The sequence below is a fragment of the Ooceraea biroi genome, chromosome 8, assembly GCF_003672135.1.
Source record: "Ooceraea biroi isolate clonal line C1 chromosome 8, Obir_v5.4, whole genome shotgun sequence".
NCBI classification, from domain to species: domain Eukaryota; kingdom Metazoa; phylum Arthropoda; class Insecta; order Hymenoptera; family Formicidae; genus Ooceraea; species Ooceraea biroi.
Genome location: NC_039513.1, coordinates 245,648 through 317,736, shown reverse-complemented (window position 1 = coordinate 317,736; position 72,089 = coordinate 245,648). Strand labels below are relative to the sequence as shown.

The window sequence follows — 72,089 nt, the reverse complement described above, 5'->3', positions numbered from 1 at the left end:
CAATTTAAGATGAATGTTCGTATGAATACGTGCACTCTTCCAAACATTTTCCGAGATAGATTTGTTTAAATGTACAGTTGCAAAATTATTAATAAGAGAGACAGAAATACTATGTATTGTTTCTAATATTTATTGTTTAAAAGACACATTTTTATAATGATATAATAGTTTATAATAAATTATATAAAAATCGTAATTTAGAAATAAAAACAAAACTAAAATATATATATATATATATATAATTTTACAGAAAATTTCTCATCATATTTTGTGTATACAAAAATAGTTATAATAGTTAACACTTACAGTTATAAATTAAATCCATGCTTTAAATTAAGTTAAAACTAGAATAATGTTATAAAATGTTCCTTTTCAAATTAATTTTAAGATTAATATTTGGTTGATATTTTTAATAGAGGAGAATCCCCTATTATGAGATATGCTCCTAATATGAGATACTGGATTTTCTGCTAAACTAGTGAGTACCATCTGTTAATTCCACCATAAACTTATTACTCTTGGTGTAAAATATATTTAGTGAAAAATTCATTGTTATTGCGTTTAGCTTTTGCAAGAAAAGGTTTGTGAAATTGTGAACATGTCAAAGGAACTTAAGGTAAGTCTTTAAACCTTGTTTATTACATAATAAAGAAATGGTTGGCAATAAATTCAGTATGCAATGATAGAGTAGAATCGTAGTAACAGGAAAATACGCGATTTGTTGAATTGCTTAATTGTAGAGGTTAGATTTCATGATCGCGGAATCGCTAGGCGCGTGGCTCGTATAATGAGATATTCAGGGTACTCTTAATATGAGATAATTATTGCTCGAATATGAAGAGTATGTAGTGTAATAAAAAGAAAGAAAATACTATGTTAAGGTTAAAGAAAAGTTAATACGAATTTATACTACGAATTTTTGTGTATTTAATTTTTATAGAATCTGACTATGGAGGTTAGAGAAACGAGGAAGCGTTGACAGTGGAATCGTGAAGATTTGGCGAAGGCTGTGGCAGCAGTATTTTTATAAAAATATCTAATAAAGTTTTTTACTTGCAATACTGATGTATTTTGCACTTTTAACACCGATTTCTCAAGGTATCTTATATTAGGAGCACACTTTCGCGATCTTGCGTAAAGCTCTTTTTTCAATTTTTTTTAATTTTCAGAAAAAATAATATTTAAATTAGATTTTTCATTTCACCAACCTAAAGCTTATTAAATTCTCTTCAAGATAACGTATTACATTTTAAAATTCTGCCTATAGATTTCCTTACATTCGGCAAAATCGATATGGTATCTCATAATCGGGGACTTTCCTCTACTTCTAAAATTTTTATCGTTTTTATAGTCTTGAATTCATTAATTTTGTAACTCTTTTTAAAAAATTACATATGGGAAATAAAAATATTAAATATAATTTTGAAAAGTAATTTGTGAAATTTGTAAAATATAATTAAAATGTGTAATTAATTTTTTTAAAAATATATTAGTATTTTTATGTTTTAATATTTAGGGGAGACCGGGGCGAAGTCGTCACTGTTTTTTCGGTGTCGATTTTTAACAACAAAATAAATAATTTTTGTGAAATGTGGTATAAAAAGTGAACCGTGAAAAAAGTTGTAAAAAGTAAACTCTTGGCTACAAACTTTATATGGGCATTTTTCGTCTACGTCGCTTTGTTTAACTGGTAAAAATGACAAAGGTGCAAAAATTGAAATTTTAAAATTGCCGGGGAGAGTCGTCACTTCATTCTCGGACTGGATTTTAAATGAAAAAACATAATTCCGATCATGAAGAATGATAGGATACATTTTATTAATTATTTTTTAACAGAAAAAAATAAATATTTAATCATCGGAATCCGACCACTGCTGATTTCAATTTTCGCCCACTGCTGCGGTTCTTAAGTTCCGTGTATCACCATGACAAGACATGAAAGAAGTCGTGGGATCGAATTCGTTTCCGTGCACTGCCGGCCGTGGCATGCGTTTCTAGCGTATTATATAATTTCAGTTATTTCTTATCTCGTTCCTTCGCCCCGGTGATTTGGTGACGACTTCGCCCCGAACACAAATTTCAAGTTTAGTCGCTCATGAAATATTACAAATCAACGAAAATGAAAAAAACTTTACTGGATTCGTGTTCAACACACATACTCTTTAGAATCACCTTACCACGAGATTTGGAGAGAAAATAATATTTAAAATTTTTTAAATTTTTGACGCGCAAAACATTTCACTTTTGACGTCCGAAAACATGTTTGTCGTAATGAAAATCACAATATGACACATAATTTCACTAAACTCCGTTGGTCACATGGGCACTATACATGGCGTTTACAATATTAATGGCGAGTTCATGCAACGTATAGATTTTGAGATAATGTAGTGACGAATCCGTCCCAGTGACGACTTCGCCCCGGTCTCCCCTACATATACATTTAATAGTATTTTTATATTTAATAATTTAATAACATATTTATATTATATATTTTTATATTTAAATTATTTATAATATTTTAAAATAAAAATTCTGCGCGCGCGCGCATACATACACACACACACACACAAGATAATAATTAATTGATAATAAAAGTATTTTCTTTAATAAGAAAACATAAAAATAAAGAAATATGAAATTCCAGACTCCTCACACATTCAACATTGCAGCTTTGAAGATTTATTGCATCACTGAATTAGTATCTATGAATTAATATCTACACATTTATAAATTAATATCAAGTTTTGAAAATTAAGATTTCCATATTTGAATATCCACTATACATAAACTAGTACAATTGTATATTAAAATCTAGTATTCCGCACAATATCTTTTATTTATTATTAATTACACAATTATTTAATGTGATCGATAAAAAACAGAAGCAAACGATTCCATAACAAGATAATTATTCCACTGTGTTTTGACACGCAGTACGTGTGATCAAGCATTTAATAAAGTCAAATCTCAATCAATTATATTGAATAAAATAACTTATCAATTTATATTAACTAAATAACAAAAGAAAATTAAATATCTATTACATATACTTTAGTTAAAAATTGTAAAAATATTTTGCTACGTAATATAAAAATTACTTTATAGAGCTTGAAAGGACTATTAGAACATAGTATTACGATAAAAATCGTAATAAATTAAAATAAATTAAATTAATTAAATAAATAAAAATTAGCAAAAATGCTTTGCTAATTATATTGCACTTACCTTTAGTATATTCTTCCACTACACACTCCACACACGTTATTGAAGTTTTATGATGTTGACAAAAAACTAGGGCTATAGTGCGAACGTTATTGACAGAATTAAAAAAACGTCCTAGTTTGCGCGATTTTTTCTAAGCATTTACTCTTTTGATACACGCGACTTGCAATTGAGGATAAAATTGAATATCTTTCTTGCAGGCGAAACAGCTGTTGACATTACTTTTGACAGTTTGATGTTACCTTTGACAGGGAAAGTTATAGCTCTGGAGGAAAGGCACAGAAACTGTTAATAAGCGATCACTGTCGTGCGCGTATTGACGATCGTATTTGTATAAAATGCCCAAAATGTTTCTATTTACTAAACACTTCAGTTTACTACAGTGCCTGATCACTACTGGTGAATTTGTTCTCACGTAGTTGTATATAGAACAACTATTACAACGCGGTGCCTACGATAACTGTTCTGTCACTTACGTGACGAGTATTTCTTCAATGAAGTGAGAGAAGAAAGATAAAAGGATAAAAAGGAATAGAGTAAAAGGGGAGGGGCGGAAGAATAAAGAAGTGGAGAGGGAGGGTCGAGGTTGGTGGGAGAAAGGGGATGGTGAGAGAGAGTGACAAAGATATGATAAGAGAGGGGATGAAGTTTGGGAGCGAGTGGAGGAGGGGAGTGAAGGAGAAAACGCGAGAGGGAGAGAGAGGGAGAGGAGGGGGGATAAGTTGGAGCGCAAATCGGTTGTACAGAACTACAAGTTATACAACATGCAGGTCAGCGATGCCAGCGATGGAAAGATTTCTGAAAGCAGACGATGTTTGCTCGCGGAAAGCAAGCGCTGGAAAAAAAGTTAAGAGAAACTTCTAAGATGAAACTGAAAGTGAAGAAAAGTTATTTCACGTTATGCTACATACAAATAATAAACGGCGAAAAGTTTGCGCATGGATGCGTAAAAGGAGAAGGTGGAGAAATAAACAATGATGGATAAGAGGAGAAGGTGGTGAGCCAGAAGGTATAGTTCCTGTCCGTGCCTTACTTTCCTTTCTCTAAACGAGACGCACGACTGCTGCCCTCGATTCTGAGACATCGATTGTGTCTCGATCGGTTGCCGTAATACGCCGAAAGTTCGGCCGGCGTTCCATTAAATACAATTTGATAGATAGATTTTTCTCTTACCGTCTTCTCGAAAATAATGATAATGATAATTTGAATTCATGATTCAATACGTAATATTAATTGCAGACTCCTTTTGCGTGCAACTGATACTCCGCGAAAATTCGTGTCAGATCCTAAACGGAATTTTTATCCCTAAATTCGTCCAAATTCCTTAAATTCCCATCCTTAAATTTAGGGTTAGGTAGTAACTAGTTAAATAGTTAAAAAGTTATTAACTTTTAACTTAACTTGTTAACTTTAAACATGTTAACTTTTAACTTAAACTAGTTATTTTTAAATTCATAAACATTACCTCAGTAACTTTTTTTATACAAGTTAAAATAATTCATCAATATTAAAGTTGTCTAAAAGTAGTTGGTCGCAATGTGTCAAAAAACTATATGTTAATTACCTATTAATTTTAATAAGTTAATTTAAGTTTTTAACTTAACTTTAATTCAGTTAATTTTTGTTTAAGTAACTTTTAACGTAAACTTAGTTAATTTCTGGGTCATTATCTTTAAACTTAACTTAGTTAAAGAAAAAAATAAAGTTACCCAACCCTGCCTAAATTCCTTTGTCCAAAAAGAAGTGCATAGAAGATTGTTATTCCATTTCTTAATATTCGATAATATGTATGAGTTCAATGAATTGTTTAAATCCATTTCATTTTTCTTGTTGTTTTCATTTAAATACAAATAAATTTTATACTCAATACTTTGAGTTCAAAATTGCAACATGCACGTGCATTACAGCATATTTTGGTTTATAATATTTTGTTAATTATATGTAGTATTCTATTTTATTTATTATTATACATATAGTACTTAATTCTTGCAATGTTTGCAAGAACGCGGCGTTTAAATATTGTTTACTATTTTAATATTTTTTAATAATATTTTTTACTTGTATATAGTATTCTATTTTATTTATTATTATTATTTATTATTATACATATAGTACCTACTTCTTGCAATGTTTGCGGCGTTTAAATATTGAGCGTTAATATTAGTTCAGCATTATTCCTGTTATCTGTTGTATTTAATCACGTTACATAAATTGAATGAAAGTTATGATAGATATAATCTGTTATATGTGCTATAATTAATTGTATAATTTGTGTAGGTATGTCTGCTTGTTTGTAAATTGACTTGATTTCGGATCACAGAACATAATCAGCGGACTCGATTTTATACGCCATTACGTGATAATTACTTATGTGGTCATAGAATGTTCACTTTTTATAAATTTGAATTCGATTGCGATGTACTCTATAATGTTCGGTTGTCAGGCAACAGAGTACGACGGCGTGATAACGCAATAGATTTGAGAAAGTGCGTATCTATTATACATGTGTTGGGCCGTGGAATCAATCGCTTAATTGTTAGGGAATTAAAATACAATGACTTTTATGACAAGTATTTACCACTATCTGCAGTCAACTTAAATCAACTAATTTCGCGATTTAAAATACTGATATTTATATGTGAAAGTAAGATATGTTTAATTTAAAAAATTAATTTTAATTAAAAAAATTAAGTTATGTTTAATTTAAACAATTTTTGTGTTAAAACATATTTTCTCAATTCTTACATATTTAGAGATTCTATAATATATATTTAATTATATAATTATTTTAATCGCTAGTGTCAATTTCTGTCTTCTTTGAACCATTTAAGTTAAATAGAAATAGAGACGTTCGCTTAAAATGTTTTTAAATAACTAGAAATAATAATTTTACAGTACTAATAAACGTATAATTCAAATATTTTAAAATTGTAAATATAAGAAGATAAGACTATATATAAATGTTTAGTTTACATAATTAACATTAACAAAATTAACATTACATTAATATTAAATTAATAATAAGTATACATTATATCTTTAATTTAGTTTTAATCTTTTTAGTGTTTTCTTTTTTTTAATTGCTATGAATTTTGAGTTGACTAAAATTTTTAAAAAATTTTGGAAGAGTTAAAAATCTCTTAAAAAATTAAAAATAAAGCTTTCATAAATATATATATAAAGCAATTAATATTAATATAAGTAATGCATAAATTATTTTACAAAAACAATTCCAATCTAGTTCTTTTCATGTTGCTAAAATTTTTTAAAAGTACCTGTAAAATACAAAAATAAATATACTAAATAAATATACTAAATGTGATTGATCTTTGTTTTATCTGCCTTTCACTTTTCTTTTCAGTTGAAAGTTTTATCGTCGTACATGTAGATCATATTCCAAGATGATAGAGAGATTGCGAAAGAGAGATGTTTAGAATGTATCGCCTAGAACAGTTTTTCAGCCTGATGAACGCGGCATCTTGCTGTGACTTACTACCAGAGACGCAAGAGTGTTGGTAGTTTTCTGCAGCTATGTGTTTTCAACAATACCGAATTACGGAGTAGATGCTTTTTACTAGAATTTATAATTATTATTAGAATTTTGTACATAAGGCAAATGAATATACCTCTTTAAATTGATTTCATATTTAGTTTTGAGTTTTGACAAGTTGGGAATTTTTATGTACTTGGCGTATATATTTTTTCTTTTTTTAAAAAGGTTTTTTAGGGATTGTTAAATAACCAAGTACTTAGAAGCAATTCCGTTTGAGTATTTTATCTAAATATTTCTCATGCATACTCTCTTATTGCATGACATTAAAGTACTTGACGTGCCTGGGTCGCATTGGACATGTCTACAAAATTCTTATAAATTTGAGTAACAGTATCTTGATTTGTACTGTATTTTGTATCACAACAAAAATACCTTTTTAAAAAAAGGTACAAAAAAGCGCCAAGTATACGCGCTCTAAGAATGTGTTCAAAAAAGAACTCTACAAAATTAATGATATCAAAAAATTGTGCCACCTATAAAAATGCGTATTTATGAAAATCAAAAAATCTATTATTTTATTATTATTATCTATACTACATAGTACATACAGACACATGTACATACATGTACATGATATCGACTACGAATGCAGAAGAATTAGTTCAATACAAATAAGTATTTTTCAAAATGCTTGGCGCTGCTAAACCGAATCAATATGTTAAGTGCTGGTTTTTTCTTTCTCTTCTAAAAAAATCCACAGATAAGAAAACGGAATTAGCAGCAGAATATAATCTAGAATTATAAGAATTTAGACCGTATAAAGTTCGATGACGGTCTACAAAAAATATGGGGGGGTGCCTCAAATTTGTGGGCGGAATGTTCAGCCGTATAGATGCCAAAATAGTCGGACAGTCAATTGTACAATTCAACAGCTTAAAAATAAAAAGAAGGTCATTTAGCACTCTTCTATTCTGTAAGCATATTAAGTCTAGCCAGAACCGGTTGATAATCATGACAATCAGCAGGCATAGGCATACTCATTTAATAGCTCGCAAAACGCAAACACTTATGCTGCACACGTTCGATCATGTCAATTAAATACCTATGATATGGGTATCAAATAGTACAGCAGTACTCTAATTTTGAACGAACCAATGCACAAAACAATAATTTAATAATTTAATAGTATTAACATTATTAAACTGTTTACCCCATCGAAAAATAAAGCCAAGATTCTTCAAAGAAAGAGAAACTATGGATTGCATGTGAGTCTTAAATGATAAGTCATGACAGAATGTTACACTCAAATCTTTAGTAACGGAAACTACGAGTAGAGGTTTGGCATCAATAATATAATTGAAATAAAACGAGTTAACCTTGCGACTAAAATGAACAACATGGCATTTATTAATATTAAGGTGTAAATGGTTATTCCTGTACCAGGCTTCAAGTCTCATCAAGTCGTCCTGTAACAGAAGTGCATCCCCAGGACCCTCAATCCGGCGAAATATCTTCAGATCGTCAGCATACAATAAAATCTTACTATACAAAAAAGATCGCGCAATGTCATTTATAAATAAAATGAAAAGAATTGGATCCAGGTGAGAGCCCTGCGGGACTCCAGATGTTACCTCAATAGGTCTCGAAAAACTATCACCGAACTTAACAATCTGCGTCCTGTCAGATAAAAAGCTAAGAAGCCAGCGCAGAAAAACCCCATCTATACCAAGCAGACGCAACTTCTTTATCAAAATTAGATGATCAACTGTATCAAATGCTTTACTGAAATCAACATAAACCGCATCCACCTGATACCCAAGTTCGATGATGTTAAAAAGTTACTATAAATCAAGAGTTTAAGACAGTTATTGACGCCAGATTGGTCGTGGATTTATCTGCATTTTGATAAATCAAGAGATTAGTCAAAGTATAGAACGTCCGGGCATACAGCCATGTTGTTCCTCAATTATAACATTTCTACATAAGGAACTTAACTTACGTGCGACAATGCAGTCAAAAATATAATATATATAATATATAATATATAAATATTATACTATATTGTATAAATATAAATACAAATAAATATATTAATACAAATATATATAAATATATATTGTATAAATATAAATAAATAAGAGCGAAGCAGGGTGTGCGTGCTTCATAAATTTAATTCAAATAATCACAACCCCTCTAGAAAAACCTTACAAAGGTAAAAAAATACGCCAAGTACATTAAAAAGCAAAACTAAATATGATGAAATTCATAGTTAACTAGCCAAGTACTTAGAAGCAATTCAGTTTGAAGATTTGTAATTTGAAATAATACTTGGCGTGCCCGGGTCGCATTGGACATGCATTCTTCTAAATTTGTACTGCCTTGAGTATTTTCACTAATGACTTGTAAATCTTTGTATTTGGTAATATTAAAACAAATACGTTTACAGTTTTGCACATTAACGGAGTGATTATAAATATCCCTTTTCATTACTCATTCAATACAAATACTTTACACATAGAGTTTACACAAATTATAGATAGGACGTACGTTTTAATGCAACCCGGGCACGCCAAGTATTATCCAAATTACAAATCCTCAAACTGAATTGCTTCTAAGTACTTGGCTAGTTAACTATGAATTTCATTATATTTAGTTTTGCTTTTTAATGTACTTGGCGTATTTTTTTACCTTTGTAAGGTTTTTTAGAGGGATCTCATTACTTTTTGTAAAAATTTTTTATATTTCATTAATTTTTAATGTTTTTATGTATTTTTGTATTGCCTCAATAATATGCCATTTTATTTCTGCTGTGAGATCTCATCCAACATAAAAATGTTGGATAATAAAGATTTATCTAATCGTGCAAATCTCCTTAATTCTTCTAATTGTCAAATATAAATTGTGACAATTTAAAATTTTCTCTCTCACTCCCTCTCTTTCTTCCTCGGTTTCGTTTTATGAGTATAAAATGTTTCAAATTATATCTTAAATTGTCATAATATATCGTTCAAAATTAGAAGAATTATTTACTTATCATTACGACGCTATCACGATGATTTCATTTAAACAAGTAAATTTAAATTTTTTATAGTTTTTGCGATTTATATATTTATCTTAAAATAAAACATTATCCAAGTATTAAAATCAGTTTTAATTTATAATAAATTAAATCATGCATGTGTGAACGGCAGCTTGATGGACAAAATCGCTTTGCATGTGTATGTACGAACATATGTACGTGAGTAGTCTAAAATCTCATGGAAATGGAAAACGGAACATCACAATTTTAACATAACAATTACAATATCTCAAGATTGACTGCATCGATCTTATTCAAATTGGTCGCAATCGAAAGCTTGCACCCATATTATATAATAAAAGTGCCGTTAGATTTTTGATAACGGCTTTAGTTCCTGAAATATTTTAATCATAAGTTTATGTGACCTGTCAAATGATATGAATTCCGGATAAGCTATACGGTAGCGCTCGACGTCTATGCACTGAACTTGGTAACGCTCGATGTTTATGCAGTGATTCTCATTGTTCGGAGTCTTATTTTTTATTTTTATGTACTTGGCGTCGCGACGTTACCGCGTCGCTTGATCACATATGTTTCGGTCTAAGCGTTAGACCATCTTCAATGTGTCGCCAATCAATATACGCAGTATCGACAATCAATATACGCAACTAAATCATTCAAATCAATACATCATCCAAAACACAATACCTCACATCAATGTCAATGGTTGAAACAATCATTTATAAGGAACGCAATAGTCATTATTTCGGCTCCCAACTCGCGCAGATGGAAGTTTGTGAAGAAGCAAACGTCAAAGATGTCATATTATGGAGTCGTAGTAACACATCATTTAACAGTCATCAACTCATCGTCCAAAACCAAGGACCCAGATCTCCATGTCAACAGTTGAATATGCGAATATGCGTTATAAAAGGAACGCAATTTACTGTACGAAATCAAGTACAAAAAGGTTCAAAAAAGTTGTCGAAGTGTAAAAATATCAGAAGAAAAAACAAATAAATTAAATACAAAAGTTGTCAAAGTATAAAAAGTCGATATATGTCAATAAGTAAATATAAATAAATTAAATACCACAGACAGAAGTTTGTACAGCAGAAATCACAGGTCGCATATTTGGAAACGAGTCGACGGAACGTTACCAAATGACTCAATATATTGTATAATAAATAAGATAAAATAAAATATCCTGAATATTATAATTAAAATGGGACGTCCTATATTATACTTTATTAAAATAAAAAGATATTGACTGATAAGGAAGTTAAAAGAGAAAAGCGAATTAATATAGGCTACCAGTTGGATGATTTTATTTTCACCTTTTATTCATCGGAATAAATTTTAATTTATTATTTCAAATTTTTCTAGAATTACAAATAAAAGTTTTGGAGATGATCAATTAAAATGAGACACCTTATATATTATAATTAAACCCCTAGTATATTATATTAATTAAAATGGGACATCCTGTATATTATAATTTATTGGAAGAAACAGATATTGACTGATAAGGAAGTTAAAAGAGAAATCCAAAAAAAAACTCTAATTCGCCAGTAAGTTAGATAATCCCAAAATTTATTAATTGACCATAACTGGCAACAAATACAATTAGAAGCACAACGTTTCGACCATTATATTTTGGTCCTTATCAAGTGTCGTTAGCTCCGTTTGAGGATGGAGTTGTCTCACAAGGGAACTGATGACAATGGATTCTATTGAACTGATACAAGTATTGCACGTTACGATACATTACAGGCAGAGAGAGTTAAGAACAAAAAATAACGCTACGCGGGCCGCATTAACGGTCCTTACAATCTAGTCGATAAACTAATCGATACATCGCCTATGACTATGTAACATATAAGATTATAACTAATAGACATGTTTTCACATTCTGCTAACAGGAACCTTCACAACTGTCCCTCACCGATTTTGATCGGCTTTAGATATGTTGTACAGCATCAAAAAATATTAGACCCATATTTTTTTTAGCGGCGTATCTCGATGTTTAGGGGTTGAAACAGTCCCTCGAAGATAATGAATTTTTTCATTTGTAGCAAATATTTTTGAAAATATAAGATATATGAAAAAATGTTTTATATAAAAGTTTTATAGTATTTTATACTCTTTACAACAGTGTATTCACATTTTTCGAAAATGTCAAATTTTTAATTTACCCCCACCCCCACTCCTTATTTTTGCAAATTTAAGAACTTGGTAAGAACAAAAATTAAAGAGCATCGAATACCAAATCCAACCATATATAATAATATTATGTTTCCACGAATCACTTTTGGGGAAAACGAGATGAAAACATGGTGCTGGCGCCGCGCTGTAAGTAGGTGTTGCGTTATTTCTCTGCAGTTGCGCTGTACTCAATAACTGCATATTTTCTGTATATTTTCCCATATTATAATATGATGAAAGCGAATTAATCCTCATCTATTAGATGACTCATCTGTCGATAGGCTGCCCCATCGACATAATCGGCACTGTCTCGCGACGCTCGGACGCCTCGAGTGGGGATAGTATCACCGAAGTCCGAACTCTAATGCTAATGACATAATACGGAATGTATTACACAAAAGATAAGTGCGAGCATACATCTATATATGTAGTAATAACATGCGTGCGTACGGCGTCGTACTTTGTTCAGAAATTTCCAAAGTGTATTTTCAGAATTAATGTGCAGATCTCTTTTTAGTACCATAATTAAAGATAACAAGATCAAAGTGAATTAAAATAGCCACAATGCGTATAATAAAGAAATATTGGCTACATTTTGCGTAGTGAATGATTCTGCATTTATGCGCAAGGTGACACAGAACATCTATTTATAAATGTCAGCTTTGATTGTTGATTCTTTGACGACGTGCATATGCTTGGACTTTGATTCACTTTGAATTATTTTTAAGACTGGTTGATCAGTACGTATAAGCGTACGTATACCAGAGAACTGATTTTATTTCACAAGTTAAAGAACTCCTGTAAAGAAGACCGTGTACACTGTTAATTTATGCACATGTAAGTATTTATTGTTAACTTTTATTTCTTTTTTATACTTGTCATTGTTTGCTTTGATATTATGGATATGTTTTGATATTTTAAAAGTACAAAAGTTTGTCGAATTATAAGGTTATGTTTATATATGTATCCAATATTCTGATCTTAAAAACACTTATTATGCTAACAGTAATAAAAAATAAATATAATTTTCTATCGGTTATCGAAAATATGTCTTTACATTTTTTTCTAAACTGAAATAGCAATAGTTAAACTCATTTATAAAAAATAGATTTTAACGATAAAATATTTGTCAACGGCCACTATCTCGGCATGTTTATCATCAGGATATGTTAGTTATAGTTATAACATAGTCATGATGGTGCATGTTCATATCTTGGTTATTGTACAAATATATAATTTATAAAGATGTTAATAGAATGAAAATATAGGGAAAATATGTCCGTCTCATCATTGTTCAATTAATTGCAAGAATTAATTGTTTGAAAATTTATGAACACTATTTTCTCCCCATATGTATCGTGTTTATTTAAAATATCTACCATGATTCACTACTCTTTGTCACTTCTCATGTCATTCTCTGATTCCACGTTTATACAAAAGAATTATTTTTTGTAGTCAATGAAATTTCATAATTGATGATACGGCAAACTTTTTGTAAGGATCTATTAAAATTATTTGGAACTTTGATCATTGATAAAATTAATTGTTTTCTACTTGCTTCAAATTTTAGAATATTTATATACTTATCTTGCTATTGTCACAAAATACAAAATATAGAATTATTATACTATTTTGATGAATTGATTTATTTTGGATTCACTATATATCTTTGTCATCAAGAAAGGAAGAAGCAGCGTCAAAATTAACTTAAAAAGATCACTTCATTAATTATAAAGTGTGCATTATTTTTTATTTAAAATCAAAATTAGAAATACAAAATATTTAAGTTTAATATTTTTCAGGATGATGAATTTTAATCCATAAAATGTAATAATGTTACTCTATGTAACATTCACTGCTTTCAATCTTCCACAAAATCCGTTAACTTCGGAGGAAATAGAAGTGAAAGAAAAAATTGAACGTATGTTGCAAGAAATACAAAACGAAAAAGAACTTCAAATAGAAGTAGAAGAAACTTTAGATTTTTACAACGCATATGCCCTTCTTCGGGGCAGTAGTCTGGAATGAATATAAAGCGTGCTAGAGGGAATTCCTGCGGGACCTGCGAGAACGAGCCGGGACATGGCTATATCCCAAAAGTGGAAACGATTGATGTATTAGAGGATGCTGAAGATACAGTATATCTTCCAGAAGAAATTAGTTGTACTTCTGATGAAGCAACAATATCAAATGACTATAAACGACAAGCTGTGGAATACTGGAAAAGCGGTAAAACAAGATCAAAATCACTTGAAGGAGTTAGAAAGGTTCAAAAAGGTTACATCGATACGGCAACTACGACAGTGGGAGAATTACCTCAGGGCAGGTGGTAGTAGATCAGACAAATTCAACAAAATTTCCGAATATACATTAAACTGTTTCACTGAAGCATTGGAGAAAGGAATCATTATTCATGATACTGATATTGCTCGATGGGCTTCTCGAGCACAAGAAAAAGTAAATGCGCCACGTTTTAAAGCCTCAAACTCGTGGGTAAGAAGATTCAAATTTGCAGATCATATTGTGTCTCGAAAAATAACAAAATTTGTAACGAAAAAATCATTGCTATCAAAAGCAGATTTGGAAAGTAAGTGCGATACATTTATTGCAAAAGTAAAATATTTCATTGATCACTATGGGGAGGAAAACATTTATAATTCGGATCAGAGTGGATTTCAGTTAGAATTTCATTCTGGTCGTACTTATCATACAAAGGTGTAAAAAAGGTAGAATCCGTAATACAATCTGTATCAGCAACCACGCATAGTTATTCTATACAGCCGACTATTTCCGCTGATGGTAGATTATTGTTGTCCCTTTTTATTGTATTAAAAGAACCTACAGGAACATTTAGTCTGAGAGATCAGGAAACATTATTCAATGCGCCTAATATATTTGTTACGGCTTCAACATCAGGCAAATTAACAGTTAATCATGTAAAAACTTGGTTAAAGGAAGTGTTTTTTCCCAATTGTGGACTACGATCCATATTATTATTAGATTTATGGAGTGGACATTGTCCTGATATAGTTGAAGACACTAGACCAGATTCTATAATAGACTTTATTATCCTAACTATTCCGGCTAGTACAACGGGACAAATACAACCATTAGATGTATACGGCTTCCGATTATGGAAAAATTATATTAAACTGTTTTCTGATACTGTTATGTTGTTAGATCTTGACATTAATCTTCATGCCAGAAATAATATTTTGAAATTGCAATCATTAACGCACCATCAATTCTCGTCGCCCCGGTTTCAAAATTTATTTAAATATGCGTGGTTTAAAAGTGGCTATTTACAAAATAGACCAACAGAATTTCAGACACCAGTTGAATATTGTTTCAAAAGTAATGCAAAAGTAAAATGTGATATTTGCGGCAAAATTGCTATAATTACTTGTTCTTGGTGTAAAAAATCGCTGTGCATAACACATTTCTTCCACGAGCATCATCTTTGCGATGAAAATGTGCTATAAATATATGTATATGTACAACATGTCTATGTAATAAATAAAATGGTAATTATTTAGATTAACGGAGCACCCTTGGATGACCTTGACCTTAACATATGTTGTCACGGTCATCCCCGTGAGTGACCTTCAAAAGGTTTTAGCCGTCGCTCATTGTTTATTAAAGTTATTAACAAAAGAAGTTTCCAAAATATAGTAGTTATTTTGAATTTTGAAAGAGATAAACGACGAATATGAACGAAGGAATGAAAGTGATTTAACCAAACCTAACCTAAACTAACCTAACCAGGTTAGGTTATATTTTCCGAAACTGGAGCCCCGGTCACATATACGCTCGTGTTTTAGCCCGCTTTGCAGGAGGGCGGCGGGAGGGGCTTTGCCCCTCCCCCCGCCGGAGCTGATGTTACAGATTTCACCGTTACAGAGTTTGATCACCTGGTACAAGGTACGGATCCCGGTGGGGGGAGAGGCGAAGTCCCTCCCCCTGCCCTCCCGCGAAGCGGGCTGAAAAACGAGCGTATATGTGTCCGAGGCTCCAGTTTCGGAAAATATAACCTAACCTAACGTTTTCAGCCCACTTCGTGGGAGGGCAGGGGGGGTGCTGGAGTCCGTGCCGTGTACCAGGTGATAAAAATCTGTACGGTGAAATCTGTTACTTCTGTGAAAGAAGTTACGGGTTGAGGTAGGTTAGGTTAGGTTAGGTTATTATTGAGTCGCGCACGAAATATGGATTAATAGTTACTTAGTACTTTTATTGCAGTTTTCATTCAATGGGATACAATTCAGCCATAATTTCGAAAAATCTATTAATACGCTCATGATATTCATATTTTCGCTTAAATATAAATGCAGCTATATAATAATTATAATGATTTTGTCGAGTGCCGTATCGTGGAAGTCCACTTTTAACGCCACAAACGCTCTTGACGTTTTGAGTATGTACTCCTGTCTGCGGATCCAGAAAATTTTCACTATGATTTACTTTCCGATGTGTAAAGTTATAACTCTGCAAGGAATCATACGCGCGCCAACAGTCGCTGTGAATTGTAGTTCCTGGAGCAATTCGTTGACGTATAATCGATAATAATATGTCAGATGTTCGATGCTCAACTGGTACAATAAAGAAACGTTTTGTATTTCGTTCAATCGCTCCAAATAACCATTGGCCGTGTATGAGACGTCCACGATGATATTTGCGTCTACCAAATTTGGTTTCATCGATTTCTATGATGGTGTTTGGACCACCGATTTGCGTCTTATCAGATGATATCCATTGCAACAGAAGCTACAGGTGGGAGATAGATGTGGATGTGTATGTGTTTGCTTAATTAATGAGGTGTTCAAACTGATGTCCTTCGACTATTTGACAATCTCCTAACCGTACATAAAAATTGTTGAGTACATTTCGTAATTTATCACGTATAATAAGAGCTACTTCATCCATAATACGATTTTGAAGGTCTTGCAAATTTTCCGGTTTTGTAGCATAAACTTTATTTCGCGCGCGACATCGTATTGTGAATGAAGTAGCTCTCGTTACACGTGATAAAATACGAAATGTACTCGAAAATTTTTATGTACGGTTAGGATAATGGATAATGTTAATGCTGTCAGTACTACATATTTGAAAGCTCATACCTCAGACAATATTCATAAAAATAAGGTTATCAACCAGTGTTTTGGAAAGGTCTCGCCATCAGTTTTAACACTGCATGATAAAAAATGGGGTGTTCCATTTAAAAAAATCATGTTGACCTTGACGTGGCCTTGATCCCTCCACTCAAGGTCAAACGGATATGACCATTCAATAGAACTTTTAGAACCTTAAAACTTTTGTCTGAAATATTTTTTTCAAAAATGCTTTGTTTTTGAGATATTTGATCGTTTCGGGACTTTTGGAGGACCCTGTATAATATAATATGAGTATATGTATGTGTCTATTTCTTCCCCTTGGAGTTTGAAAGGCGCTTTTCCGGGGAGCGTACCCGAACCCCTTACATCATCTTTACTTTTCCCTTCCCCTTTCCTCTTACAATCCTTCTTTCATTAACCTGGCCTTTTGCGACCTTACAATGCCTCTAACCTATCTCCCTCCCCTTATCCTTCTTTTCTTCTTTTCCTCTCTGTTCTTCCACCTTCTCTCTCCTCCATCATTCCTCCTAGTTTCCACTCTCTTTCGTCCTCCTCCTGTCATCTCCTTCCTCTTCCTTTCTCTCTTTCCTTGTCCACCTTCCTCTGCAACCATAAACCTTATACAATAATCTTATCACTCCACCTCTCTCCCTTCTCCCTTCCTTTCTCTCCCTCTCCCATCTACCCCCTCTCCCTCTTCACCCCTTTTCTTTCCTTCCTCCTCTCACCCTTCTCTTCTTTCCCTACTTCTTTTTCACCAACTCCTGCTCTCTCTCTCATCCTATATCCACTTTACCCCATCTATCTTCATCTTCCTATTTTCCACTTTTACTATCTTCCCCTTAGCTCTCTCCAGCAGCCTCCATCTCATTCTTCTCTCCTCTATCGTTAAGTTCTCATCTATCCCTATTCCCCATCTCCTCCACGCTTCCCCTCCCTTCTCCATCAAATCTTCTTTATCCCCTCTCCCCCTCATCTCTACTATTACTACCCACTTTCCTCCTTCCCCCTTCCTTTCTTCCACCTCACCTATCTTTGTTCTCTCCCTAGCAATTCCTCCATCATTTCCTCTACTGTGATCCTCCTCTCTTTTTTATTCTCTCCCTCTATTCCCCTACATACTATCTTATTTACCCTCCCCTTTCCTCTTTCTAATTCCTCCCTTATCCTCTTCTCTCTTTTCTTCTTCTGCCCTTTCTTTCTCTTCTCTCTTCTCGATACGTGTTCTCATCTTCCCCTTCCCTTTGTCCTCTCTCTTTCCTCTCCAATTCCTCTTCTCCTCCTCTCCGATCCTTCTTTCTTCTTCTCTCTTCACCTCCTTCCTTCTTCCCTCCGCTCTTTCTATCTTCTCTTCATTTCCACTCTCCGGTTCTACCTTTTCCTCTTCTCTTTCCTTCGTCTCTTCCAGCCTCACCTTCATCTTCCCCATCATCTCCATCATCTCTTCCATCCTCTCCTCCATCTCCACTCTGAACTTTTCCGCTCCTTCCATTTCCCTTTCACTTTTATACCTTTCTCACCATTCTCAAACCTCTCTGCCAGTACTTCCTCTAACACGAGTCGAACATCGATCATACATTCGATTCAGTCCTCGATCCTCACCACCTGTCGCCCTCTTCCAAGTAATTCTTCTACTAGTCTTACCTCCTGATCTTCTACCATCGATCGCGCTTTCGATTTCTATCTTCGATCTACTCCTCCTGTCGCCCTCTTCCAAGTACTCTTCTTACTACCACCATCTCTTTGTATTATCTCCTGCCATTCCTCGTGATTCTCCTTTCTTGCCACGTCATTTCCCCCCTCTAACCTCTCTTCCTCTGCTCTCTCAGCTCTCCTCTTCTTTCTCTCTTCTCCTCCTCTTCTCTCTCCTCTCCTCCTCTTCTCTTTCTTCTCCTCCGTGCCTCCTCTCTTCTCCACTCTTTCTTTCCGCTTCTCTTCTCTCCTTCCTCCTCCATCACCTTCCTCACCGATCTTCTCTTCCTCACGTAACCCCACTCACTGACTCTCATCTCATTCCACTCTTTCTCATCTCTACCTCCTCACTTTTCTTCTCCTCCATGTCCCCTATCTCCTCCGTACTTTCTCTCTCTTCTCTCACATTTTCTTCTCCATCCGACTCCTTATCTCCTCTCACTCCCCTTTTTCTTTCGGAGCACTCTTTCACACTTCCATCTCACCATCCGCCGTCTTTCCTCCCCTAATAATATGAGTATATATATGAATGATATATGAGTATATATATGAGTATATATATGTAGAATGTTATCCTTGAACTGCAAAACATACTTCACGACAAAAGTTGATCCAATCAACAACTGTAGGTGAAGAAATACATAACTCCTTTTCTAAGAACAATTGCCGTGGAGAAGATAATAATGTAAAGTAGCAGATCAAACGACATATTTGTATCATGTCTAGAGAAGCACGTGCATACCATGTTCCCATTAAAGCACTAATTTTAAAATTACATATTTGTCGTTATCGTTTTCTGCCATGAAGTTGTTTATAATATGTTTGAGTACAATGCAACATAAAAGATTCTGACTCTGTATCCAACTGTATAATTGTTTCGCATTGCGGACACTTTATTGTACCGCGAATAACTTTTTTCTCACTCAAATATTGAAGAAGATCTGCATAATTATGCGTTAAATGCAAGAATTCGTGATGTAACATAGTGACGAATATCAAGAGACACGGTAGTGTCTCGCGCCAAGTATATACGCGCAGCGAGACCGACTGTGTACTGTTACGCGAAGCGACGTTTTCAGACATGCTTAGAGTATTAGATCTTAATAACCTCTGAAAAGATCATTTTCAGAGTAACCTCAATGGATAGCTTGGGGTCGAATTATATAAGAAAAGTGTTTTTATTTTTTTTCTATGTGCATTACGAGTGCAGATATTACGATGCAAAAGTCGAATATGATGATTTCACGCTTAAGATACTCCGTTTTCCCCTCCTGCGCAAAGTGAGGGCAAGAGGGGCTCGCGGAAAGGTGAGGAAAAAATGTACAGTTCGGTAGTTTCGACGCTAGATGGCTCGAGATGTAATGTTAACTTCATTATCGATCAAACTTCATTTTATGACGGCGAAGACGCTGCACCACGTCGCCGGACGGCGACGGCGAAGACGTTGCACCACGTCTAACTTCTACTAGTCGATGTAAATCTTGTATTATACAAAGGAATTTACTTATAACATGTAGTTATTTCAATACCTATTAACAATTTGGGAAAAAAGCTATACTCTTAATGATTTATTAAATGTCACAGTTTCACATTGGTGTGAATTTGATGGGTCATATTACTTTTAAAAAATAAAAAGTGATACATATCTTTTTATTGTCACTCTTCCTCTTCCGATCCAAGTGGTAGTAGCTTTCATTTTTCACTTGGATTTTAATTTGTTTAGAATTCAATTAGAATTCAACATAATAATAAAATAATAAATTTTCTGATTTGTATAAATACCCATTTTTATAGTTGGCGCAATGGTTTGATATCATTACTTTTGTAGAGTTCTTTTTTTCTTCGCGCGCGTATACTTGGTGCCTTTTTTGTACCTTTTTTAAAAAGGTAATTTTTTTGTGATAACGAATACTATATGCAATCGCTTGTAAACAGCAACTGAGAGGCGTGAAGGAATACATATGAGTACAAATGGATACACAAGGGCAAGCAGTGATGAGAATTGTTGTTTACAGTATATGTACGAGTTTATGAAGATGTACATAGATATGAACAGTAGAAGTGTGAGCTGAAAATTCGTGTAAAATCATTAAACATTTTTTGTTTATAACTTTTTAAAAAACAACGAGCGACGGTTAAAACCTTTTGAACATTACTCAGGAGGGTAAACTTTATAATATATGTCAAGGTCAAGGTCATCCGAGGGTGCTCCGTTAAACTATATAATTACCCTTTTCATTACTTGATACAAATAATTTACATTTAAAGTACAGATTTGGGTAGGACAGTTTTGTATATTTTAATGCGACCCTGGCACGCCAAGTACTTCAATGTCGTGCAATAAGAGAGTATGCATGAGAAATATTTAGATAAAATACTCAAACTGAATTGCTTCTAAGTACTTGGTTATTTAACAATTGATTTTATATTTAGTTTTGATTTTTATAATAAACTAGCATCCCCCATCGCGGCTTCGCTCGCTCTATAAAATAAGTTTATAGAAAATAAGTTTATAGAAAATGATATAGCCTATGACATTCCAGAGACCCTCAAGATACTCATACTAAAATTTCAAGTCGATTGGTTCAGTAGTTTTAAAGATCCTAGGTAACAAAGGAAAATGTGACTTCTCTTTATATAATAATAAGATATTTTGCTAAACGTTTTGTTGTATACAAGTTGGAACTTTTTATGTACTTGGCGTATTTTTTTCACCTTTGTAAGGGTTTTTTTTATTGGGATCTCACTGCTTTTTGTAGAAATTGTTTATTTTATATATATTCGAACCAATAGAGATCTTTTCCATAGGGTCAACTTTACTTTTTAAATCTGTTATTTTAATAATTTTTGTATCATTCTTATTATATTTTATTATACACTCACTCCCAAAAAAAGCGGTATACTAAAATTTAGGGAAAAATTTACCAACCTTCAAATGATCATAACTTGGTAAATAATGAAGATAAAAATATGTTCAAAAATGCAAAATGAAGCTTCAAGTATCCACTTTAAGAATATTTGAATGGCAATTATGGTCGGCCATTTGATTCAAAATGGCGGATGACAAAATAAGAGGATGCAAAAGTGATAACCGAAAGTCCGAGTTTGTGACGGTGCATGGCGTGAATTAGATATCGCAGCCTAATGGGACCAAATGCAAATGAAAATATAGAGTGTTATCTTTAAAATGCTTTTTACCGAGCTCGATGCGATCATTTTTCGCTGAGTTGTGCAACTTTAAAAAAGAAAACACTCTGTTAAGTAAATTTGGAGTATCTCAACAAAAAATGATCGCATCGAGCTTTGTAAAAAAGCGTTTTAAAGATAAAACTCTATACTTTTATATGCATTTAGTCCCATTGGGCTGCAATACCTACTTTACACCATGTGCCATCGCAAACTCGAATCTTCATTTATCAATTTCGCATGCTCTCCCTTTCCGCCATTTTAAAAAACTCGTCGTGCACAACACACACACCCACACACACACACACATCTACATACACCTACACCCACACACCTGCATACACCTACACCCACACACGCACACACCACATAAGAAGGATTTGGAGTATAAAGAATAATGAACGCAGCAGTTGGAATTATAAAAGAACTAAACGAACCGCAGGGTTTTCTAATTCCTTAGGCCTTGCTGAATCGATGATATTGCAAATTCGAGATTGAATATCTCGGTACCTAACTATCCTAGCACAAAATTTCAAAAACGGTTTTAAAGCTTTGAAACCCTACTTTTCGCAATTTAAATCGAAATTGTGCACGACGAGTTTTTTAAAATGGCGGAAAGGGAGAGCATGCGAAATTGATAAATGAAGATTCGAGTTTGCGATGGCACATGGTGTAAAGTAGGTATTGCAGCCCAATGGGACTAAATGCATATAAAAGTATAGAGTTTTATCTTTAAAACGCTTTTTTACAAAGCTCGATGCGATCATTTTTTGTTGAGATACTCCAAATTTACTTAACAGAGTGTTTTCTTTTTTAAAGTTGCACAACTCAGCGAAAAATGATCGCATCGAGCTCGGTAAAAAGCATTTTAAAGATAACACTCTATATTTTCATTTGCATTTGGTCCCATTAGGCTGCGATATCTAATTCACGCCATGCACCGTCACAAACTCGGACTTTCGATTATCACTTTTGCATCCTCTTATTTTGTCATCCGCCATTTTGAATCAAATGGCCGACCATAATTGCCATTCAAATATTCTTAAAGTGAATACTTGAAGCTTCATTTTGCATTTTTGAACATATTTTTATCTTCATTATTTACCAAGTTATGATCATTTGAAGGTTGGTAAATTTTTCCCTAAATTTTAGTGTACCGCTTTTTTTGGGAGTGAGTGTATATTATAATCCAAAGTCGACACCTTGTATATTATAATAAGATAAAGTGAGATACCCTATATATTATAATTATAATTAAAATGAGACTGTATATTAAAATTGAATGAAAGAAATTTCGTCACGCGTCTCACGTCTCGCTCAACTTTTCAAATTGACATCCATTTAGTTATAAGACGTATTCACGTCAAAAAGTTTAATGAATAGAGCATAATTTTACGATATCATGTACGTTTACGAAAGAGTATATTTGATGGAATTTTACCTTTAACTCAGAAATAGGTTTGGGTTAGGTTATATTTTCCGAAACTGGAGCCCCGGACACATACGCTCGTTTTCAACCCGCTTCGCGGGAGGGCGGAGGGAGGTGACTTCGCCCCTCTCCTCCGCCGGAGCTGGTGTTACAGATTTCACCGTACAGATTTTGATCACCTGGTACACGGCACGGATCCTGGCGGGGGAGAGGGGCGAAGTTACCTCCCCCCGCCCTCCCGCGAAGCGGGCTGAAAAACGAGCGTATATGTGTCCGGGACTCCAGTTTCGGAAAATATAACCTAACCTAACCAGGTTAGGTTAGGTTAGGTTAGGTTAACCTTCAAGCGGGCGCGTAGTCTTTTGAGACGGGAGAGGTCGCGCGTAGTCGTTTCAACCTATTCCAGTTTTAAATGAAATAAAAAAGGAAAAATATAATTAATCATTTATTTTAAGACAATTGTAACATAGTTTTTGGGTTTATTAACATTTTACGTCATAAGTTTTAGAAAATAGCAAATTAAAATAAAAAATTCAAGATCTTTAGCAGTCGCGCGACTTCATCATCACAAAGCTTTTTGTTATTCATTGTAAGATATGGATCTTACAATGTAAGCAAACGACAATTACTAACGAAATAACTTATCGTAAATAGTCGCGCGTAATCTTTTCAGCGATACTACCGTGTACTACGGCGTGTAGTCGATTCGACGCTCTTAGCCAGACTTAGTAAAACAAAAGCAATTTGCAAAGCGCGGGATTTGCGAGAAAAGGATGAAAACAGTTTGTATGTGTTCGTAATAAACCTATTACAAGCTATTAGAGATGGGAAATCCTTACGATGCGGCAATAGGTTTTTATTTAAAGGAATTATCCGGGTGCGGTCGTTTCGACACCGTGCGACCGCTTGAAGGTTAAATCACTTTCCTTCCTTCGTTCATATTCGTCGTTTATGCCTTTCAATATTCAAAATAACTACTATATTTTCGAAACTTCTTTTGTTAATAACTTTTTAATAAACAATGAGCGACGGCTAAAACCTTTTGAAGGTTACTCAGGAGGGTGACCGTGACAACATATGTCAAGGTCAAGGTCATTCGAGGTTGCTCCGTTAATCTAAATAATTACCTTTAAAACTAATATAATATGATGCAATTGTTACATTTTTAACATCTCTTTAATTCGTTGATATGAGAAAATTTTAGCAATTGTTCCAGCACATCAGAATCGCGGACCGGTTTATCTCATTCTTTTGTTTATAGAATACATTGTTCCAATGATTACTTTTATTCTATGTAATGTATGTGATAAAACTTTTAAATGTATAGTTTGGTGCAATTATTACGCTGAGACACGAAAATTAGCATTCTATAATACATAAATTTGTGAACATATAATTATACGAAAATCATCACTTGCCGGCTCATATGTCTGGCATACCAATCAATACATTAAAGAAGTGATAATTATTCCTGATAAGGTTCTTTGAGAAATTAACACAGCACATCGTGATAATAACTTTTTATATTTCGTAACGCAACGTAAGCGGTAAGCGCAGGGCCACAAGTGACCAACATAAGAAACACAAACTTATACATAATCATGGCGTCACACTACCAACCTCCACGACGATAAAAAACTAAACAAATAACTAAACGCACTCTCAATGTTTGATTACAAAATAATTGCAACTGCCTTAACACTCCCTCTTAATCAAATATCAATACAAACACTTTAATCCTAATTCTATTACAAACGCATTATGCTTATTACTCGGTAGCGACTTTGTTAATATGTCTGCTACTATACTGTTACATAGAGTGTTATACGTCGTGCACGACACATGCGGTAAAGTAAAAAGCGGTCATTGGATATGCCGACGAGTCTCTACTCCGACAAATAACGCAAAGCCATCGAAATCGGTTCGGAATGAAAGAGCCGCGGCATCTATGAAATCAATCCGCGGTGCCTGTGAAATCAAGCCGCGGCTTCCTTTATCGCTAAAGAAACTGTTCCGATTGGCGATCTCAGGCGACCAATCGGAAATTAATCCGAATTTATAAAAGGAGATCGAGGCGCGTTACATCAGGCCAGTCGAATTCTGATCGGTAAGCGGGTACATCGTTTTGATCACCGGCATATCCGAGTTCGTGGCTCAGGAGCTCAGTCTCCCTAAGCGTTGCCCAGACAGTTACGCGACTCAGGGCTATCGCCCCTAGGCGTCGTCGCGATTCGCGAACTGCAAAACTGTAAAAACGACTTAACGTCGGAACAATTTGGTGGTGTACTAGTGCCAAATTTAATAAACATATTGGAACATGGTGATTCAGTGAAGCCTATCTTTAGGCTTGTAGGGTGAATGATAATTCACCCTACAAGCGAAAACTATTGTGTGTGGTGAACAGCTCTCCATACACGAAACACACACTATCCGTTGGCTTATATTTAATATTTATTATTCCTTTATCCAATGCATCGCGTATAAAATGATGTCTAACATCAATATGTTTTGTTCGGTTATGATGCTGACAATTTCTAACAATCTATTGCGCACTCTGATTGTCATTATATATTGTTATTGTTTCCTGGCTACTGCCAATCTCTTTTAACAAATTACGTAAAAACATAACTTCTTTTGTCGCATCACTTATACTCAAATACTCGGCTTCTGTACTCGAAAGTGATATTGTTTTTTGCTTTCTCGATTCCCCCAGCCTATTTCACAACTAAACCTGTATATGACTTTCTATCTGTAATATCACCTACCCAATCAGCATCTGCAAAAACTTCTATACTTTCTTTACCCTTTTCAAATACAAGAGCATAGTCAATAGTTCCAACCAAGTACCTAAGTACTCTCTTCGCTGCTATCCAATGCGATTCATTATAACAAGTATTGAACTGAGTTAATAAACTAGCCGCATAAGCTATGTCGGGTCTGGTACATACTGCTAAATATAATAAACTTCCAACTAATTGTTGATACGGATATTTTAAATTAGGCTCAGTACTCTTTTCAAGTTTAATATTCATAATCATCGGTGTTAAAACTGGCTTAGCTTCAAACATGCCAAATCTTACAAGCAAATCTTTTACATATTGACTCTGAGATAAAGTTAACTTACCATTCTTCCTATCTCGTAGTACTTTTATACTTAAACAATTTTTAACATCACCTAAATGTTTTACATCACATTTAGTCTTTAACACGTTAATTAACTTTTCTTTTTCCGCCGCATTATCGCTAAACACAAAAAGATCATAACATAAAGCGCTACTATTACTAACATCCCGTTATCTTTCTTAATATTGTTACGTCCGGGCTGGCCACCTGGTGTAATGGAGTCGATCGCCTCAGCTGACAGTCAGCTGCGTGAGAAGACGCCGATCTCCGAGCGACGGATAATAAACAAGAGAAAAGATCGAGTTGAAGCTCAGCTGCTATCTCAGCTGGACGTGTCGCGAGCTGCTCTGATTGCTTTATAAATACATCGCTTATCCGTAGAATAAAGTCCTGTTCTTTTCTAATAACGCGAGTGTTATTTCCGCGAGCGTGCGAGTGAAAGAGAGTGAGTGGTGAAGCGTGTGTGGAGCCGAGGCTGACCGGACACGTAACAATATATACACACCGCTCGCATTTTGATTGTACATATCCAATATCTGTTAATATATCATGAATGGTCTGATTCCAGGCTCTGCTCGATTGCTTCAGCCCATATATACTTTTCTTAAGTAAACAAACTTTATTTGCACTATCATTTTCAAAACCAGATGGTTACTCCATGTATATTTGCTCATCGAGCTTACTATTCAAAAATGCAGTAGAAACATCTAAATGTTCCATGTCCATATCCTTTTCATTTCCAATAGCAAACAATAATTTTAACATAGAATATCGCACTACCGGTGCAAATGTCTCATTAAAATCTATGCCTTGTTTCTGGCTGAAACCACGAGCAACCAACCGTGCTTTGAACCTCTCAATATTACCTGAAGTGTCTCTTTTAACCTTATAAACCCATTTATTCTTTACTACATTACAATTACTTGGGCGATCTACTAATTCCCATACATTTTTACTAATTAACGAATCATATTCCGTTTTCATTGCCTTTTTCCACTCTTTTTTATGTGAACAAGTAATTGCCTCGTCAAATGATTCCGGTTCTTTACAAATTACATCGTTAGATATTGTATGCATTACAAAATCTTTTGTCCATACCGGTTTACGAATCTCACGTTTCGGTCTATCAATCACTTCATTATCAGCTTGAAGCGTTTCATCCGCGAAAGTGTCATCGTCACTGTCATCTGTCGAAATTACGGAACTATCTACCGCACTTTTATACTCACTAAATCCCCTATCGGATTCCCTTTGCTCGTCCTCTACGTCTGAATCATCGGTTTCATTTCTGCTACTTACGCTGCATGGCTCAAAAGTTGCGTTGACATCTACAGCATCCTGTTGTTCTTCGTCTTCGTTTCTGATATCATCTTCCAAAAAAGTGACGTCTCTGGCCTTAATAACCTTTTCAGGTTGTAAAGGATCCGCTAACCTGTATCTTTTGGTGTGATCGCAATAACCCACCATTATATATTCTTTTGATTTAGGATCAAGTTTCTTCCTGAGCTCTTCGGGGTGTGTACAAAAACTCTACACCCAAAAATCCTTAAGTTGCTAACATCAGTCTTGTATCCTGACCATAATTCTTCAGGAGTTGCCCTGGGAACAGCAACAGTTGGACTCCGATTCTTCACGTAGATTGTTGTCATCACAGCTTCGCCCCAATACTTCTTACTTAATCCAGAATCTTGCAGCATAGCTCTGGTTTTCTCTATTAGGGTCCTATTTAACCTCTCAGCTACTCCGTTTTGCTCGGGTGTATACTGAACTGTAGTTTCGTGGATTATTCCATTCTTCTTAAAGAAAACTTCAAAATGCTTATTGCAGTACTCTAAACCATTATCAGTTCGTACCTTTTCAATCTTCAAACCGGTTTGGTTCTCAGCTAGCGTCTTGAATTCAACGAATTTGTCAAATACTTGCCTCTTCGACTTAATAAGATAGCCAAACGTTTTTCTTGTAAAATCGTCCGTAAAAGTAAGCAAGTAACGAGATCCACTCCAAGTACTCTCGCTAATAGGGCCGCACAAATCCGAATGAATTAACTCTAATTTTTCTCCGGCTCTTCTTGCTTCTCCTTTTGGAAACTTCTTTCTTGTTTGCTTCCCCTGGATACACGGAACACAAGCCTTAACGTTCTCTCCTTGTTGAAAATCTATTCCAATAGCGAGGCCATTTTTTAGTTTCTGCATGCCTCTGTAACTTAAATGGCCCAATCTCCTGTGCCATATATTATTTGAGGTCACCGCAGCCATTGAAACAGGCATCTCACACTTATCTTGCTGATCCAACCTATATATTCCATCTGTCTTCGTAGTTGATATCTTGTATTTACCTTGAATCTTGCACTTAACCTCATTATATATGCGACATTTTTCATTATCAAATACAACGATCCAACCTTTCTCAGTTAATTTACTTACAGATAATAGATTTACTGCGATATCGGGTACATACATAACATCTGTAATAGTTTCTTCCTCATCGTCTTTCAAATTCACTATAACTTCACCTGTTCCTTTACTGCGTAGGGCTTGGTTATTTGCAATAATAATATTCTTTTGTCCAATAGCTGAATGTTTGGAAAACCAATCATTTTGCATGGTTATATGTGTCGTACAACTTGAATCAATGTACCAACCATTCTTGTCAAAATTTCCAACCGCCAAACTCGTAGCTAATAACAATTTCTCATCTGTCTTCTTCGTTGACTTTTGCTGTCTCTCCTTCGGATTCGGTTTTTCTTTCTTGTCCTTTTTGAATTGAGGACATTTAAACTTGATGTGGCCTTCTTTTCCACAGTTGTAGCAGATTACTGTTTTCTTTTGAGTTGTGCCCTTGCGTGAACTCTTCAAAACAAGAGTAGCATCACCGCTGGCATCTGTAGAACCTCTTCTATAATCCTCAGAAAGTAATCTGGTCTTCACCATCTCACTAGAAAGCCTATCGTGTGTTGCTTCTAGTCCCATGACTAGCGGATCGAACTCCATTGGAAGACCTCCTAACATCAGCATCGCAACTTTTTCGTCATCTACTTTGTGTCCGATGTCTGCTAGCTGTTGTACGAGTGAAACCAATCCGCTAACATACTCTTCCATCGAGTTGAAATCCTCATACTTGGTCTGCAATAGTCTACGTAAGATAGTCAATCTTCTACATAGCCCTTTATCCTCAAAGGCTACTTGTAGATTTTGCCATGCTTCCTTAGAAGTGCTTGCGTTGCTCACATGGACATAACATGAAGATTGCACATTTAAACAAATTTTTGCCAATGCCATCTGATCCTTCGTTGCATCATTATCCGTGCCTAAAATACAATTCCATAGTCCATCCATAATTAACGTCATTTTCATCGTGAACTTCAAGTTATTGTAGTTCTTTGTGCCTTCTAGCTTCTCGATCGTGTATCCACCGCCGCCGACAATAACCTGCATCTGATTTGTCGCAGCGCCACTCGAACCTGAACTATTCATCTTTGGCACCAATTAATAAGGCAAACTTCGTTGTCCAAAAAACGAGTTGTAAAAATAACTCACGTGAATCTGTGCCGTTCGGCCACCTAACCTCAGCCGTGTACCACTTTCTAAATATACACGTAACTTCTACGTTACTCCTTTTCTTCAAAGCGTTTGTATCGTATCTGTAGCCGCGACTGGGCGTGTGCCTGGGCTCATAACCTGATAAGGTTCTTTGAGAAATTAACACAGCACAACGTGATAATAACTTTTTATATTTCGTAACGCAACGTAAGCGGTAAGCGCAGGGCCACAAGTGACCAACATAAGAAACACAAACTTATACATAATCATGGCGTCACACTACCAACCTCCACGACGATAAAAAACTAAACAAATAACTAAACGTACTCTCAATGTTTGATTACAAAATAATTGCAACTGCCTTAACAATTCCGTATAAGGTATTCTGCTCCAATCACCTTGATCTTGAGATATGTTATCAAGGACATTACTCTGCGTATTCTTCAAAAGGTTTTAATCGGCTCTCTTTGTTCGTTGAAAAATTATTAACAAAAGAAATTTTGAAAACGCACCAGTTAATGTTAACGCCAAAGGATATAGTTTGTTAGTAACAAACAAAAAATTTAATACTGAGTTACGGAGTTGGATTAGGTTAGGTTTTTGTGAAAAGAGCTCTGGTCCTTCCCCTGCTCACACTTTTACTGTTTGTACTTATTTTACAACGTGGAATTATAAAATAGTAGTTGCGCTTATTGATCGTTCTATTATATAATCTTCAATATAATCTAACCTAACCCAACCCCAATGTAACTTATTGCCATTAAATTATTGCCTTTTTTTGTAAATAACTTTTTAATAAACAATAAGCAAAAATGGGTAAAATCTTCTATAGATTGCTGTAGATTCTGTAGATACTCGGAAGGGGTGACCTCTATAATATATGTCAAGCTCAAATCCTCGCTTGGACAGTCGAAAACGCGTGCGAAACTATTAAATTTCTTTAATAACTTTTTAATAAACAACGAGCGACAGCTAAAACTTTTTCGCGGGTTACTCAGGGGTGCGATTTCTATAATATAATCTCAAGATTAAAGTAATCGGGGCTGACTCTCCTAATCTGTATAATTATCTTCTTTCGCCTTCTTAAATTGATGAGTCTACTGATAATTATATAGATTAGGTGAATTAGCTCCGATTATCTTGATTTCGACATATATTATAGAACATGGGCGCCCGCAGAAAAAATTCAAAGGAGGGGGCAAAACCTTAAGATTTCTCTAAAGATAGGAAACTCAAGTAAAAAACAAAAGGAAAATTTTCATTTCGAAATTATATCAGATATATAACTTATGGTATTATTTATTTATGAAATTTCTTTTCTTTTCTTTTCGTTTTTTGTTCATGACTTAGAATTTTAATTGCAATTTTTCAATTCCAGGGAGGGGAAAACTGCCCCTCCTTTCCCCTCCCTCCGGGCGCCCATGTTATAAAGGTCACACTCCTGACTCATCAATTTAGTAAGGCGAATGAATAATCAAACATTAATTTATAATACTGCAATAATTAAGTTTCATTAAATGAGAGTGCAGGGAAAAAGATCTCTGCCTACAAGCTCAATGTTTTTATATATACAGTATGTAAAAATTATTTATTTATTTTATTAAATTATATCCTAGCGTGGGGTGATATTTTTCGCAATGGATCTTTCATTAATTAATTAGGCAGTACATATTAACATCTTTCGTTCTTGAATAGTAAGTCGCTACGTTTCAAGACTGACGAAATGTTGGCACGTAGTAGACGAATGTGTTCTTGGAACGTTAAAAATTTCTGCATTGAATCTAACAAAATTGTTGGCATGCAGTTATGAAAAATTCGTCCGTCCATCAGACATTGGTCAGTGTCCGCAATTAAATATATACGTTTGAATTAAATTATTTCGTTAATAATTTTTCAACGAACAATGAACGCCGACTAAAATTGTTTGAAGGGTACTCAGGGCGATGTCTTTAACAATATGTCTCAAAGTCAAGGTGATTGGATATGAGTCCCTTATACAGAATAATTACTGAAGAAGTAATTATTAATATGCGCGGAAATTAATTATAATCATGAACGAATATTATTGCGAATTCGATATGTGTGAATATATTGGGTTGTTCGGAAAGTTATTTCGTTTTTTCAAGGAAAAATGAAAGGCGGTTTTTTCATATTTAGAATAAATTTTATTCAGTGATGTATTGGCCATTTTGTTCCACTACCTTTCGCCATCTTTTTGGCAACTTTAAGATTCCACGCTCATAGAAGTCCTTCTCCTTATTGACAAAAAATTGAAGCAAGTGATTTTTGACGCCTTCATTTGAATCGAAGTTTACATTGTTCAAAGAATTTTGTAGAGACCGGAACAAATGGTAATCGGATGGTGCCAGATCAGGAGAGTATGGTGGGTGTGGTAGCACATCCCATCCAAGCTGTAAAAGCTTCTGGCGAGTGACCAAACTTGTGTGTGGTCTGGCATTGTCGTGATGGAATACGACACCTTTCCTATTCGCCAATTCTGGTCGCTTCTGCTTGATGGCAGCATCCAATTCATCCAGCTGACGACAATACACTTTCGAATCAATCGTCTAGTTGCTTGGTAGTAGCTCGAAAAATACGATTCCCTTCCAATCCCACCATACAGAAAGCATGGTCTTCTTTTGATGAATATCTGCCTTGGATGTCGATTGAGCAGGTTCATCTTGCCTGGACCATGATCGTTTTCGCTTAACATTGTCGTAAACAATCCATTTTTCATCTCCAGTTATGATTCGCTTCAAAAATGGTTCATTTTCTTCACGTTTCAACGATGAATCGCAGATGGTAATGCGTCGAATCGAGTCAATTTCCTTTAAATTGTGTGGAATCCAAATATCGAGCTTTGAAACGAATCCAAGGCGTTTCAAATGATCGTAAACGGTCGAATTCGATAAATTTAACTTTTCAGCAATTTCGCGTGTTGTTATGCGACGGTTTGCATCCACCAGAGCCTTTATTTTCTCGTCATCAGCTTTAATTGGCCGACCTGAACGTGGTGCATCTTTCAAATCGAAATTTCCAGTACGAAATTTCGAAAACCAATTCTGACACTGACGTTCACTCAATACATCTTCTCCGTACACGGCACACAATTTTTTTCTCGCTTACACTGCATTTTTACCCTTTTGGTAGTAAAAAAGCAAAATATTACGAAAATGCTCACTTTGATTTTCCATGTTTGATGTGATGCCAAAAAAATTACTTGACAGATCGCAACACAATAAGATACTAAATGACGTCTGAAATGTCAGTTGTCAAAATATAAAACGAATTTGCCGCTTAGAGTAAGATTAAGTATCGAGGAACGCGACTAACGACATCTCTTTGTGAAAAACGAAATTACTTTCCGAACAACCCAATATTTATTATACAATTATGACTTCAGTTCTTGTTTTATTGATCTCGGAAGTTATAAAATAAATATTATTATTTAACGAATCATCTTTCTCCAGATGAAATTTAGAAAACGGATTTTTTGCATTATATTAGTTAATATTTATATAATTTAATAGCAATAATAATATCTAACTTGAAGTGTAACAGGCTCGATATCTTCCAATTACGAAGTAAATCAACGGCAACGAGCCAAAGCTGGGTGTCCAGTGCTTCTTATTTATTTAAATCCAAATTCAAACCATACAAACGTTTCGGTCACAACGTTGGACCATCTTCAGTGTAATATTTTCCTGTTTTAAGTTAATAATATCTAATTCTCAAGATTAAATTAAATCTATTCTCAAGATTAAATTTAGAAAATGGATTTTTTATATTATAGTAGTTAATATTTATACAGGGTGTTTCCTAAGTAAGTAGACAAACTTAAGGAGGATATTCCTTGGCTTATTTTAAGAAGAAAAGGTCATATAAACATATGTCCTAAACTGCTTTGTTTTCCAAAAAAAGTACATCACTGTTTTCGTTCACTTTTCGGATAGCGTGCTTTTGCAGTACGAGTCAACAAATTTCAACAGATCTCAGAAATCGCATAATAGATGGATGTGAAAGAATATGTAACACTCCAGGTATTTTTGAGCGTGTACGTTAATCAATGGAAAGGAGAGTTGAGGCGTGTATCATGGCTGCAGGTGGACATTTTCAGCAGTTACTGTGATGTTATTATTTTTCTTTTTAGTTACTATTTTCTTTTTCGTTATAATTTTTCTTTTTGGTTACTATTGTTTTTCATTTGTTTCATTTGCAATAACACAAACTGTTCTATAATAAACGAAAAGTGAACGAAAACAGTGATGTACTTTTTTGGAAAACAAAGCAGTTTAGGACATATGTTTATATGACCTTTTCTTCGTAAAATAAGCCAAGGAATATCCTCCTTAAGTTTGTCTACTTACTTAGGAAACACCCTGTATAATTTAATAACAATAATATCTAATATTATATTTATCGTCAATATAACAACACACATGGTAAGTAAAATAAAGGTTCATTTTTTACAAATTTGTATTATAATGAAAAGCTCATTAATTAGAATTGATGAAGTTATATATACATTGTATAAAATTTAACTCTGTATAATTGAAATTTATGTCAATACATTTATGTCAATACAAAACAATTATTGTAATAATAAGTAAAAAAATCACGTGATTGTAGTTATACAGTTTCCTTTTCCCGATCATTTAATATCTTGTTTCTGCGACCTCGTCCGCGAATAAATAATTCAACCAGAACGTTAACCAGCTGTCCTTTCGATTGCACACATTCCACGTATATATGCGAATAAATAGTCAATAAATAAGAATTTGAACTATAATGCCTTGAAAAATGTTCGCTAGTTTTTACAAAGCAAAATCAGTATGCAATTGTCCATAACATTTTTTTGTTCTTTCTAAACAAATTCTATCGAAACACGTGATTCTTCTTTACAATACTTCTAGTTACAATATATTTTCTTAGGAATTATATTTTCTTGAAATTTTACTGTTTCTTCTAAACACCTAGAAACTTTCAAATTTCATTATTATTTCGTAAGTCTAATTACATGTAAGTCTGAAATATAATATATCCTAATTTTATAACAAAGAAGACAAAGAAAGATTGTTCACAAATTTACACCAAAATTAAATTTCAATTAAAAAAACTATGTATCATTAAAATTGATTTAAAACATCTCCTCTAAAATAATATTTATAATATTAATTCCACAATAACTATCATACCCAACATATTTTTAATTATAATTCTTCATTTTAACTCTTTTAATTGCGAAATAATTTTTTTAAAAACTCAATTTTAATAAAACCTGATACAAAAGGTACAATAAATAAAATCTTATTCAATTTGCTATCTTTCGATTTTATATTTTCTATGAAATGGATATATTAGTTCTATATTTATATAAAGTTTACCTATATAATATATTGCTTTATTTATTATATTATATTTTAATTATCATTATTAAATAACATAATTAACATTTTTTAATTTGCTTCTTTATAATAGTTTTACAAAAACAAGCTTTATAATAAACTTCAAAGAAACAAAGAATATTATGGATCAAATATTTGATTCGCTTATTCGCTTGCGCAATAGTTCGAAGAAAGTATAAATTTAATTTAATAAATAATAGACAAACTTTATATTTTAATATTTATTATTAATAATAATTATATGTAAAACAAATGATATTCTTACCAAATCCCAGTTATTTAATAGTTCAGAATTGTTTTATTATTTTCAATTTTATAATATTCTCGATATCTGTTCAAGAAACATATATATCTATATAGCAATAATGTAATAATGCAATGAAACAGCATGAGCGCAGCCGTGAATAAATTCACGAGATTTATATACCCTTTTAATAGAATTTATAAAGAACAATTAAACGACTGACGTAACTGTGATACTCTCGCGACTAATAAGTGAGAGTCGTTCCGATCAAGTGACTAACCCAATACCTTCAAGAGAGAATTTACGTGGTATGTTGCCTCTCCTCGCGCTTGCGTTTGTGCATGCGAATAATGTATGGATGTGGAACGGAACGTAGTTTGACATGGCGCTTTTAGTTCGACAGACTTGTTTTTACGTAATGATGTCAATCAATTTTTTCGATACGAGGACCTAGTGAAAAGCACACTAAGAGCACTCTGATTGTGAAAAATAAAGAAAGAAAAATTTCTGATGCGAAATCACTTATATATATGTGTGTATATATATATCTTTGTTAGGAATTTTTATTTTTATGTTTATTTATATACACGCATAACTTCATTATACTACATATTTATATATGATATAATATATAATAATTACATAATATAATTAAAGTCAGTAAAAAAATATATAAATATGTATAGTATAATTAATGTTATAAATGTGTGTATAACACTAATTATATTATGAATATATATTATATAATTAAATATATAAATATATAAATATATAATATATAAATATATAATATAATTAAAATTATTTAAAAAAATATATATATATGCTTTTTTCATAATTATATTATTAAAAATTAAATTATAATTAAAATTATTTAAAAAATACATGTATATACAGCGTATTCGGTAATAAAAATATCAAGACTCGTGAAAAGAAGAATTTGAGTTAAATAGAAAAAGCCTGTATCGTTTGCGATAATAATAATTATCGAGATATTAAAGACGATTACCAAATAAATATGTAAGTATCTCGCTGAGGCAATGCATGGAGTGTTCTAAGCGTGGTAGCGGCGGTATTACCTAACAACGCCAACAACGTAAAGACGCGGTAAGGGGAAGAACTACACACGCCGCTGGCATTCTTTCCTAATATTTTTTAATAGATTGTTGCTTTGCCTAGAGCGCTACGCCTATCACTTCGGCACGCGAAACGCATGCCCATTTAAATCTCTTTACGTCTTGAAATGCGTTTAGCCAGATGTTGGAATGACGGGAACAGCATAGATTATAATTATGTTCATGATTATGTTCATCTCCTTTGTGATACATGGTCGAGCATTATCGTACTGTATGCCCAGTACATGGTCATTTTTGACGCATAGCTTAAAAATGATTTACTGTTGGTAATACTCTGCAGTAATAGTTTCGTCAAGATCCAGCAATTCATAGCAATTCATAGCAATACTTCGTACCCTTTATATTCCAACAGATATACAAGGTGTCCCAGAATAACCTCACTCGAACTACACCAGAAGATTCCTGAAAGCAACCAAAACAAATTTTTCCTTTATGAAAATTTAATCCGAATGATTTTTAAATGAGAGCTACTTTAAGTTATCCAATTAGCATACTAGATCGCGTGCCAGTCAGGAGCGGCACAAGGCATGCGCTTAGCGCATCCTAAAATATCACGTGAGTTATATAGTTCATTTTTCTTCTACCTTATTAATTTTATAAATTAATAAATAAATTTAATTATAAATTAATAAATTTTATTACGTAATTATAAATATAATATTTGACTGTATCATTATTTTGAATATACAGTAACCGGCAAAAATAAAAAGCCACCTCATCTATAAGACTGATTTGCTTCATAAAGATACAAAAAATATATTATAGGTTTTTTTATAACTAAAATTAAAAATTTATGTGTTAATTAAATATTATAGTTTAAAACAATTTAAGTCAAGGCGGTTTTTTTATTTAATATTCTATTTATTTCTAAACATCATATATTTAAGAGTGACAAAATTAAAAAGCCAGTTAAGATAATACAGAATTTTAATTTAAAGAAACAACAATATTATTTTACTGAATAGTTAATATGATTTCCTTTAGCCTCAATAACTTTTTGAAGTCTTCTTGGTATACTTTCAACTAGATTTTGCAAATGTGAGTCCAGATTCTCCCATGCTTTTTGTAACGCTTCAAAATAAGAGTTTTTATTAGTTATTCCATATTTGTGAACTCTATTATCCAGAATCCCCCACAGATTTTCGATTGGGTTCAAATCTGGAGACTGTGGAGGCCATTCGAGCTGTTTGATTCGACAGGTACGGAAAACAGCTTGACTTTTCTTTGTTGTATGTTTCGGGTCGTTATCTTGCTAAAAAATAAAATTATCTTTTAGCCCGAGTTTCAGCAAAGACTCCTCTAAATTTTCATTAATTCTGTCAATGTAGACATCTGCCGTAATTCCATCAATTTTTACAAGATTTCCGATTCCTGCCCATGAGAAACATCCCCAGATCATAACAGATCCTCCACCATACTTTACAGTTTTCTGAGTATGACGATCTTGAAGTTCTTCTCTGCGTTTTCTCCAGACTCTAATCCGCTTCTTTTGTTTTCAAATAACTCGAATTTGCTTTCATCTGTCCATAGAATCTTTTTCCAAAAGTCCAATGGCATATTCGCGTACTTCCGAGCAAACTGTAAACGTTTTTTCTTATTGATAACGCTGATGAAAGGTCGTTTACGTGCGAATCAACTGTGTAAATTTGCTTCATTAAGTCTACGACGGATAGTACTGTCAGAAACATTGAGATGAGTATTTTTCTGAATTTCTCTGACAGTAATCTTTGGGTTTTTTTAACTTCTCGGACTATTTTCATATCTTCCCGCTTGGATGTTACTCGTTTTCGGCCTCTTCCGATTCTATCTGTCACCGATCCAGTTGACTGGAACTTCCTTCTGATCTGTTTTACCGCTCCTCTGCTTACTTCGTAGGTTTTGCTATCTTCCATTAGGAAAGACCTTTTTGAATATCCCGCACAATTAGGTTTCGAACTTGTATGGAAATTGGTTTTCCTCCCATTTTTGATTACGGACTTCGGACAATAACCAAAGCAAGACGATGTCGGAAAAATGTATGCAATAACGTGAAGTGAACGCAGTAATGCGAACATGAGAAACTTCACGATAAACAAAACTGTTGACATGAAAATCACAAAGTATTATACATATTATACCAAATAGACCTTAGTGGTTTTTTTATTTTGTCAATTTAATAAACTGTATTATTTAAGAAATATAAGTAAAATTAAAAATAAGCAATAATATTATGTACTTTTTAAACTTAACCTTTTAAAATATAATAAATGCTTCATATTTCATCAATAAAAATAACATTATTTTAATATTTTTATTAAAATATAATGTGAAACAGGATAATTAAGGAGGTGGCTTTTTATTTTTGCCGGTCACTGTAAGTATATCTGTTATGAAAGAATTTCTCACGGATGTATTGAAAGAAAGATTAAATATAAAATACTATACTTAAATGATATATAAATAATATTTCGTACGAAGAGTAATTTCAATCTTTTGTGAAATAATTGTAGCCTAGAAATAGGCTGATTATTATTACATTAAATATTATTTATAGTTTTTATATTTATATTATAGATGTTCGAAATACATTTTTATGTACGCGTTTATTCTGCGAATGAGATTTTGCTGTACATCAGAGTTCAAAAATATCGTGATTTTATATAAATATCAAAATATCAGATATTTATGAAAAAAATATATCATGATATCATATATCAATTACCTCATTTCACTAAAAAAGTTGTATATGGTATATTTATCGATGCTTTTAAAATAAAAAGGATAAGAATATTTCTAATAAAAGAACATTTATCTCTTAAAACATTTAAATTTGGAGAGCAAAATAATATTTTGTTGCATTTAACTACACAAAATATATCGATTAATATTGATTGATTTTTATACTGGTTTATTGAATAAATCAAATGATATATATATCGTGATATATATCATGATATTTATCTAGTGATACATATCCTGCTATACATACACTGAAGCATTTCTGGTTTAATAGTCGTAACTGCACAGAAAAGTCGTTTTTCTAATTCTTCTAACGTTTCTACAAAATTCTTATAAATAAAATTTTTCAGATAACACCATAGAAAGTAATCTAATGGATTTAAATCAGGTGATCTCCCCGGCCATTATAGGACCATCTTGACCAGGAATTAGAAAACTTGTGTTTAAATAACATCTGCTTTATGAAGTAGTGCTCCATCCTGTTGGAACCACATTGTTTTACGGATATGTATGATATGGTAAATCCTGAAGATCGTATCGTAAATGTTCTGTCAAAAAATCAACATAAATATTTCCTCTTAGTCTGTTCGGAAGAATGTACGGTCAAAGTTGGTCACCTATTATATCAGCTCCATATTTAATTTTCAGTGAACTGGAAGTTCTCTAAATATAAAAGGATTTTCTTCTGTCTAGTAAGGTGCGTTATGTGCATTAAAAAGTTCTTCTTGTAAATATTCTTGTAAAGATTCATCGGTGAATAAAATACTGGCCATGCTACATGCGACCAATCAGATAGCCTAACTAATATGAGGGTTGAAGTACAATGGCATGTGAATCGGACGAGATGAACCAGTAGCATGGTCAGCGCGATCTCCCGACTTGACATCACCCGACTTTTATTTATGGGGTTATTTAAAAAATGTCGTGGATAAGCGCGAACCCACACCTCGAGAAGACGTGATTCAAAGAATCGAAACTGCTTCTAGAAACATACCACGGGCCGTATTATTAAAAACTGTTAATCATTTCGAGCGAAGAATCGCGTTATGTATTCAAGAAAATGAAAACGTCTGTGAACATCTTTTCTAATATGTTTATAAAAATTCGGCAAGGGAACTTATGCAAATCAAGCACCCCGAATCGTGAAAGGCAAGGGGACTCACGTAAAGCCCCGTCTCGTCCACATCGTTCATCCTGCCTAATGTTAAGCACGGGAAAATGCGTTTCAATCAGTCTGGAGCTGGTTGTCTATCAAGCAGAATCAGTTCAGATAATAGATAGGAACAACACACACACGCACATAGGTGGAGGGCGGTTTGGAGTCATACAATACGCACACTGTATGGGGGTGGAAGCTTTTTACTTAAATTATAAATTTTGGAACGCTGTAATTCACTGAAAAATGATTCAAGAAACAAAAAACCGTTGTATTCGTCTCATTGTCAGCTACAACTTTTATTTCAAGAAAAAAATCGACTTCCATTTAAAAAAATGGCCGCCATGATGAAATCTCTAAAGTGACGTCATCTAGAATTAAATTGATAATATCATCATCTTTCCCTCTCGAAGGCATAAAACTTTTGTCTGAAACAGGTTTTTGAAAAACTTCTCCTTTTCAAGATATTCGCGTGTATTGATTAAAATAGTCTACCTTGTATATACAATATATATATATATATATATATATATCCACTCTTAAAAAAAGCCGTGTTAAATCAAATCGAAATCATTGTTGCCTCTTTTCCGCGACGCTGATTGGTTATCTCGATTCGCGTTGTGCGTTATGTTCAGTTTAGATTACCATCGCGTGGCTGTCTTCGCGTGGAGATTAACAATTTGGTAGAGTGTGATAATTGTGCATATAATAAATAATAGATATAAGATATTATTCGAAAACATTATTAATATTGAAAAATAAAATAGCGCGCGCCTGTGTTGTACTAGTATATGATAAAATTGATAAAAATATTAAATAAAAAATTGTTATAAGTATTGCTTCTACATGTGTTTTAGTTAAAATGGAACTTCACCGTTTTGTCTGACAGTGACAGTCAAAAGCGGAATACTTTCTCTGTTACACTGGAAAGCAAATCAACGGTTTCAGATGCCACAAGGTCACTTCATAACGGACATTCACACAGTATGTGAAATCAACGTTCTAGATTTCATATTGTGTGTTAGTTTGCACGGCTTCAAATATTCGTACAATTTTTCAAGGGAGAAAATTAATTTTAATAATAAAAGAATAAATTTTCAAATTTTTCAAATTTGATATACTTTAAATAAAAAACATCTAAAAACTTTTCTTCTTTCTAAAAGAAAAAAAGAAAGAAAATAATTGAGGTGTCAAGTTCACATATGGTGTAGATTATTTTTGTTTATTATTGAAATATGGTACTATAATAAACTTATATAACAATTTGCATCAATTATAAAAACATTTAATGCGAATTTAATGCGAACTAGTACTATTAAACGAGATAACAGTTTAATTGTCACAATAATGACTAATTTTACACTTAACTATTTTAATAAATAAATAATTTTCTTATCACTCTCTTTTTCTCTCTGCTTTTTCTTTTTTTAATTTATTCGTTAATATTTGAACAACAAAATTACCTTTTTAAAAAAAGGTACAAAAAAAGCGCCAAGTATACGCGCCTGAAGTTCTTTCAAAAAAGGACTCTACAAAACTAATGATATGAAGAAATTGCGCCAACTGCAATGGGTATTTATGCATAATAATGACAGGAAATGTTATCATCTTACAGTTAATGTTATTTAAAATTAGTGATACAAAAATTATAAAAATAACAGATTTAAAAATTAAAGGTGTACCTACAAAAAAGATCTGTATTGGTGCAAATATATATAAAATTATTAGTGGAATTTTTCATCAAGGTGAACGTACAATTGATGGACATTATACAAACATAGTACGTGCTAAAGGTACCGAATGGCAATTAATAAATGATTCGAAAGTACAAAAGTGCAGTTGGCCTCGAAATGCTAAAAATGCATATATATTTTTTGCAGAAAAAATATATATAAAAAATGTTTGCAAAAAGCAATGAGATCCCATTAAAAAAACCTTATAAAGGTGAAAAAAGTACGCCAAGTACATAAAAAACCTCACCTTGTATACAATAAAAAGTTTACACTGCTATTTATAAAAATCAAAACTAAATATGAAATCAATAGTTAACTAGCCAAATCCCTCGAAGCAATTCAGTTTGAGTATTTTATCCAAATGTTTTCCATGCATACTCTCTTATCACATGACGACATTGAAGTACTTGGCGTGCCCGGATTGCAGTGGTCATGTCTTCTTCTAAATAGCTTATAAAATTCTTATAAATTTGTACAGCATCTTGATTTTTACTGTATTTTGTATCTTGATTTTCAATAATGACTCACAAATCTTGTTAGTTTAAAATATTAAAATAAACACATTTACAGTTTTGCAGACTAAGAAAGTGATTATAAATATCTCTTTTCATTACTTAAGTACAGATTATAGGTAGGACAACATGTTTTAATGTGAGATAGATGGATGGATGGATGGATGGATGGATGGATGGATGGATGGATGGATGGATGGATGGATGGATGGATGGATGGATGGATGGATGGATGGATGGGATGGATGGATGGATGGATGGATGGATGGATGGATGGATGGATGGATGGATGGATGGGATGGATGGATGGATGGAGATGGATGGATGGATGGATGGATGGATGGATAAATAGATAGAGAGATAGATAGATAGATAGATATTTATTTTATTTACTGGGTACGTGCCCTTAAGTACAAAGAAGAACAAAAGTGGGTAAACCCATACAGAATTTCAGTTAATACAATTCATCTCGTAATAACAAGTTAATACAAAATTTACATTACACTAATATGCACTGGAAGAACATTAATTATAATTAATGGACGGAGAGCTCCAAAAGATGATCATACAACGCACGCTTAAAAACCGGCACCGAGGCTGAGCTACGCAGGGACGCGGGAAGGGAGTTCCAGAGACGCGTACCGTAAACAATGAAAGAGCTCTGATAAGTCGCAGTACGACAACTAGGAACGACAAGGTCCAGCCCACAGACTCGCGTCGCCACATTGTCTCTAGCATCAGTCACATAGCGAAGCCTCTCAGACAGATGAAGTGGGACCCGATACCCCAGAGCCTTGTACATCAAGACACCTATAAAGTAATCGCGCCGCTCATGCACCTTCAACCACCCAGCTCTTCTGAAATATGAAGTGATATGCTCATCCCTCCTCACGCCAAAAACGAAACGCACACAGGCGTTTAAAGCTCGCTGGAGTCTCGTATTCTCCACCCCAGTTATATCGGACATGACCACCAAACAGTAATCAAGCTGAGGATAGATCAGCGAGTTGATCAGTGTCTTCCTCAAGCAAAGCGGGAGGCAACCACTATTAGTTCTCAGCTGATAAAGTGTGCGGTAAATCTTATTGCACGTTGCAGTAACCGTTTCGCGCCAGCTGAGAGTTGGCGTGATGTAAATCCCTAAATTCCTAGCCGAAGTAACAAATTCAACGACAGAATCGCTCACTCTGATAGGTGGAATTGTACTCAGGTCGAGTGAGTTTACGTACCTGGCAGAACCGAGAATCATTGCTTTGGTTTTCCCCGGATTCAAACGCAGCATGTTATCCGATGCCCAGCAGCAGAGCGCCTCGATATCCTCATTGACGCGAACAATACCATCACCAAGGGTGGCAGGGTCACAGTGGAGGTACAGCTGTAGGTCGTCAGCATATCTCACAACCTGACAATTACGTATTACCGAGACTACGGCGGACGTGTACAGATTGAATAACAGAGGTCCGAGAACCGAGCCCTGAGGCACGCCCGACGAAACCGACCTCCAACGGGAAGTCCCCTGACGGATCCTAACAGCCTGCCTCCTGCTCGTCAAATACGACCAAAACCACCGAAGTACAGGCCAGGAAAAACCCAATGCCGCCAGTCTCTGAAGAAGAATAAAGTGGTCGACTGTATCAAATGCTTTAGAGAAGTCGAACAGCACCAACACGGTAACCCTGCGATTGCCGACCCCCCTCCAAATATCGTCAGTAACCTTTAGCAGGGCAGCCTGAGTAGAACCACCAGCATTAAAACCGAATTGTGTTGGATCCGCGTAGCCAGACTGACTCAGGTACTTCACGACATCGTCCCGCACAACGCGCTCAAGCACTTTAGAAAATTCGGAAAGGATAGAGATCGGCCTAAAATCAGACGGCCGCGTAGGATTCGATATTTTTGGTATTGGCGTGATGAGAGCTGATTTCCAAACCGCAGGAAAACATGAAGAGCTGAGGAACCAATTAAAAATCTCCAACAATACCGGAAAAAGAGCTGCGGCACACGATCTCAGAAAGAAACCCGAAAAGCCATCACACCCCGCCACCCTAGAGTCCGGGAAATGGAAGTGCTTAATCAGATATTCCGTAGTAACATGCGCAAAAAAAATTGACTGTCGTCGAAGTCAGAGACACGCAAACGCGACAGACATGTCTCAGAGGGAGCGCGCCCGAAAGCCCCGCAAAAAGAGTCGTTTACAGCGTCAGGGTCCAGAGCACACTCACCCACAGCCCTCCCATCCCGCACCACACGCAAACTCCTCAGCTCGATCCACAGCTTATGTGCATCCCTAATACTCGACAAACGTGAAAAACAATAATTCGAGCGAGCATCGCGAACCCGCTCTCTGACCCGTCTCCGTAAGCCCTTATAAGCACTCCTGAGCTCCAAAGACGGCGATGACGCGCGGCGAATTCGGGCATAGACCCGATTACGCTCGCGAATAAGACGCTTTATTTCGGGCGTAAACCATGGCGCCAGAGGCCTACGCACCCGGACGGAAAAGGATTGCGCGTACCCATCCTGTCGCTGCGAGAGGAAATCATTTAATTTTACCAACGCTTCATCTACACAGTAAGACCCATTAATCACAGACATGTCTAGAGCGAGAGAGAGAGAGAAATGAACGTAATTATATGTAGTCTATAGGGAGCGATCGAGTGAGTGAGCGATTAGAATAGGAGCGTGTATAAAATAAACAATTTTTTTTTAATTTGTGTCCCAAGACACGCGTCGTCAACCTATCAATACGACATCTAGGTTATTTAACATAAAATAAACAATTTAATACGTGAGGTTAGACGCACAATACGTCTAACCTCTCGCCATATAACTGATATGACAGGCCTGTCCTTCTCAAATAGACATGTATTGCAACGCCATTTCTTGCAGCATGGAGGAACTAATCTTGTGCTTTGTTAGCACGCGTGGCCATGAATGCGGACGCGTATATTCACGTAATTTTCCAAGACAGAAATCTTTTTTATTACGCATCTAAATACACTTCTAAAAGCATCCTCGTATTCCTTTATTGTGAATTGAATGTGGATGATAGTAATTTCGTATGTACGCAGTGCCAAATTTATATTATTGTACGATATTCGCCAAGAAGCCTATAAGATGAGATTTTTTTCCGTTTAGAAAGTACAGTCTTATCTTCCACACTACATTATTGTGTCTACTTTCATCGTGCAAAAGGATTTTGCATTCTGTGAATTCAATAAAAAAATTCTGTTCTTGGAAAATCACTATTTCGGCCTTACTTCGGCCTAAGTTTGGCCGGTAATACAGACGACTCCAGGATCCCCTTAAGAATATTCTTAGCTCTAGTCGCACAACACAATCTTGAAATGATCCAATTTGACGTTAAAACGGCGTTTTTATATGGAGATTTAAACGAGGACAGTTATATGGAAGTACCTGAAGGAGTTAATCTTGATTGCGATAAAAATAAAGTATTGTGTAAACTACAAAAATCTCTATACGGTTTAAAGCAAGCTCCAAGGTGTTGGAATGTAAAGTTTTGCGATTTTTTTTAAAGAAATCGGATTCGAACCGTCCCAAGCTGATAATTGTATATTTTTTGGTAATTATCACGGCGAAGCTATGTATTTAGCATTAATTGTAGATGACGGACTGATTGCAGCAAAATCAGTGAAAACTTTGAACGCTATTGTAGACTTTTTTCGAAAAACGTTTGATATAACTATCGGCGATGCACACTACTTTGCGGGAGTAGAAATTAAACGCGATCGAAAAATCAAAACGTTATTCAAACACCACAAGGCGTACATTAATAAAATAATTGAAAAATTTGGAATAAAGAAAGCCAAAAGCATTAGCGTACCCGCGGATCAACATGTAATTTTGTATCCCGTTGAAAATGAAGATTATAATTATAAGAGAGTACCTTATCGCGAGGCCGTAGACTCATTATTATTCTTAGCTACTGTTTCGCGCCCAGATATCGCATTTTCAGTCAGTAATGTAAGTAAATTCCTTAGTAAACATACCGACGAACATTGGAATGCAGTTAAGCGGATAATGCGTTATTTCCTGGGAACGCAGGACTATGGTATTTTGTACGAAGGAGATACCAATCATTTTAGTCTAACAGGCTACTCTGATTCAGATTATGCAGGCGACCGAGAGACGAGAAGATCCACTACAGGTTATTTGTTCAAACTCGCCAATGGTCCAATTACATGGTTGTCGCAGAGATAGAAAATAGTTACCTTGAGTACGACAGAAGCAGAATATGTCGTAGCTTCCGTCTCAGTAAAAGAAACAATATGGATCCGTAGATTATTGAGTAATCTTAATTTTGTACAACCTGAAGCGACTAATCTCTACATAGACAATTATAGTGCAATTAGACTTACGAAGAATCCAGAGTTTCACAAACGTACGAAACACATTGATGTGAAATATCATTTTCTCAGAGAAAAAGTCGCAGATGGTGAAATTAAAACTGAGTACGTACCAACCAGTGAACAGCAAGCAGATATTTTGACGAAGCCTCTTTCCAAGGAAAGATTTTGCTACTTGCGTTCACTAATTAATGTAATAAAAGAACCAATAAAGCACTCATACGGTGGGAGTGTTGAGGAAAAGTAATCGTGCTTTATTCGGTTTGTATTCGCCGCCCAACGTGGGCCAGTAGTTTATACATTATGTATCGATAACGCCGACGTGCGGGCACGATCTATTTATATCAAAATAAGGGCAAATACAGGGTCGTACACGTACACGTAGCCAATTATTATTCGCAGTCGAACTGTCGAGCGTACCGGTCGTAAACCCTAGTTGCTCCGATATCGTCGCTCTTTGTTTCTACCTGCGTGGCGCACTCATTGTCAATTATTCTTTAATAAAGTGTTTATCTTTCGCATATAAGAACATTATTCTCTACACCCCACTGCGCCAACAACATGGGACGGCTTTTACGCGGCGGAGTGTTTTGAATGACGTCTTACCTGAGCTGATGTCGATAAGCGGAGCATCGCGGGCTGGCAAATCTTCAATTCGTGCTCGTCCTAGAAAATTTAATTTTTAATAATCACGGCTTTTTAATGTTTCATTAATTTTCATTATTTTCCAACTTACGCAGAGGCGGCGTCTCGGGGGGCTCTTCCTCAGCGCGACGTCTTCGAGCTCGCGGTACCGGCCGCACGACAGCGATCGGTCGCGTGATAGCGATCGGTCTCGCGGATACTTCTACGAGAGAAATATCGGAAATAAGAATAGTTCTTATATTTTAATACAAGATTTTAATCAATACCTCTTTCTCCCCTATCCAATCGCATTCGGCGCAGGAAACCAGCTATATGTCCGCCCGCGTCTTCTTCTTCATGATTGCAAGCCTCGCGCAATCCTATAATTTCCTCGATTATGGCTAACAGTTCCTGGTCACCATCACAATGCCCGAGTTGCGCCATTATGCTCAACAGAGTGTTGGAGCACGAGGACGCAAAACGCCAAAATAGTGAGTAATTTCGCTTCTCGTTACCCGATAACGCGGATATGAATTTGGCTCCATCTATTCGTCCGTTTAAATTGGAGCCAATGATAAAAACTTTTCTTAATATCTCCGCAAGCGACCGATTACTGATCGTAAGTGTCATATCGCCGCGATATTGCTCACAAGACAGCGGAAAGAAAATCGCTACGCGTGTCAGACAAGAGCAAAACTAACTCTTGGTCGCCCCGCGAGGGCATATTTATACTTAGACATTTCCTTACACGCACCCCTAGACATTTGTCAGGTCCAACTTTTGTCAAAGCAAAAAGGACGTCATTTCGTAATTCCCATGTTTAGCGCTACGTGGGTGGCCTCTAGATCGCGCCAGCGCGGAGAAAAAGCCCTCGTTTGAAGAAAATGAGACTGATATACACGTGACAGGGACGAAATATAGAACGAAGAGGTTTTTTATTTTCACTAGCCCCTCGGTGCAAATTTCGCTATTTCGGAACCGCTTTTGTCAAGAGATTTTGAAACGATGATGGTGATGATCACAACCCCTGACGTAATGTCGAAAATACGCAGCCCTATGTGTTCGAGAAAGGTTTGCCTTTATGATCCCTCCTCGATCTGAAGCCCGATGCGAACGAGATAAGCGCGGTCTACCGCATTTGGCAAAATATACGTTGCATTCGTGCCGTGACCGACGTGAAAGGCCAGGCTTTAGGGTTTTCTCCCCCCCCCCCCCCCGCTGAGATGCAGCTCGTTGCGCGCTCGTTGGATGACCGCGACCTGTCCCATTTAACAAAACACACGATGTGCCCCTATGCTATGGAGAGTCGTGTGAACCTAGCGCCCAACTTTAACAAATAAAAAAATCGATTATATCATAGGTTTGTACTTCGTTTGTACTCGTTTGTACCTCCCTTCAAATCGTTTGTACCTCAAAGGAACCGGAAGTACAGACTTTTAAAAATTTTAAAAATACGTTCAAAAAGTATCTTCGTCAATATTTGAGATATCGAAAAACGGTCAACGGCATTCGAAAGAGCATCGTTTGTACCCGTTTGTACCTCCTTTGAAATCGTACTTCAAAGGGACCTCTACAAATAACAAAGTTACGTATTAACAATTTCGGGAACTTTGAAACTGCTGTACTTCCGGTTCCTTTGAGGTACAAACGATTTCAAAGGAGGTACATACGGGTACAAACGATGCTCTTTCGAATGCCGTTGGCTGTTTTAAGATATCTCAAAAAATGACGAAAGTACCTCTTAGGCGTATTTTGAAAGAAAATGCTGTACTTCCGGTCCCTTTGAGGTACAAACGATTTCAAAGGAGGTACAAACGGGTATAAATGATGCTCTTTCGAATGCCGTAGGCCGTTTTCAAATATCTTAAAGTTAGGCGCTGTCTTATTTTTCCTCCCCCCTAACTTGTTAATCCTTGAGATACAAACGATTTGAAGGGAAGTACAAACGGGTACAAACGAAGTACAAACCTATGATATAATCGATTTTTTGATTTGTTAAAGTTGGGCGCTAGGTTCACACGACTATTGTACTTAAGATGGTCTTAAATCAGAATCAACAATGAATATCGGCCAAAGAGTAATAATAAAGTAATAGATTTTCTGGTTTGCATAAGTACCCATTGTAGTTAGCGCAATTTGTTTATATCATTAATTTTGTAGAGTCCTTTTTTGAAAGAACTTCAGGCGCGTATACTTGGCGCTTTTTTGTACCTTTTTTTAAAAAGGTAATTTTGTTGTGATTTCACACATTTTGTAGTGTGAAGTATGCGGTTCTCGCTCGCGTATGTCTGGTGCACGCGAGAAAACCGATATTAGCTACTGCCATCTCGTTGAAAAGATCGAACTGTACAAACGACAATGACATTTCTTAAATGAAATTTGCCAGTTTCAGACTTTGCATCGCCATATCTCCGCTCGTAGGGCACGTAGAAGAAAAATGAAAACACTTTTATTACATAATTCGACCGCAAGCTGTCTATTGAGCCTACTCTGAACTTGATCCGTTCAGCGGTTATTGAGATCTAATAATCTGAGTGTCTGCGAAAGCGTCGCTTCGCGTAAAAGTGTCACGGTGCGATCTCGCTGCGCGTATACTTGGCGCGAGACACTACCGTGTCTCTTGATAAATGCAAACATAGAAAAATTATTTAAACTACAAGTATTAATTATTAAATAAAGTTTCTTCATCGCATATACGATACATAAACGAGAGGTAATAAAAATATCTCACCTCACAAATGCAGCTAGAGGCTCCAGGTTACCAGAATCTCCGTCCAGTTCGCGACACCCAAATAGAGCGCCTCTCATCTTTCGGAAAACGAAAGAGCTGCTTCCCCTGTCCCTCCTGGACATTGCATTTCTTTACATGTACGGACCATTTCAGCTGCATGTAAAAAAAGAATATAATATTCATATGAATTAGAGTCCTATAACATTCTAATGTAAATAACAAAAGTAATATAGACTTTCGTTTCCGGTGCTAAAGAGATAAACACGGGAATTAGCAGAAGGATATTCACGGTGGTGGAGACGAGAGAGAGAGTGGAGGATAGAGGTGAGAGTGAATGAGGGAGAAGCAGAAGGGAGAGAGAATGAGAGAGAGTGGAGGAGAGTGAATTGGTTGAGAAAGAGGAGAGTAAGAGGTAGAGATAGAGAGAAAGGCTGAGTGAGGTTAGAGTTGGGCAAGGAGCAGGAGGAAGATAGAAGGGAACACGTTGTGGCGAGAAGGTGTGACGGGCATAGAGTAGTGAAGTGAGAGAAGAGGAAGAGTGAGCGAGGACAGAGGGCGGTATAGTAGTGAGGTAGCAAGGAATAAAGGTAAGTGATAAGGGAAAGATGGAGAAAAAGGCAGGGACGGTAGGGAAAACAGGTAAAGGAGAGAGAGAGAAAGATGCAGAAGTGAAGGAAATATAGCAGAAATGTTGAAAAGGAAGAGAAAAATGTTAAAAGAAGGAAGTGGAGGAGAGGAAGAAGAGGTATTTAAGGAAAGTAAGAAGACGCCGAGGTCGCCGGGGGATAGGAAAGAGGGAGGAGAGAACATAGGAGAACAGATAAGGGAGGTCATAAGAGAGGAATTTAAGTTGTTGCTGGAAAGGGTTAATGAAAGGATTATAGAACAAGTGAGAAGATTGACGGAAGAAGTAGAGCGTATGAGAGAGGAAATAAGGGAGCAGGAGAGAAAAGGTAGAGAGGAGAGGATGGAGTTGAGAGTTAGAGTAGAAGGGTTAGAGAGGAAGATGGAGGAGATGGAATTGGGAAACAGAGAGGGGAGAGAGAGAGAAGGAATTACAGAGGGAGATAGGAGAGGCTGGGAAGAGAAATTGGGGGAGATAGAGCGTAGAATTGAGTGGAAAGATAGAGAAGAGAGGAGAAAAAATATAATGATAAGAGGGATAGAGGTGAAAGAGAGGAGGAGAAGGGAGGCGGTAGAAAAGTTGATAGAAAAGATAGGAGCACAGGTAGAGATTCTTGAATTAAAAAGAATAGGTGGGGTAGGAGAAAGAGGGGGGAAACGATCTTGGTGAAACTTAAAAATGAGGAGCAAAAAAGGGAGATAATGAAAAAGAAAAAAGAGCTAAAGGGAAGAAGAGAGAGAGTAATGGAGGACTGGACATGGAATGAGAGGAAAATGAGATGGAGGTTGGAAGAGATAGCCAGAGAAGAGGAAAGAAAAGGGAAGAAGGTGTGGATAAGGTATGGCAAGATTAGGATAGAGGAACAATGGTGGAAATGGGATGAAAGGGAGGAAGTGTTAAAGGATGAAAAGGGAAGGAGAAGAGAGAGGATACAGGGGGAAGAGAGAGTGGAGAGAAGAGAAGAGGTAAAATAGAGAGGGAAGAGAGAGAAGGAGTAGGGGGGGTAAAGGAGGAAAAGATTAAGGATTGGAGAGTATCATTTTGGAATGTGGCGGGATTACATAATAAGGATGAAGGATTTTGGAGAAGTTTAAAAGAGTGGGATCTAATGGTGTTGTCTGAGACGTGGGTGGAAGGGGGAGGATGGCAGAAATTAAAGGGTAAATTACCGAAGGGCTACGTATAGGCGGTGCAGGAAGCGAAGAGGAAGAGTAAGAAGGGAAAAGCGATGGGAGGGATGGTAATGGGTATAAGGAAAGGGATGATAGAAAAAGGGACAAAAGTGGAAACAGGAAAGGAAAGAATGATGGTGGGAAAGGTAAGGTGGGGAAAAGAGAGATGGAGAGTAGTAGGGGTTTATGTGAACAAGGACATTTAAGAGAAGTTAGAAGGTCTAGAGGAGTGGATGGAGGGTAAGGAGGATGGGGTAAAAACAATAATAGGAGGGGATTTTACTGCGAGAACGGGAAGAGAAGGGGGATAATTACGGGGGAGGAAAAGGAGGAAGGGGGAGGTAGGAAGTCGAGGGATGGGAAAGTAAATAGGGAAGGGATAATTTTGTTAAATTTTTTGAAAGAGAAGGGATGGGTTTTGTTTAACGGGAATACAAGAGGAGATGAAAGAGGAGAATTTACATTTATGGGAGGGAAAGGGTGCACGGTAATTGATTACATATTAGGTGATAGGGAGATAAGGGAAAGTATAATTGAGATGAGAGTAGCAGACAGAATAGACTCTGATCATCATCCGGTGGAGGTGAGGATAAAAGGGGAGAAGAGCAGGAAAAGAGAGAAGAGGGGGGATTAGACGAGGGAGAAGGGTTTTGAATGAGGAGGGAAGGAAGGTGTTTAGAGAGAAGTTGGGGAAAATGGTGCTAGGGGATAGGGAAATTGGAGAAGAATGGGAAGGGTTAGAAGGGAGGTTGAGAGATGCAATGGAGGAGGCGGGGAAAGTAGCTGAAGATAAAGAAAGAGGAAGCAGGGGATGGTGGGATGAAGAATGTAGGAGAGAAAAGAGAGATGTAAGGAATGAATTGAGGAAGTGGAGAAGAGGGAGTGGATCGGGGGAGAAATATAGGAAAAGAAAAAAAAATATAAGCTTTTATGTGAAAGTAAGAAGAAAGAAATGAACGATAGATGGGAGAGAGAAGCGGAGAATGTAAGGAGGGAAGGGGAGGTGTGGGAAATAATAAATAGGGATAGAAGAAGGAAGAAGAGATTTAATGAGGGTATAGAGATGGAAGAATGGAAGGAACATTTTTAAGGCTATTGGGAGGAGTGGAAGGTAGAGTAGTTAGGAGAGAACGGAGGGGGGGAGAGGGAGGGAGATGAGGAGGAGGAAATAAGTAGGACGGGAGCGTCCCGTTTGGCCACGTTGCTATTGACCACAGTCCCGATTGACCACGTTCCGATTGACCACGTTGATATTGACCACATTGCGATTGATCACAGTCCCAAATGACCACGGTCTCGATTGACCACATTGATATTGACCACGGTCCCGATTGACCACAGTCCCGATTGACCACAGTCCCGATTGACCACGTTGATATTGGCCACGGTCCCGATTGACCACGTTGATATTGGCCACGGTCCCGATTGACCACGTTGACATTGGCCACGATCCCGATTGACCACACATTGGTAATCAGAAATCTGAACAGGCGTATCTCGTTTGCACGCGGAACGATTGGACACCGTACTATTAGACACTGCACGATTGGCTAATAAAACTGTATGAACGAAAAATTTTTAATGATCAGTAAATGATTCCGCATAGGTTCATCAATGTCCGTTCCTTGAACATTCCACGCCAATCGAGGTCCACCACGGGCGGGGTAGGCCCCCTGGAGTTTGATCATATTTTTTTTGATGGGAGTGCAGGTGCATTACCCGCCCCACGCAAACACTGTCAAGTTATCGGTACGATGGGCCAATATCAACGTGGTCAATCGGGACCGTGGCCAATATCAACGTGGCCAAACGGGTGCCACTTAAGTAGGACAGAAATGAGAGAAATAATTGGAAAATTGAAGGACGGAAAGGCAGTGGGAGGGGATGGGATACCGAATGAAGTGTGGAAGTATGGAGGGGAGGAAATAGAAGAATGGATATGGGGTTATTGTAATAAGGTTTGGAAGGGAGAGGGATGGCCAGAAGAGTGGAAAGAGGGTTTGATAGTGCCGATAATAAAGAAGGGAGAGGAAAATGTAGTAGAAGAATATAGAGGTGTGACGCTAATGTCTACCCTATATAAGATATACGTGATGATCCTGGCGGAGAGACTGAAGGCAGAGGTAGAGGAGAAAGGGTGTTTAGAAAAGAATCAGTCAGGCTTTAGAAAGGGACTGGGGACATTAGATAATATTTATGTGCTGAATTATTTGGTGAGCAGGCAATTAGGGAGAAAGAAAGGGAGGTTAATTGCGCTATTCGTAGACTTGAAGGCGGCTTTCGATTCAGTGGATAGAGGTGTATTAATAGAGGGGTTAAGAAGAAAGAGGATTAGGAAGGAGTTGGTAGGTAGGATAGAAGAAATAGTGAGAGAGACAAAGAGTAAGGTGAGAGTGGGAGAAGAGGAGGGGGAAAGTTTCTGAACGGTAAGAGGGGCGAGGAAGGGATGTCCGTTAAGCTCTATATTATTTAATGTGGTGTTGGCAGATTTGGAGGAAGAGATGGGGAAAGTGTGATGGGGAGGAGTGAGGTTAGGGGAGGAAAAAGTTTATTCGTGTCGTACGCGGATGATATTGTGTTGATGGCAGAGGACGAGGAGGGAATGAGGAGTATAATGGTGAGGTTGGGAAAATATCTAGAGGAAAAGAAGTTGGTGTTAAACAGTGATAAAACTAAGGTAATGAGATTTAGAAAAGGAAGAGGAAGGATGGATAAAAGGATATGGAGGTGGAAAGGGAAGAAACTAGAAGAGGTCAAGGAGATAAAATATTTAGGATATGTGTTTCAAAGAAATGGGAAACAAGACGCGCATGTGAGGGATAGAATACGAAGGGCAGCAACGGTAATGGGGTAGATTTGGGGTATAGGGAAGAAGAGGTTCGGTAAGGATCTGGGTAGAAGATTATGGTTATTTGATAAATTGGTATGGACGGTGTTGGCTTACGGAGTGGAGATTTGGGGGTGGGAGGAAAGAGAGGAGATGGAGAAGTTTGAGGAAAGGTATTTGAGATGGCGTCTAGGTGTAGTTGGAAAAACGCCGAGCTATTTAATAAGCGAGGAATTGCAAAGAGATAAATTGAGAGGAAGAGCGGTGAAGAGGGCAAGGGGGTTTGAAAAAAGGCTGGAGGAGGGAAGGGGAGGATAATTGACAAGAAGGTGTTGGGAGGAGGTGAAGGCACCATACCAAAACCTTCCCTCTTCTCTTTTTTTCTCCATTTCCTCTACCTTCCATCCCTTATCTTCAAAGTGTCTTTTTCTCTCCTCCTCCCATCCCTCTTCCACTTTTCCCTTTCTTGCCCTCTCCTTCACCTCCTCCCAACACCTTCTTGTCAATTCCCCTCCCCTTCCCTCCTCCAGCCTTTTTTCAAACCCCCATGCCCTCTTGTGCTCCTATCTCTAAGGAAAAGCAAATGGAAGAGAGATAGAAGTGGATAAGGGAGTTGAGATATAATAATTGGTATAAGGAGGTGAAGGGAAGAGGAATTCCAGGATATTTAAAGAAGGGATGGGGGAAAAGCAGATGGAGAAGAGTAGCAAGGTTTAGGCTAGGAAATGAAATGGGAGGAGGAAAATACTGGGAGGGTGAAGAGAAAAAAAATGTAGGTTGTGTAGAAGGGAAAGGGAGACTTGGGAGCACGTATGGGAAGAATGCAGAGAATGGAAAAAGGGAGGCGGAGGTTGGCAGGACGCGGTGGAGTGGGTACTAGGAGATGAAGGGGAGGTAGAGTGGTGGATGAGGGAATTAGAGGAAGAAAGAAGAGTATTGGAAGGGGGAGAAGAGAGGAGGAAGAGGTGTGGGAAGGTGAAGAGGATGAGAGGATATGAGAGGGTGTGAGTGAGAGGGAGAAGGGTAAAAGGAGCGAGAAGTGTGAAGGAAGAAGAGAGAGTGAGAGGATGTATGAGATGGGTGGGGGAGAATGGAAAGGAAAAAGGAATGAAAAGAAAAGAAGTAAAGTGGAAAAGGAATGAAAGAAGGAAGAAGTGGATAGGGAAGCAAGAGGAAACGGAAGTCAATAGGGGGAGGTGTGTGTGTGTATGTGTGTGTGTGTAGAGGGAGGGGAGGGACGGTTGACTTCCCTCGTCTCGCCTCGCAAGGGTAGCGTAGATTAGATTAAGTTAGTGTAAGGTAGTATTAAGTTAGGTTAAAAATAAGTTAAGTGTTATAAATTAAATTGTAACCCTAAGGGGAGTCAATAAATTCATACATACAACAAAAGTAATATATAAACGTAAAGTAATGATAACGCAGAGGCAAACTTTACATTGAAACTTTAACGATTATAATATTACACATTATAAGATAAAATAAGACATAGATACAAACTACCTCTATATTATGAGAAAACTACTTCTATATTATGAGAAAATAAGACATAGATACAAACTATCTCTATATTTTATAATATTACACATTAAATAAAACAAGATATTACCTCATAATTTCTGATCCGACAATCACTTACCTGACCCAACACGCAGTCAACCGACACGGGTATACAATAGCGAATAAACCACGTGACTCACAGTGATCAATCATGAAGATTTATGGCATTGGCAAGGAGTGAGTCCCGATTGCGCACATTACTCATCGGACACGAAGATATTTTCTGATCGGACACAGTTTCGATCGGACACATTTTCAATCGACACAGTTCCGATCGGACACAGATTCTATCGGACACACCTACCAGCTGCATTATCCGCCCCACGCTAACACTGTCGAGTAATTGGTACGATTCTGCATTGGTTCAACGACATGAAAAGTAAAAAACATAGACCTCCTTGAACCCATGTGGAATCGTACCGATGATTCGACAGTGTTAGCGTGGGGCGGGTAATGCAGCTGGTAGGTGCAGTGTCCGATAGAATCTGTGTCCGATCGGAACTGTGTCCGGTGGAAACTGTATGTGTCCGATAGAATCTGTGTCCGATCGGAACTGTGTCCGATCGGAACTGCAGCAAGCTATATCTTGTTTGCGTCAAATTTGTTACGGATTTAGATATTTTACTTTATCAACTATTATTTACTTCTAGTATCAGCATTAGTTATTGAAATATTGTCCGTTGACGTAATTATGTGAATACAATAATATTAGTTTCAACCAAACTGGCCATATATTTGTCCGGAAAAACACAACGTTTCGACCAACTTTGTGGTCCTCTTCAGGTGTACAAAATCTTTCCTCTCTAAATTAACAATACAATGAAAAAGATTGACAAACCGTAGCAAATTGAAAATTAAAACAAACAAAAATAATAATACAAAAACTTACTTGCCAGAAAAGGAAAGATAAAACCTCAAAAATTACAAGAATAAATGACGGAGAAATATGACTTGACGGTCGTCAACAAGCAAGTGAAGGAGAAGGCCCGATACTAGACAAAACATGATCATATATACCGGGTAATCGATCGGTATCCTTCTGTAAATTAATAGAATTACTATTCCTTTTAATATAAATCATTTCCACAATCTCTCTTTTTCTCAGATGTTTCTCCTAATGAAGGATGTTAATTTTTGACCAATCAAAATGGTGACCTTTCTCCACCCTGTGCCTGCTACCCACCGACAACTCACTAAAAGTCTTTCTAATATCGGATCTATGTTCGCTGATACGTGTCTGGACATGCCTCTTAGTCTGTCTGACATAACAAACCTCGCAGTCTGCACAATTAATTCTATAAACAACGCTCGTTTTGTGGTCAGTGGTGAGAACGTCCTTACCTCGTTTGATTACCCTGTCCATTCTATTAAAAATCGTAAACACAACATTCAATTTACAACGCTTTAGAAACTTGCTAAGTCACTAATTCCTTTGACATATGGAATAGCTAAATAACTTTTTTATCTTTATTTAAATTACCCGATCCAACGTCAACATTATCATCATTATTATCAATATTGTCTTCCTTTCTGTACTTAATGTTTCTTAGTCTGTCACTTATATGTCTCTGGATAAAGTCACGCGGATAACAATTATTTAACAAAAATTTCTGTAACAATTTCAATATTTTGGTCATGAAATCTGTTGTAGGCTAATAAAATCGCTCTGTCGGTGAGACTTAATATTACACCAATTTTGTGCTTCAAGGGAGTACTCGCAAAAAAATTAGTATAATGCCCCGAAAAAGTCGGTTTCCTGTAGCAATTCGTAATAAGAATACCATCATCACGAATAACAGTAGTAGCTTTTATGCCGAGGAATATTGTTAAGAAATTTTTTAAACGTAACGAGGTTCGTATTAAGCTGGGTATACACTTAGCGAACGAACGCCGAACGAACAGCGAACACGAACGTTCGTTGTTATCATTTAGCAGATATATACGCTAAAGCGAATGCGAATGGAACGTTCGATTCGCGTTCGGCTCGATTCGCTCATGAGGCGGTACATCAAAGACAATTCGTGCGCGATGTGGACGCGCACATGCTGTTCGCTACTGTTCGCTGCTGTTTTGTCATAACCTTTTCTGTACCGTAACCGTATCGTAGGAGTTGAAGACGCGTTAACTCCAGTCCGAAGCATCTTAAAAAAAGTAACCGTATCGTAATCGTAAGTGCCGATTTACCGATTTTATTGACTTTGATAAAGAAGAGTATAATACTACAATGGAATGGACCGAAGAGGAAACTTTAAAATTAATAACAAGTTATAAAGAGTATGAGTTATTGTGGAATCCGAAACACACATCTTATCACAATAAATTAAAGAAAAATACTGCTTGGGAAGAAATAGCAAAGGAATTTAAGTGTCAAGTAAGGTGGATTTGATAATAATACATAATATATAAATGTAAATTTTAAGAAAAAGTCTTGAAAAAATATTACTAACAAGTTAACTATTCTTATCTTAATCTGTTTTATTTATACATATATAATCTATAATCAAACTTCTTTTTATTCTAATACATCGTACGTATTGTTTAATAGGTATCGGAAATAAAGAAAAAGATAGATTCTTTACTATCTTCTTTCAGAAGAGAGAGAATGAAATGTGTAACAAAATCAGGAAGTGGTAGAGACGAAATTTATAAATCTACGTGGTTTGCTTTCAATCACATGTCATTTCTTTTGGATAAATTCTAACCACGAGCAACTTATAATACAACTATTGTTCATATAAGTATGTATATGAAATATCAAATATTAAGGATTGAGTATAGCAACTAATTAGAAATTAACTTAAAAAGTAAAAGTTCATAATACAGTTAAAAGGTTAATAATTTTTAACTTAATCTAGTTAATGTTGCATGAGTTAGTTATTTTTTAACTGCAACTTTTGTTCTTTTAGTAAAGTAAATTTAAGTATAGTAAGTAAAGTAAATTTAGTAAAGTAAATGTATTATATATCATTTTTATTTTTCGTTATACATATATATATATATATATATATATATATATATATATATGTATATAAACCTGATACATTATAATAAAAAATAATAGATATTGAAAAATAGAATTTAAAAGATAGAATTTTTAGAATAGAAGTACTCATTAATTGTATTTATCTTGCCATGGAATACTTCCTATATCTGTTTTAAAATAATTTGCAAATTCTTCTCTAATTGTATGACAATTTTGTGGAGGTCTTCTAGCTATTCTAGATAATGGAAGAAATGATGATAGTTCAATATTGTTTCTCCATGTTCCTTCCACTATATGCCCTTGTATAGTAGTATTAAATGCTCCAGGTGGCGCATAAATGTTTCGAGAAGATTGACTTTTGCGAAGGAAATTATGTAAATAAATGCAACACAGTACAACAACAGTTGCTTTTTCTGGCTCTATGAGCATAGGCTTGCGAAGAGCTCTGAATATACTTGACATTATGCCAAACGTATTTTCAATAATACGTCGTGCTCTGCATAATCTGTAATTAAAGATTCTCTCTTTGCTTCCTTGTTTTTGTATACCGGGGAAAGGTTTCATAATATTATTTGTTAAAGGAAATGCATCATCAGCTACAAAAATATAAGGAACTTTCATAGTTCTTCCAGGAAGTGATTCTTCAACAAGAATTCCCATTTTATTTTGTTGTAAGTTTTTATAAAAGGAAGTATTTCTAAAAACACCTCCATCTGAAATCCTTCCCTGACAGCCAACATCAGCGTAAATAAAACAATAATCAGCATCTGCAACTCCCATTAAAACGATACTAAAAGTAGATTTGTAGTTGTAATAATCACTTCCGCTATTTATTGGAGCTTGCAAAACACAATGTTTTCCATCGATTGCTCCTAGGCAATGTGGAAAATTCCAATTTTCTTCGAATCGTTGTGCAATACCTAACCATTGTTCTGCTGTAGTAGGCATCTGAAAAAAATATAATAATTTAAAATTATTTATTGCAGGAAAATGAATCAGTTAATCAATTAATGTCATCATCAGTTAATGAGTTAACAGAAAATCAGAGTAATGATAATAACGATGTACAAGCTGAAGAATCATCAAGCTCTACGGATGTAGAGAAAGATTTAAATACACAGACAGATAAAAATTTGGGAAATACAACTACATTCTTGAACATACCACGATCAAAGAAAAGATCTATTTCTATTGAAGAAATACGGATGTCTGAAGCATATAATATTTTAAAAAGTACTGTACAGACTAACAAGCAAAAGGATAATAGTGATATTTTTGGTGATTATGTTTCAAGAAAACATCGTAAATATAATTCTAGAACACAAAGTTACGTTGAATATCAAATCAATAATATTCTGTTTCAAGCTGATATGCAAACATATGAAAATGTTCAACATTTTGCAAAACTATCAACACAGTCTACTTCTTCAAATAGTTCCCATGATGATTTGTTATCAATTTCTTCACTTTCGTCATCAGCATCACCACAAATATTACAATCAGCAACAGTCTTGCCTATTCACACTTTAGACGGTAATACGTATATCGTTAACGATACAAATAATATTTAAGATATTTGAAAAAATATATTTTAATAATTAATATAATTAATTATGTTATTATTACTAAGTTATTGAACACACATACACCTGTCTAAATTTATCAGGAACATGTTTCGACAGAAATTTCATCAACTCAGATCATCCTCAGATCATGTGGGTCCGTACATAATATGTATTCAATAACTTACAATTAGTAATAAGAACATAATATAAAACATATAAAACAAAGTATATAACGTTGCTCAATACTGTCTACTACTGTGATATAACATTTAAGCGGTAATGTTATAAAGAGACGTTAAGTTTATTTATTCTATGAGACTGTTTTCTGTTTTCTATTTTCTACTGTGATAAAGTAGAAATCTAAGTGTTGACGATGGAAAATTTTATATTAAATACATTTCATTTGAGAAAATTTAAGATTATCAGCAAATAAACAAATAAGACGTTACACCAATTAATAAACAAAAACAATGTAATATTAATTTTTATTTTTAAGTAAAAAAAGATATCTGAATCAAATTTGTATGACAATACGATTTAAAAAATATTAATTAATTCTTAATTTTTTTACAATTTTATTATTTTAATATTTTTCTTAAACTGGTGCTTATTCAGCAGTATGATGTAATAAGTACTTCGAAAAAAATAATTTTGCATATTAAATTGCTACAAATATATTAATAATTTAAGAATATCTATTATACAGTTATATGTTATTAAAGTGTGTATGTGTATATATATGTTTTGTTTACTTACCCGAATTATTTCCTGCAATGCTTCTATTATAGCAACACACACTTCAGGCACAATTCTTGAAATTAATTGTTTTGACACTTTAAAAAGATACATAAAACTTGTGTAAGAATCCCCTGTTGCTAGAAAACGAAGAGTAATAGCAAATCTCTCTTGGATCGGAATTGATTGACGAAACACTGTATCCTGTTTAGAAATTTTATGTCCAATTCTATTTAATAATAGTTCAAAATCTTCTGCAGACATTCTACAGAAATTTTGGAATTGTCCTATATAGTTTGCTTTTAAATCGCTTAGTAAATTGCTTCCTCTATATTGTACACGATTTTCGTATAACTGTCATCCACCATCTTCTAGTCCTTTTTTTTTTAATTTTTCCAAAATTATATGCCATTATAACATAACAAGTACTTGCTATAATAATTGTATCGTCAGACATTGGTCTTGTTCAATAATAAACAACTCTGATGACAATTTGGCTATACTTTTAGTTATTTTGCTTATCTAAAATATAGAAAAAGAAATATACATGTAAAGATGTATGTATGTAGGTACGTACGTATGTATGATGTATACACACATATACACAATTATATTATTTACAAGATGAATTATGTTATTTGAATAACCTATATTTTTCAGTAATGTTATTACTGTAATAATATTAAATATAGTTTAAAAATACATGTATATGTTTAATAAATATTTAAACTATATATGTATATACATATATATATACATACACGTGTGTGTGTGTGTGGTGTGTGTGTGTGTGTGTGGTGTGTGTGTGTGTGTGTGTGTGTGTGTGTGTGTGTGTGTGTGTGTGTGTGTGTGTGTGTATGTGTGTGTGTTAAACTAGCATCCTCTGTCACGGCTTCGCCCGCGATATTTGTGTGTAGAATTTGAAATGTACAACTTTAAACTGTGTGTGTTATTCAAATAACACAATTTATCTTTTCTAACAATATATAATGTAAAATTAGAATGTAGTGTAATACTTAATCTTTATGCACGTTTACTACGTAAACCTTTTGTCCCAACATACATCGAACACCGAATATGGCCGAATGCTGGTGTTCGCTACAATTGAGAAACAGAACGAACGACTTCAGAACATGAACGCGAATGTCCGAACGTTCGCGTTCGCTGTTCGTTCGGCGTTCGTTCGCTTAGTGTATACTCAGCTTTAGAACACATGAAGTGAATACTAAAAGAAAGTTGATCAACAAGTTCAGCCACCTTTGTCGTAGTTTTTACTCTGTTCACAATCGAGATTTAAATATGTTCCGTATTTAGTATAAATATGGTTAATATTTACACAGTAGCTTCGTGTGGATTTTGAAAACGTTTATTATCGGCACTTTGTACACTTTTGAGAATTTTATTTCGCGTTGTATTCGCGATTGGTTATTTGGAACGCTTGGACATCGACAACGCCTGAAGAATAACTTCCCTGAGTCGATGGGCGACAACGCCTGGGAGATAACTTCCCTGAGTCGCTTGACGACAACGCCTGGGAGACAATGTCTCTGAGTCGCGCAGTGACACTCGCTCGTTCGTGCTCTACCATGCTCTAAGGCTATCGAGAACAGAATGACAAAATCCAAAATACGACTCGAACGCAGTGATGGTAGATTCGGGCCGCGGCCAGCACGGAATAGGAGTGGAGAGGGTATGTCACGTGACGCTGCGTGACGCACACATCTATCGTCTCGTGTCCGTGAGCGCTCGGGATCTCGGGCAACTTCGGGGCTCGTTCAGGCTCGCTCGCGAAACACGCGACCAACGCTTTTGGCTCGCGGCTCGCTGCTCGCTGATCAGCTGATGTGTCGTACAATACGGCAGCTGTCAATTTTGTCAAAGGCCATAGCCGGATAAGCATACTAAAAGTGCCCCCGGCGAGTTTTGGAACGACACTTGGACTGTTATTTTGTCATTATAACAAAAACATTTTCTCAAAATTTCAGTCCTTTAATTGTATTATTTCTCGAGTTATTGAAAAAAATGCGATTTTCAGTTTTTATTTTTTTCTTCCATAGATATTATAAATGGACTTCTGTCGATTTTTTTTAAAAGACTTATTAATATAAGACACAAAAAAAACTTTTTTTCATAGTTCCCGATTTAAAACTCCATTTACAAAAAAAATAATAAAATTAAAAGTAACTTTTCCGAAATGTTCTCTTCGAGGTACAATCACTAAACTTTCACAGAAAACTCTTCTCTTTTATGAAATTGTTCTCAAATTTTTTCAATTTTTTCCAGTTGGTGCAACATCATGAAAAAAAATAAAAATCAATTTTTTCCTTTTATTTTTGCAGTAAAATAGAAAATTATTTATTTCTCTCAATACAAATATAGTTATAATTATACAAACAAGATTCTAGAAAGAATTTTTATACAAAAATCATAATTTTTATCGAATGTGATCAACAAATTAATTTTTTATCAGTCTTCATCACTATCTTCAGTAATTACTACGGTGCTACCCTATATCGTAAACAGATGGCTCAAAATTTCAGCTGGTCTTATTATTTTTGCTAAATATCTCGCATAAGATAAGTAATATACAGCTAGGGTGTATTACTAAAGGTGTTACAAGCTTATATTTTTAAAACTAGATGAAGTATGAAATTTTTGTTTTCCAGCAAATGTTTGGTATCGAAAATAACATCATATGATGAAGTTAGTTTTTTCCTAGGTGGAGTAGTTAAAGTCACATCAAGGACATTTTGATTTTTTAACTGTCGACATATATTTTTTATTGCGTACGATTGTAGCCCGTCTCCTGACGAGTAGATTGACCACAAATAGTCATAATAACAAAACAAATAGAAATAACAAAACAAAGTAATAAATCCTTAGCAAATGTTCGAAATTAGCGCCATTCAAAAACTATATGTCGACAGTTAAAAAATCAAAATGTCCTTGATGTGACTTTAACTACTCCACCTAGGAAAAAACTAACTTCATCATATGATGTTATTTTCGATACCAAACATTTGCTGGAAAACAAAAATTTCATACTTCATCTAGTTTTAAAAATATAAGCTTGTAACACCTTTAGTAATACACCCTAGCTGTATATTACTTATCTTATGCGAGATATTTAGCAAAAATAATAAGACCAGCTGAAATTTTGAGCCATCTGTTTACGATATAGGGTAGCACCGTAGTAATTACTGAAGATAGTGATGAAGACTGATAAAAAATTAATTTGTTGATCACATTCGATAAAAATTATGATTTTTGTATAAAAATTCTTTCTAGAATCTTGTTTGTATAATTATAACTATATTTGTATTGAGAGAAATAAATAATTTTCTATTTTACTGCAAAAATAAAAGGAAAAAATTGATTTTTATTTTTTTTCATGATGTTGCACCAACTGGAAAAAATTGAAAAAATTTGAGAACAATTTCATAAAAGAGAAGAGTTTTCTGTGAAAGTTTAGTGATTGTACCTCGAAGAGAACATTTCGGAAAAGTTACTTTTAATTTTATTATTTTTTTTGTAAATGGAGTTTTAAATCGGGAACTATGAAAAAAGTTTTTTTTGTGTCTTATATTAATAAGTCTTTTAAAAAAAATCGACAGAAGTCCATTTATAATATCTATGGAAGAAAAAAATAAAAACTGAAAATCGCATTTTTTTCAATAACTCGAGAAATAATACAATTAAAGGACTGAAATTTTGAGAAAATGTTTTTGTTATAATGACAAAATAACAGTCCAAGTGTCGTTCCAAAACTCGCCGGGGGCACTTTTAGTATGCTTATCCGGCTATGGCCTTTGACAAAATTGACAGCTGCCGTATTGTACGACACATCAGCTGATCAGCGAGCAGCGAGCCGCGAGCCAAAAGTGTTGGTCGCGTGTTTCGCGAGCGAGCCTGAACGAGCCCCGAAGTTGCCCGAGATCCCGAGCGCTCACGGACACGAGACGATAGATGTGTGCGTCACGCAGCGTCACGTGACATACCCTCTCCACTCCTATTCCGTGCTGGCCGCGGCCCGAATCTACCATCACTGCTCGAACGTATCGGCCCTTCGGTCCGCCCATCTTGTCCGCGGATTGGTGGTCGGCAGATCACTCGATCCGCGAGTCGAAGCCGCGAACGCGCCGATAAACGCGGCCGAACATTACAGGCGCCGACCGCCCGATGCCGCCGTCTTAGAAATATGCCGACTCAATTAATCGGAAAGGATGCTCGCATTCGGAAACGAGCGAGAGTCTCTTAAGTTTATGCATATGCTAGTGTGTGTACGCATAGGTGTTCGAACAATACTTATATAATATGCGCCGTGCACGGACTTTATGAGCTCTGTACATACCAAAATACGTTTTTTGAAATTGACAAAAGTAAATGGATTTCTAATATTAGTAATAAAGAGATCCCTAAAGATATAATGGATTTATTAAGTCTTGGTGACAGATTCAGTTTACCTTTTAATAATAAGAGTAAGTTCGACAGAGAGGGTTTTGTAATAGATGTAATTAAGAATTTTGAAAGCTGTCTGATAAAAGAGTCAGAGGAGGTTATAAACGAAACCAGGTTTCATATTTCGAATTCTTTACAAAACTTTTTAAATAATAAACATGATTCCAATACAGTAAATAATTATATTAGTGAATCTTATAATAGATGTAGGATATTTTTAAATAACAACAGAGATATAATGGTTACGAAAGTAGACAAGGGTCAAATTACAGTCATAATGGATAGGAATAGTTATGTGCAACAAATGAATGATATGTTAAGTGATGATAACACGTATACACAGATAGAAAAAGATCCAAATAAACGCTTAAGGGGTTACATCACTGTAAAGTTATCGAAACTTCGAAAAGGCTGCATTTGAAGCAGAAGCATTCAATGTATGAAGCAGGCATGGCAGATTAGCGGTATGAGGAAATAATACTCGATAACACTTAAAAAAATGCGTTTCTAAACTTTGCACGCGTTTTTTTTAAACAACACTTTTCAAAACGGTGTACATGATTTCTCAATCTGTATTGATGCGATTGCAATAAAATTTTGCAGATATTTTTGTTATTATATTCTCTAAGCATTATCGAACGATTTTGTAAAAAAAATTTTTTATGGGATTTATGAATACAGGATTCTGACAGGATTGTACAGAATTCTCTGTTATTACGCTTCTAAAATCACTTCGACAAGCATCCTCATATTCCTTAATTGTGTCCCCACCTTGCGAAACTGCGATTTTGTGCGTACAAATTGCGAAATTTTTATATTAAGCATTTTAATTGTCAGTTTTGAGCAAATGGCAACACTGTTTCACTAGTCACTCCAGGATCACCTTAACCAGTTCAGTGGTAATGACTCATATATGGGCGAAAAAAAGAAGTGCCACGAGTGGTAATGATTCATATATGGGCACCTTGAATAACTCTGCCAATTTTGAACGGATTTGCGTGAAACTTGCTATACTTAGGTTTTTTGGGTCGCTGAATATGAATCCGGAGTCAAAATTGAGAAATTAAAAATGGCGGACCCAATATGGCGGCTTCTAGTGACTAACGGTATTCCATTATGGATAATCTTATCTCCGTTATTAGCTGGTGAAATATTATCACGACCCCAGAGTGCGCCACAGGGAGGCTACGGTAGAATTTTACACTCCATGTTTTTTTATATATTTTTAATTTTTGTTTTTTTTAATTGTTTAAAAAACGTTTGAAATACAGTTTGAATGTCTTGAACCAATCCGTTATCTGCGACCAAAGGAGCATACCGAGTGATACATTTCCATTATGGAATTACAAAGTTAGCCACCTGAAGCCGCCATGTTGGATCCGCCATTTTTAATTTCTCAATTTTGACTCCGGATTCATATTCGGTGACCCAAAAAATTCCTTATAGGTAAGCTTTCATGTAAAATATGTAATTATTCGCTCTTACCACTTTTGGCACAAAACGTTGACTTCGAGTCCACCACTGAACTGGCTAATGGATTAAATATTCGAGCGGATGAATCGTTAGTTTCATTTGATGTAATTTTATTATTTACAAATGTTCCGAATGAGTTGGTGAAAGAAGCTATTAGGAGGAGGTGACGGTGGATTGCGCACTCTGTTAATTTTAATCTTGAACAATTTTTATTTGCAATAGACATGATTCTGGACTCAACTTATTTCGTTTTTGATGGTAAATATTATAAACAGATTTTCGGTAGTTCGATGGGTTCGCCACTTTCTCCTATTTTGGCTGATATGGTTTTAGACGATCTAGAGACCTGTTGCATTGATGCATTGGGCTTTAAAGTTCGTTTGTATCGAAGATATGTTGATGATATTTTTTGTATTTTACCAACAGATAAGATTCGGTATGTCTTGGATATTTTTAATAATTACCATCCAAGGTTACAATTTACAGTCGAATTGGAGTGCGACAATTCTCTACATTTCTTGGATACTACTGTCAGTCGTGATGGTGATATTCTTATTACGAATTGCTACAGGAAACCGACTTTTTCGGGGCGTTATACTAATTTTTTTGCGAGTAATCCCTTGAAGCACAAAATTGGTGTAATATTAAGTCTCACCGACAGAGCGATTTTATTAGCCGACAACAAATTTCATGACCAAAATATTGACATTGTTACGGAAATTTTGTTAAGTAATTGTTATCCGCGTGACTTTATCCAGAGACATACACAGGTTGTCTAAAAAGAAACCGAACTTTTGCTCTAGAAATAGTACTAGTCGCGATATCTAATTGTAGTGGGTAAAATTCAATACTTTAAACTCTATATTATTGATCGTGCGCAAGAGCATTTGATTCGGTTCATAACAGTCCGTTGTGTGATGTGAAATGTAACGGATGTTTCGTGACCTCGTCACAAAATCGCGATAGAGCAACGCGCCAACATTAAGTTCTGCGTGAAATTAAAGAAAACTTTTACTGAAACGTTTGCGTTACTAAAAGAAGTATATGAAGATAATTGCCTATCTCGTACACAAGTTTACGACTAGTTTACTCCATTCAAGAACGGCTGGGAGTCAATTGAAGACGATTCGAAAAGTGGTCGTCCGAAGACGTCGACTACGTTCCAAAGTCGTTCCAAGTGGGCAGAATATCACTGAGGAATATTATTTGGAAATTTTAAAACGCCTTTAGAACCGAATTTTACGGATACGGCCGGAGTATCGCGCTCAGGAAAGTTGGACGCTGCTGCATGACAATGCACTTTCACACAAGACCATCGCTGTGCGTCAATTTGTGGGTAAAAAAGGCATTGTCATGCTTGACCGTCCACCCTACTCGCCCGATCTGGCTCCCTGCGACTACTTTTTGTTCCCAAAACTAAAAATTGCAGTGAAAGGGACACGTTATAACGATATTACCGACATTGAGGCCGCTGTAACCGAGGTACTGAACGACATATCAAAACAAGACCTAGAAAGGTCCTTTGAAATGCTTGCCACGCGTTCTCAACGTTATATTGATGCAGAGGGAGCTTATTTTGAGTAAATAAACGCGTTTATAAACATACTTCTTGTAGTTGTTTTTTTAGAGCAAAAGTTCGGTTTCTTTTTAGACAACCTGTGTATAAGTGACAGGCTAAGAAACATTAAGTATAGAAAGGAAGACAATATTGATAATAATGATGATAATGTTGACGTTGGATCGGGTAATTTAAATAAAGATAAAAAAGTTATTTAGCTATTCCATATGTCAAAGGAATTAGTGACTTACTTAGCAAGTTTCTAAAGCGTTGTAAATTGAATGTTGTGTTTACGATTTTTAATAGAATGGACAGGGTAATCAAACGAGGTAAGGACGTTCTCACCACTGACCACAAAACGAGCGTTGTTTATAGAATTAATTGTGCAGACTGCGAGGTTTGTTATGTCAGACAGACTAAGAGGCATGTCCAGACACGTATCAGCGAACATAGATCCGATATTAGAAAGACTTTTAGTGAGTTGTCGGTGGGTAGCAGGCACAGGGTGGAGAAAGGTCACCATTTTGATTGGTCAAAAATTAACATCCTTCATTAGGAGAAACATCTGAGAAAAAGAGAGATTGTGGAAATGATTTATATTAAAAGGAATAGTAATTCTATTAATTTACAGAAGGATACCGATCGATTACCCGGTATATATGATCATGTTTTGTCTAGTATCGGGCCTTCTCCTTCACTTGCTTGTTGACGACCGTCAAGTCATATTTCTCCGTCATTTATTCTTGTAATTTTTGAGGTTTTATCTTTCCTTTTCTGGCAAGTAAGTTTTTGTATTATTATTTTTGTTTGTTTTAATTTTCAATTTGCTACGGTTTGTCAATCTTTTTCATTGTATTGTTAATTTAGAGAGGAAAGATTTTGTACACCTGAAGAGGACCACAAAGTTGGTCGAAACGTTGTGTTTTTCCGGACAAATATATGGCCAGTTTGGTTGAAACTACTATTATTTTATTGATTGATCTCTCCTGGCTGACTTAAGTTTTATGGTATTGTAATTATATGATATGGTATTGCTGTGCAGAAGTTAACAATTTGTAATTTAATATATGGCATCTAATCTATTTATATATACAGTGCTGACAAAAAGTTCCGGAACGATTAAAAATCTTGGAAAATAATTTAGTGGAAAAATGTTTCAAACAAAAAGCATAGGGCTTAAAAAAATCTATTAAATGATGGTATCTATTTGACCTTGGTATGACCTTGGAAAGCCCGGTCATGGTCAACATAAAAATTTTAAATGGAAACCCTTATTTTTTATTACATATTCTTGTAGCTTAGCTCGAGAGCTTTTCGAAACGCTATAATAAATTTTTTTTCTCTTACGTATTTTTTTACTTATAAGGCTTGAAGGTTACACAGTACCGCCGGCATTAGAATTACTCAAGGTGTACCGCATGGAGGTTGCCCAGTCGGATTTATACCTCTTTTGTGTGTGTGTGTGCGCGCGCGTGTGCGTGTGCATGCGTGTGTACTGTCGTTGGTCGTACATACGAGTATAAACTATTTTTGTGAAGTTAATTTTATGAAGAACACACACACACACTCATACACGCAGGCGCGCGCACGCGCACACACACACACACTCACACGCACGCCATACACGCACGCGCACACACGCACACTCATACACGCACGCGCGCGCGCACATACACACACACACGCGCACAAAAGAGGTATAAATCCGACCGTGCAACCTCCACGCGGTACACCTTGGGTAATTCTACCGGCGGTACTGTGTAACCTTCAAGCCTTATAAGTCAAAAAGTACGTAAGAGAAAAAAATTTATTATAGCGTTTCGAAAAGCTCTCGAGCTAAGCTACAAGAATATGTAATAAAAAATAAGGGTTTCCATTTAAAATTTTTATGTTGACCATGACCGGGCTTTCCAAGGTCATACCAAGGTCAAATAGATACCATCATTTAATAGATTTTTTTAAGCCCTATGCTTTTTGTTTGAAACATTTTTCCACTAAATCATTATTTTCCAAGATTTTTAACCGTTCCGGAACTTTTTGCCAGCACTGTATATAAGCCAAATACCACTCACTGACTCATCAACGTGCAGCCCGAACTACTGCACCTATCGACTTGAAATTTTAAGGGTATATTCTTACTATCACGTAGGTGCTCACTAAGGGTGAGTTTTCCGAAATTCCACCCCTAACGGGTGAGAAGGGGTAAAATGTGTTATTTAATTCTACACATAATATCGCGGGCGAAGCCCGCGTGACGGGGGATGCTGGTGAAATATATAATAACATTCTAAAAAATATATAAGCTCGTCTTATATAAAGTATTGATATAATGATATGTAAACATAGATTTATAAGTGGCGTCAAAATGCAGAAGCAAAAGATATGTTCAAATGCATCATGTTTATCGAGCATTTATATTTCACCAGCATCCCCCGTCACGCGGGCTTCGCCCGCGATATTATGTGTAGAATTAAATAAAAACACATTTTAC

At 35.5% G+C, this 72,089-nt stretch overlaps 2 protein-coding genes and 1 non-coding gene across 3 annotated transcripts; 2 read left to right on the top strand and 1 right to left on the bottom strand.

The window, feature by feature from the left end:
* The first annotated feature begins 12,301 nt into the window (after positions 1-12,301).
* On the top strand, positions 12,302-50,335 carry LOC105285972. The gene is made up of 4 exons (XR_003406887.1): positions 12,302-12,779; positions 13,745-14,435; positions 41,536-41,662; positions 50,301-50,335. It is a non-coding gene; the product is annotated as an uncharacterized LOC105285972 (transcript).
* Positions 47,939-48,742, bottom strand: LOC113562383. The gene has a single exon (XM_026971800.1). The coding sequence runs from the start codon at positions 48,542-48,544 to the stop codon at positions 48,191-48,193; it is 354 nt and encodes a 117-aa protein (XP_026827601.1). The 5' UTR covers positions 48,545-48,742; the 3' UTR covers positions 47,939-48,190.
* A 7,945-nt stretch (positions 50,336-58,280) lies between the features above and the next one.
* LOC113562410 lies at positions 58,281-62,452 on the top strand. The gene is made up of 3 exons (XM_026971845.1): positions 58,281-59,197; positions 59,372-59,521; positions 60,796-62,452. The coding sequence occupies exons 1-3, from the start codon at positions 59,051-59,053 to the stop codon at positions 61,378-61,380; spliced, it is 882 nt and encodes a 293-aa protein (XP_026827646.1). The 5' UTR covers positions 58,281-59,050; the 3' UTR covers positions 61,381-62,452.
* Positions 62,453-72,089: the final 9,637 nt, after the last annotated feature.

What these genes read in the sequence shown, in the direction of transcription:
- LOC113562383 (XM_026971800.1), bottom strand. Translation starts at nt 48,544, where the DNA reads ATGACACTTACGATCAGTAATCGGTCGCTTGCGGAGATATTAAGAAAA.
- LOC113562410 (XM_026971845.1), top strand. Translation starts at nt 59,051, where the DNA reads ATGGAATGGACCGAAGAGGAAACTTTAAAATTAATAACAAGTTATAAA. An exon ending in CAAAGGAATTTAAGTGTCAA is followed by an intron (nt 59,198 to 59,371) that starts GTAAGGTGGATT and finishes ATTGTTTAATAG; the next exon opens with GTATCGGAAATAAAGAAAAA. An exon ending in TGTCATTTCTTTTGGATAAA is followed by an intron (nt 59,522 to 60,795) that starts TTCTAACCACGA and finishes TATTTATTGCAG; the next exon opens with GAAAATGAATCAGTTAATCA.